Raw genomic sequence first — 72089 nt, 5'->3', positions numbered from 1 at the left:
CTGTTGTAAGTTGACTTGCTTTATGTTTTCTTTGTAATTTAAAATTTTCCTTTATAATTAAAAAAAAAAATTCCCTTTTAATCTTAAAGAAATCTACAGATGAAAAATCTAAGGCCCAGAAAGTGAAAAGAAAGTTCTTGCCCAAATTGGCTCCATCAAAATTCAACCAGCAGCTCTTACATTTGGCCTGGTGGTGGTGGTTTAGTTGCTAAGTCATGTTTGACTCTTGTGACCCCATGGACTGTAGCCTGACAGGCTTCTCTGTCCATAGGATTCTCCAGGCAAAACTATTGGAGTGGGTTGCCAACTCCTTCTCCAGGGAATCTTCCCAACCCAGGAATTGAACCTGGGTCTCCTGCACTGCAGGCAGATTCTTTACTGACTGAGCTACAAGGGAATTTACATTTGGCCTAGGACCTGGTATAAGGCTTCCCAATTGGTGCTAGTGGTGAAGAATCCGCCTATTAATGCAAGAGACGGGGGTTCGATTCCTGGGTTGGGAAGATCCCCTGGAGGAGGGTGTGGAAACCCACTCCAGTATTCTTGCTTAGAGAATCCCACAGACAGAGGAGCCTGGCTGGCTACAGTCTATAAAATGGCAAAGAGTTGGACACGGCTGTAGGGACCTAAACACATGCTCTGCTATGCTAGTAGACACAGAATTACTCCTCTGAAGTTTGAATGATATCCTTTCAATCAACTTATCAAGAGTTTTTTGTTTTTTTAATTTTCAATTTTTCTTTTTAAAATTTATTTTTGATATTATACAAACAATTTTTTTAAGTCAAGTTTTTGAGATGAAATACTTGTTCTCACCTCTTCCCCTCTCTGCTCTTCACAGGCTCAGGGACAGACAGATCCAGTGGATCCGCATTCAGGATGGCTCCTCACCTGGGTGATGAGGTTGGTGCTCATCCTTGTCGGGAAGCTTTTTCACTAGAGCCCTTGATTTCTTTTTCAAGTGGCTGCTTAGGCTTCCTCAGAGTGGTCATAGTGATCCAAAAGCATGTGTTTCAGGAGACAGAAATTTAGAGCTATCTGTATATTAAATCCTCAGCCTGGAAACTGTCTTTTCTGCTTGATTCTATTTGTTATGCCCAAGTAGCGAAATCTCCCAATGACCACCAGGGAGCTGGTATCCAATGCAAAAGCAAGAGAGTTTTTATTACCAAGCTCGAGCTGGGGCTCCCACCGTTACCGACGCAGCGGCTAAGGAGAGGAGCCCCGAGTTTTGGGTTACACTGCTTATACAGGGAATATTCAGGTGAAAGGGTAACAAAGGGGTGTTACTGATTGGTTACCTTCTTCTATAGGGTGGTGTGTGAATTTCTCATTGGCTTTTTTACTTCCACGGTAAATCATTACTTCCAAGGTAAATCATAAATGTAACTCATTACTTCCAAGGTAAATCACAAATGTAACTCATTACTTCCAAGGTAAATCACAAATGTAACTCATTACTTCCAAGGTAAATCACAAATTCTTGAACTTAAAGTCAGGAAGTTTAACCTAAGGGCTGATTGGCTCATGCACAGTGGGGCAAGTTTAGGCAATATCCAAAGTCTAAGTCTGTTTGCCCAGTACCTTTGCAAAATGGAGCTCTTTTACAAGATGGAGTAGCTTAGGCTCTTCATATTGGTCAAAGCAGGTACAGAGATCGCCTAGATTTATGGAGACAAAATTTAAACCTTGCCTTTTCAAGGGAGAAACAGCAAAAAATTTTGCAGATATCTTTGGTGAAGGAAGTGGAAGTGATGGGAAGCGAAATTCACTCAGTCCTGTCTGACTCTTTGTGACCCCATGAACTATACAGTCCATGGAATTCTCTAAGACAGAATACTGGAGTGGGTAGCCTTTCCCTTCTTCAGGGGTTCTTCTCAACCCAGGAATCGAATCCAGGTCTCCTGAATTGCAGGCAGATTCTTTACCAGCTGAGCCACAAGGGAAGCCTAAGAATACTGGAGTGGATAGCCTATCCCTTCTCCAGCGGATCTTCCTGACCCAGGGATCCAACCAGGGTCTCCTGCATGGCAGGCAGATTGTTTACCAACTGAGCTATCAGGGAAGCCCTTGTCGTTGATGTATTTACTATAATGTTACTGGCAAACTTTCAGATTCCAGTTCAGACAAACCCCAGTGACATGATATCTTTAGAAGTAAATCCTTTCACATCCATATTTCATTTAAATGTGTTTGAGTCTCACATTAATCCAGGGAAGCAAACATTACTTGTTATTTCTAGTTAACAAAGGACAAAACAGGCTCAGAACGATTAAGCAATATATATATATATATATATATATATATATATATATATTCACTCACTGGATTTAACCTACTTTGCCTTCTCACATCAACAGTGTCTAGTTCTCTCAAGTAGTTAGTCTATTTAAAATATTTCTTATGCTTTAGGAAATAAACAATGAAAAGAGTTGTCTCTCTTATTAACTGAACAACACACAAAAGGGAAATAAAAACCTGCTGTTGTTCAATAGCTAAGTCATGTCTGACTCTTAGCGACTCCATAGACTGTAGCACATCAGGTTTCCCTGTCCTTCACTATCTCCCAGAGTTTGTTCAAATTCATGTCCAGTGAGTTGGTGATGCTATCCAACTATCTCATTCTCTGTCACCCCCTTCTCCTCCTGTCCTCAACCTTTCCCACCATCATGGTCTTTTCCAATAGGTCAGCTATTCGCATCAGGTGGCCAAAGTATCGGAGCTTCAACTTCAGCATCAGTCCTTCCAATGAATATTCAGGGTATATTTCCTTTAGGATTGACTGGTTTGATCTTCTTGCAGTCCAAAGGACTCTCCAGAGTCTTCTCCAGCACCACAGTTTGAAAGCATCAATTCTTTGGCACTCAGCCTGCTTTATGATCCAACTCTCACATCTGTACATGACTACTAGAAAAATCATAGCTTTGATTATATGGACATGTGTTGGCAAAGTGATATCTCTGCTTTTTAATGTGCTGTATAGGTTTGTCATAGCTTTCCTTCCATAGAGCAAACATCTTTTAGTTTCATGGCTGCATTAAAAATGGCTGAGATCCCAAGAACACCTGAGCCAGAAGTACTTCTCTGGGGTGGTAGATGGATCTGTGTCAGGAAGCATGATCTCTCTGTCCATAGCCCACTAAAAGCTACAGTAACGCCCCTTTCAGAGTTGGGAAAGAAGATATGTGAATGAAACTGTTTCTTAGAAAGACTTTCACCTTATCCTCTTCGTTTTTAGCCTCATCTAGTTCCCTATCACAGATACATCATTCCAGGGTACCAATATGTAAATGGATCTGCCTACAGAATTTCTGTGGGGTGTTTGTTATTTCCTATCCATCTGCTTACAGCTACCCAAATTAGTTCAGTGTTATCTTTTGTCCTATTTTTTCTTTTACTTATTTACAATTGAAAATCACAGAACAACTCTTAGGTTTCTAGAGAGATTGAAAGTTAATGCATATATTTATCTTGCCATTTTTAACTAGACATCTATTCTCTGTGTTAATACCTACAGTGTTCTACATGGTTTAGAATTAATTTGCTTCTTGATCCTGAAGTGCTGGAAATACTCCTGAGAGTCCTTCTAGAACAGGATCATACAGGGCAGTTTATGGTGGCAGAGAATGACAGGTTACTTCTCTTCTCATCCTAGCATTAGACTAGTGGCTTATTAACTGCAGCAGGATGAAGCAAAGGTCTTTGAACTGAGATCCACCAGGCACATGAGAGCAGAAAACCATATCAATTCAGTGAAGGATCATATACTGTATGGTGATGTATCCAGCCCTTTTCTTCTAAATCAAACCACTAGGCCATGAGTGTTATGCAAAGTGAATTGGAGCCTGGGAGATTCTTCTCTGTAGTACTGACCAGCCTAAGGGAAGAGACTCTAAAAATAGGGGCCCCGCCAGATTATCGGTATTCTAGACCTTTTCTAAAGAGAAAGTCACAGTTTGATGGATAGCTGCCCATCACTGGACAATCACAGAGGACTTTCATTTGAAAGACAGGCTAAAACAAACCAACAAAGGTAAAATCAACTTGAAGGAAACTGACTATTTACAAAACAAAAAAGCTTCAAAAATCTATAGTTAATATTCTTTAAAAGAAAGATATTGCAAACAAAAAGCAAAGCAAGAACTACATACTATGAAAATAAGATGTCTCAGGCAATATAATGGCATTGAACAGCTAAACAAAACTACTGAAAACTAGAATATAACATGGAGAAGGCAATGGCACCTCACTCCAGTACTCTTGCCTGGAAAATCCCACGGACGTAGGACCCTGGTAGGCTGTAGTCCATGGGGTAGCTAAAAGTCAGACACAACTGAGCGACTTCACTTTCACTTTTCACTTTCATGCATCGGAGAAGGAAATGCAACCCACTCCAGTGTTCTTGCCTGGAGAGTCCCAAGGATGGGGGAGCCTGGTGGGCTGCCATCTATGGGGTCGCACAGAGTCGGACATGACTGAAGCAACTTCGCAGTAGCAGCACCAGAATATAACAGAGCAATACCTTCATATTATAAGGAAATAATTCCATGCCCATTCAATAGATTTATTAAGTGTAAAGGTAGAACTACAAAATGTTTGCTATCATCTCAATGTTCATAGCCTAAAATTAATATTTTAAATACTATCTCCCTATGCCATTGGAGGTATGGCCTTTAGGAGATTATTAGGTCATGAAGGTGGGGTCTCCCTGAAATGGATTTCTGCTCTTATAAAAGAGACCCCAGAGGGTTACCTTACCTCTTCATGTGAGGACATGATGAGAAAATGGTCATCTATAACCCAGGAAGTGTGTTCTCACTAGACACTGAATATGCTGGCACCTTTATCTTGGACTTTGCAGCCTCCAGAACAGTAAGAAATAAATTTCTGTGTTGACAACCTGTCCAATCTATGATATTCAGTTTATAGCATCCCAAACAGATTTGGTCAATGCTTAAATTATTTACCTTCCCATGCATTCTCTTTTCTTAGAAATTATTGAAAAATGGATTTCTCTAAAACAATAGAGCAAATTGACATTAATATTTATTGAGTGCTTACTATGCATTTTCCTAACCAATTTACATCTATTACACATCTTTTATATAATTAATCTCTCTATAACAATCCTTCTCAGGTGTGCAATGATGAATCTCTAATTACATCTGAAAATATCAAGGCCCAGAGAAGGGCCTTGTAAGTAAAAGATAGTACAGTCAGGGTATTTCCCTTCACTTTCCTCTCTTGAAATTATTTAAAACAAAAGAATGACAGGCATTAAAAGCCAAATCAGCTGTATGGTCAAGGAAACGAGAAAGTCACAAACAACCCATCATGAAGCATACTTACCAAGACCTGTGGCATCTCGACTGAGAGAAGAGAAAATCGTAAGAGCACATGCGCCCTTGGACCTCAAGCAGGACTCACAGATTTCCCTCAGTGTGGTTCACAGTACTTAAAACCATAGTCATAATTATTATTGTTTCAAGTTTAGTATTTTCAAAACTAAAATCTTGAGTTTCCCTCAAAAGCAGTTTCTCTACTTCTGAAACTGTAAGCTGGAAATCTGGGAGTCATTTTGCCTGTTGGTTATGGAGATCTGAAAGTATCTAAGGCTTTTTCAGCTTCTCTTCTCAGCCCCAATATCATAGCTGAATGCTCTAAAAATTTGATTCACATTTTTACCTGTCACTCATGCCAGCAGTGGACTCTCTTTAGAGAAAGGAATGTTTAGTACTTAATTCTTGAACCAGTTATTCTACAGTAGCTATTTCATTTAATTACTGTCATAAATGTTCCATAGCATTTCTCCATGACCTTGCTTACTCTTTAGGCAAATTTATTGAGATATTATTTATGTACCATGAAACTTACTCATTTTAAATGTATAATTCAATAACTCTTCATAAATTTTAAGAGTTGTGGTACCATAATCCAATTTTAGAATATTTACACTATTCCACAAAAAACATTTATATCCATTAACAGTTACTCGACATTCTTACCTCTAGGCCCAGATATTTATTACTCTAAATTCTGTATCTATTGATTTTCTCTTTCATAAATGTTATGTAAATGGAATCATACAATTTGTGATGTTTTATGTCTGTTTTTTTTTATCTTAGCATAATGATTTTGAGAGTCTTTCATGGTTTAACTTATATGAGTATTTTATTTTCTTTTATTGTCAAATATTAGTATTCTAGTATATAGATTTACTACATTTGTTAATCCATTTAACAGTTTTTTTCCAGTTAATGACAATTATAAATAATGCCTCCATGATCAGACCTCCATATGCAGGTCTTTTTGTAAGCCTATCCTTTCATTCCTCTTGTGAAGAGTCTTAGACATGAACTTATTAGTTTGTATGGTTAATTCATACTTAATCTTTTAAGAAACTGTCAAAATATTTTCCATTTTACCTTCACACTGGGTGGGTTAGTTGCTTAGTTGTGTCCGACTCTTTGCGACCCCACGAACTGTAGCCTGTCAGGCTCCTCTATCCATGGGATTCTCCAGGCAAGAATACTGGGGTGGATTGCCAGTCCCTTCTCCAGAGGATCTTCCTGACCCAGGGATCGAACCTATGTCTCCTGCATTGCAGGCAGATTCTTTACCATCTGAGCTACAGGGACTAGCAATGTGCATAAAATTCCATTTTTATTATTTTACATTTGTCAATACTTGGTCTAATTTATCTTTTGATTGCAATCATGCAAGAGTTTGTGAATTATGCCTCATAGTGGTTTAATGCACTTTCCTCTAAAGACTAACGAACATCTCTTCTTGTGCTTTTTGCATTTTGTACATATTATTTACATAAATGTCTTTTCTGTTAATTGTTCCTTTTATTACTGTTATTGTGTTATAAGATTTCTTTATATATTCTGGATGCATGCATGCATGCTAAGGCGCTTCAGTCATGTCCAACTCTGTGCGACCCCATGAACAGCGGCTCACCAGGCTCCTCTGTCCACAGGATTCTCTAGGCAAGAATATTGCAGTGGGTTGCTATTTCCTTCTCCAAATATATTCTGGATACAAGTTCTTTAACAGATATATGATGCATAAATGTTCCAGTCTGTGCATTGTCTTTTGATTTTCTTAGTGATATCTTTGAAGCAGAAAATACTAATTTTGAAGAATTTTAATTTATTTTTAAATAAATTGTCCTTTTGGTGGTCCCATTTTGTGATCATAAAAATATTTCTTTTGTGTAAATAAGGAATATTTCTTAACCCAAGATCACTAAGGCTTACAGTTGAATTTTCTTCTAATAATTATATAGTTTTAGCTCTTACATTTAGATTTTGATCCATTTTTAGTTAGTTTTTATACGAGAAGGAAATAGCAACCCACTCCAGTACTCTTGCCTGGAGAATCCCAGGGACAGAGGAGCCTAGTGGGCTGCCGTCTATGGGGTCGAACAGTGTGAATTTATAGTTGTCCAAACAATGTTTGTTCAAAGTCTTCATTAAATGATATTGGCAACTTTGTAAAAACTCACTTGGTTATAGAGGTATGGGCTTATTTCTGAACTTTTATTTTTATTCCATTGTTCTCTATGCCCATCTTTATGCCAATACCAGGCTTCCCAGGTGGCGATAGTAAAGAACCCGCCTGCTGGTGTAGGAGATGCACGTTTGTCCCCTGGGTTGGGAAGATCCCCTGGAGGAGTGCATGGCAACCTTCTCCAATATTCTTGCCTGGAGAATCCCATGGACAGAAGAGTCTGGAAGGCAAGAGTCCATAGGGTCCCAAAGAGTTGGACATGACTGAAGAGACTTAGCACACACACAAGGCATGCCAATACCACACTTTTTTGATTACTGTAACTTTTGTAGTAATTTATGAAGTTGAGAAGTGTGAGCCTCTTTGCTCTTTTGCAAGATTGTTTTAGCTAGGCTTGATCATTTGTATTTCCATTCATTAATATTTGCTGACTATGTACCAACAACTGTACATAATTTTGTTATTTTTGTCTTGAGATGTATGATTTCCGGTCAAAATATTTTTTTTGAAATTTCCTTTTATCCACTCATTTTAAATTAAATTGTTCCTTTTATTTATAATACAGCTGACTTCACTTGTCACAGTCTGATTTCAAAATCCTGGTATCCTAAGATATACTGCTTGATTTTTAAATTAGCATGTATTAAAATTCCCATTCTTAATAAGTATAACCCCTTTGTAGTCAATCAATCTCTTTTCCTCCAAGCAGTGTCAATATATAATGTTTTCATACCATACTTTTTCCTTTTCTCAAATATTATATGAATAGAATTGTACAATATATAGCCTTTTGTGGCAGGTTTGTTTAACTTGGCAAAATGCAGTTAAGGTTCATCCACATTGTTGTGTGAATCAATACCTGAATCTCTCTTTTTTTAAATCACAGAAATACCAGTTTGTTTTTTCATCAACTGTTGAAAGACATTTGTTTTTTTCTCCCTCAATTTTTTAGCAATTACAAATAAAGCGGCTATAAAAATTCAAGTACAGAGTTTTGTTCTAATTAAAGTTTCATTTTGCTTAAGTAAACATGTAAGATTTCATTTGCTAAATTATATGGTAAATATATATTTAATTTTCAAAATCAAAAAACCTTCCAAAGTGTCTTCCAAAGTGGCTGTATCGTATTATACTTCCAAAAGCAATGAATGAGAGGTAATATTGCTCTGCATTCATGTCAGCATTTAGCATCATAGGTTTCTATTTTATTTTAGCCTTTCTAATAATTATGTAGTAATATGTAAACTCCATTGTCCCAGCAATATCTTTTGTTGATAATTGCTATCATCTCCCCATGATATTTGTGACTGTATCGTGGGCTTCCCTGATAAAAATTGATAGGTTAAAACAGATTTCTACATATTTTAATTGATGTTTTTATTTTATCTGGTTTCTATTCCATCTCACATTTTTCAAATTCTCAAAATGTTGCTGCTAATTTTGAAAATATTTTTTCAAATTGTTATTATGAGTCTGTTCCTTGTCTTAGATAATTCTTGATTTTTCTGAGATTCAGTCAAAAGGAAGGTAACTCATTTGCTCAATCTACCATCCTGTTGCTTTCCAGTTAGTTGTTTTTCATTCTATTCCCAATGTCTGTTTTATTTGGTAGCTTCATCTTCTTACCACTCTTTCCTAACTGAATGAAATCCACTAAATTAAAAGCATTAACACAATGATTAACTTATATATATATTCTCATCAAGATAGGGCTTCCCTCGTGGCTCAGGATGGTAGAGTCCTCCTGCAATGCAGGAGACCTGGGGTCAGTCCCTGGGTCAGGAAGATCCCCTGGAGAAGGGAATGGCAACCCACTCCAGTATTCTTGCCTGGAGGATCCCATGGACAGAGGAGCCTGGCGGGCTACAGTCCATGGGGTTGCAAAGAGTTGGACAAGCCTGAGCAACTAACGCACACACACAAACACACACACATTCAGCAAAATATTCCTTCAAAACTTGAAATTAGAAAATGTGAAGTATTTTTAGGGTGAAACCAGCTTATCTGTGTTTTTTTTTAATGCCAGCTAAAGAAAAGGTTTGGGTTCCTGGGGGAACATGCAAATGCCATTGTGGAATTCCTCAATCCCTTTTTTTTTTTCCCCTTTGGCTAAAATCTGTGGAAATTATCTCCAGATTGTGGCCTATAACTTTTAGTTTTCTTCCTTTGAGTTTAATTGTGAAAGTTTTTTAAAATGTGCTTCTATAAATCTTTTATTAGTATCCTGGGATTGGTTCCTTTGACAAAGCTGACATGCCAACATGTTAATCCATAAATCCTCACACTTAGAGAGAAAAGCCAGAAAAGCACAGTGACACAGCACATTTAACATAAAATCAGTGTTTTTATTTCATAGTCTCTCTGATAGAACTGACAGTAGAAGATGGTACTCACAAAGGGCCCGGGGAATTCATATATTAAGCGCCATAAGGCAAAACACCTCATGGCAAATATAACTATACATCCTCCATGAGAATGGCTAAAGCTTACAAGGATTGGAAACTACAAATATAAGTCAACTTAATCTTCTATTATTGAAATTTTTATGACATCAGTTAAAAGCCAAATTGATTTATTTGATTTCATGGTCTGCTGCCCATCCTCTGGCGTAATTCTTTGTTATACAACTGAGACAAAACAGGCAGAAAACAAAAGGTTTTTTTAAAAAAAATCCCAGAGTGTATAAACCATGGAATAATTAAGAATTGACTATATTCTTTAGAAATGCCCAATTTGACTTAAAGGCTAAAGTGTGTGTGTGTGTGTGCATGCGCGTGCGCAAGCTCAGTTCTGTCTGCCTCTTTGCAAACTCATGGACTGTATCCCATTAGACTCCTCTGTCCATGGAATTTTCCAGGCAAGAATACTGGAGTGGGTTGGCATTTCCTTCTCCAGGGGGTCTTCTTGACCCAGGGATCAAACCTGAGTCTCTTGCTGTCTTCTGGATTGAAAGATGAATTCTTTACCACTTTGCCGCCTGTGAAGCGCTCTCTGTCCCCCAGGCAAAAAAAAGTGACCAGAAGATAGATTATTTTTAAAATAGTCTAATTTTTTTCTTGTTTCTCAGGAAGACAGGGCTGTCCATATCTGACTCAGTTGTTTAGTAACACTCCTTTATTTCTCTTAACTCCTGTAGCCATTTGATAAGAACAAAAGAAACTCCCTATTTCTTTTATTAAGATATAATTCATATGAATAAATTTTACCCATTTAATGTATATATTTCAGCAGTTTTAGTATATACAGTGTGCTTCTATCACCACTAATTTCAGAACATTTCATAGCTTCCAAAATATCCTCAAACTTCCCATTATCTGGCAGCTAATCTGCTTTCTATTTCTGTGGATTTGACTATTCTGGACATTTCATATACATGGAATTACACAATATGTGTTTTTTTTTTTTTGTCTTGGTTCTTTTACATAGCATAATTTTTTGCAGATTCACTTATGTTATACCCAAGATTCTGCATGTAACAATACTTAGCTCACTTTTATAGAAGAATAGTATTTTTTTATATGAATGTTTTTGTTTATCCATTCATCAGTTGATGGACTTTTGGATGGTCTCTACTTTTGGACTATTTTAATAATATTGCTATAAACATTCAGATACAAAATTTTTGGTGAATTTAGGTTTTCAATTTTCTCAGGCATATAACTAGGAGTAGAAATTTTGGATCATATTGTAATTCTATGTTTAATTTTTTGAGTAACTGCCAAGCTGATTTCAACAGTGACTGCACTGTTTTTATAATTCAATCATCAGTGTATAAGGATCTCATTTGTATCAACATCTTCACAAATATTTATTATTTTCTCTTTTTAAATTATTATAACTATCCTAGTGGATGTGAAGTGATACCTCATTGCGGTTTTGATTTACATTTCCCTAATAGCTAATGATTTTGAGCATCTTTTCATGTGATTATTATTACTTATTTACATATCTTCTGGGAGAAAAATCTATTCAAATCCTTTGTCCATATTTTAGGTGAGTCATTTGTCCTGTTGAGCAGTAATAGTTCTTTATATATTCTGAACCTTCATCAGAAATAAGATTCACCAATATTTCTGCCATTCTCTAGGTTGTATTTTCACATATATTTTAAAAATTGGCTGTGTTTTCCAAGAATCATGATTTAAATGTAAATGTTTTTCTTCTTTTATGATTTAGTTTACTTTTTGGCTTTCCATAAAATAATCAAGTTCTGATAAGAATTTTTAAAATTTTTCTTTTGTAACATTTAAAGGAACTTTTTAATTAAAATGTGGCATTTATTTTCTCTTTCTAACAACTGCCTTCTTAAATGGCTTCTCTTTATCTACTATAGCTGGTGTCACCACACTCTATGGGGCTCTTCCAAAGTCATCAGTTCCCATGGGCTTCAGTTCAGTTCAATCGCTCAGTTGTGTCCGACTCTTTGCGACCCGATGAATCGCAGCACGCCAGGCCTCCCTGTCCATCACCAACTCCCAGAGTTCACTCAAACTCACGTCCATCGAGTCGTGATGCCATTCAGCCATCTCATGCTCTGTTGTCCCCTTTTCCTCCTGCCCTCAATCCCTCCCAGCATCAGAGTCTTTTCCAATGAGTCAACTCTTTGCATGAGGTGGCCAAAGTACTGGAGTTTCAGCTTTAGCATCATTCCTTCCAAAGAAATCCCAGGGTTGATCTCCTTCAGAATGGACTGGTTGGATCTCCTTGCAGTCCAAGGGACTCTCAAGAGTCTTCTCCAACACCACAGTTCAAAAGCATCAACTCTTCAGTGTTCAGCCTTCTTCACAGTCCAACTCTCATATCCATACATGACCACAGGAAAAACCATAGCCTTGACTAGACGGACCTTAGTCGGCAAGGTAATGTCTCAGCTTTTCAATACGCTATCTAGATTGGTCGTAACTTTTTTTCCAAGGAGTAAGAGTCTTTTAATTTCATGGCTGCAGTCACCATCTGCAGTGATTCTGGAGCCCCCAAAAATAAAGTCTGACACTGTTTCCACTGTTTCCACATCTATTTCCCATAAAGTGATGGGACCAGATGCCATGATCTTTGTTTGCTGAATGTTGAGCTTTAAGCCAATTTTTTCACTCCCCTCTTTCACTTTCATCAAGAGACTTTTTAGTTCCTTTTCACTTTCTGCCATAAGGGTGGTGTCATCTGCATATCTGAAGTTATTGATATTTCTCCCAGCAATCTTGATTCCAGCTTGTGCTTCTTCCAGCCTAGCATTTCTCATGATGTACTGTGCATATAAGTGAAAAAAGCAGGGTGACAGTATGGAAAACTCAGCAGTGGCCACATGACTGGAAAAGGTCAGTTTTCTTTCCAATCCCATGGGCTTAGCTCATCTCTAAAAATGTCACCTTATGAGACACAGTCACCCTTCTTATCAACACCTCTATCTCCAGATTCTTCTCATTATTCATTTTTAGTGCTTTTCCCTGGGAATGTCCTGGACCTTGGATACCACTTTTAGTGGACTTTTACCATGGATTTCCCCATTAGCTCTACCAATTTCACTTCTTGTCACTGTCATTCTGGAAATTCTGTCCTGTCCAGGAATAATATATCCAGTATGATATACAGCAGCTTTTTAAAACTGTTCATGCAGTTTTCAAGGCAAGAATACTGACTGAACTGAACTGATGATCTTAACAAACATATGATTTGGTTGCCTTATGTAAGTATTTTTAACTGTTCAGTCAGTCAGTCAGTCAGTTCAGTCGCTCAGTCATGTCCAACTCTTTGCAACCCCATGATTTGCAGCTTCCCTGGTGGCTCAGAGGTTAAAGCATCTGCCTGCAATGCAGGAAACCTGGGTTTGATCCCTGCGTTGGGAAGATCCCTTGGAGAAGGAAATGACAACCCACTCCAGTATTCTTGCCTGGAGAATCCCATGGACAGAGGAGCCTGGTGGGCTACAGTCCATGGGGTCACAAAGAGTAGGACACGACTGAGCGACTTAACTTTTTCTTTTTCTAAAGGCCTCCCTGTCCATCACCAACTGCCAGAGATCACTCAAACACATGTCCATCAAGTCAGTGATGCCTGTTCAGTTCAGTTCAATTCACCCAGTCATGTCCGACTCTTCGCGATACCACGGACTGCAGCACACTACTCTCCCTTGTCCATCACCAACTTCCAAAGCTTACTCAAACTCATGTCCATAGAGTCAGTAATGCCATCCGACCATCTCATCCTCTGTCGTCCCCTTCTCCTCTTGCCTTCCTTTTCGAATGAGTCAGTATTCTCATCAGGTGACCCAAGTATTGAAGTTTCAGCTTCAGCATCAGTCCTTCCAATGAATATTCAGGACTGATTTCCTTTAGGATGGACTGGTTGGATCTCCTTGCTGGCCAAGGGACACTCAAGGGTCTTCTCCAACACCACAGTTCAGAAGCATCAATTCTTCGACACTCAGCTTTCTTTATAGTCCAACTCTCACATCCATATATGACTACTGGAAAAAACGTTAACTTTGACTAGATGGACCTTGGCAAAGTAATGTCTCTGCTTTTTAATATGCTGTCTCAGTTGGTCATAGCTTTTCTTCCAAAGAGCAAGCGCCTTTTAATTTCATGGCTTCAGTCATCATCTGCAGTGATTTTGGAGCCTCCCAAAATAAAGTTTTAACTGTTAACTCTTTATAAAGACAAATTAATGGAAATATAGTGTTATATTTTCTACAAAGAGGAAGCTCAGTGTCCTCTGTGACATAGTAAATAATTTCAGTGTTGACGTAACCACAGATTGTTGCAAAAATACATAGTAGAATAATCCTTGTGTGATTTGCCCAGATTTCCTCAGTGATAACAATTTTACATAACACTCAGTTCAGTTCAGTCTCTCAGTCATGTCCGACTCTTTGCAACCCCATAAATCGCAGCACGCCAGGCCTCCCTGTCCATACCAACTCCCAGAGTTCACTTAGATTCATGTCCATCGAGTCAGTAATGCCATCCAGCCATCTCATCCTCTGTCGTCCCCTTCTCCTCATGCCCCCAATCCCTCCCAGCATCAGAGTCTTTTCCAATGAGTCAACTCTTCTCATGAGGTGGCCAAAGTACTGGAGTTTCAGCTTTAGCATCATTCCTTCCAAAGAAATCCCAGGGCTGATCTCCTTCAGAATGGACTGGTTGGATCTCCTTGCAGTCCAAGGGACTCTCAAGAGTCTTCTCCAACACCACAGTTCAAAAGCATCAATTCTTTGGCACTCAGCCTTCTTCACAGTCCAACTCTCACATCCATACATGACTACTGGAGAAACCATAGCCTTGACTAGATGGACCTTAGTCGGCAAAGTAATGTTTCTGCTTTTGAACATGCTATCTAGATTGGTCATAACTCTTCTTCCAAGGAATAAGCTAGTATAATATCAGATTAGAAAATTGACATTGGTACAGTCCACAGACCTTAGGCAGGCTTCACCAATGTGTGTGTATGTGTGTGTGTATATTTATGTAACTACTACCATAATCAAGATACAGAGCTACTTTATAATCATGCAAAAAAAATTCCCATATGTTATCCTAACTGGCATCATTAACCTGTTCTCCACCTCTAAATTTTTATAATTAAGAAAATATTATGTAAATAGAATTTTACATATGTAATCTTTACACTCTTACTTTTTTTTTAGCACAGTCCCCTTGAGATTCATCTGATTTGTTGAATGTATCAGTATTTGTTCATTTTTACTGCCAAGTATTATTCTACTATATTATGTACCAGAATTTTTCATTCATTGTCTAAAATACATGGGTTTTTTTTGTTTGTTTTTTTGCTTATTGTGCATAAAGTTGCTCTGAACATTTGTATGAAGTTTCCTTTGTGGACCCAATTTTTCCTTTTTTTTTTTTTTTTTTAGAAAAATGCCCACAAGTTTGATTCCTGTATCATGTTCTATGTTTTGTTTTTTTTTAAAAGAAACTATCAAAATGTTTTCAAGAATGGTATATTATGAATGGCCCAGTTGGCATCTTGCCAATATTTAGCAGTGTCACTATTTTTTTATTTTACCAGTTCTCATAGACATATATTGATTTGGGCTATATTGTTTTGCATTTTCTAAGGATTAATTTCATTAACTGTCCTTGCACATGTTTATTTGACATCCATTTATTCTCTTTGGCAAAAAGTCTGATCATGTCTTTTGTCAATTTTGCATATTTTTTCTGTTGCGTTTTGAGGATTTTTGGGGGTATATTCTATATACAAGTACTTTTTCAGAATCTCAATATGGAATTAGTTATTTTATAAGAAGAACGCTTACAACAAGCTCACAGCCTTTCTCCCCCTTTCCTTTCACAATTTGGTATCTTGAGCAATTAATGATTTTTTTTTAATCCAGAAATATATAGAAATCTTTTCAGATTTTTGTTTTACCTAATTTGGTCATGCAGGTTGTAGTTCTATTAAAATTCCCTCGTTTACCTTCCAGATATTTGTTGCACAGACAGACACTGCTGTATTTAGAATTTTCTATTTCAGTTCACTAAAAACTGTAAAACCAAATTATCATGCACCAAATTGATTTCCTTTCACTTGCTTACTTTGGATTTTTTAATTTTTCTCCTCTTCTCCTATTTTCTTAAATTTAAATCTTAGATTATTGGTTTTAAGCCAATTCTTTTCATTGTAAGAATTTATGTATATTTTCCTTTGATCATTGTTTTAGTTTTTAAAATAAAAAAAAAAAATTCTGTATTTATTTTGCTTTCTCAAATTGTTCCAGCTTTAGCCATAGGGAGTTCTTTCAATTGACTCTTATGTCATGCTAGCATTCTTCCATTAATGTGGATTTCTTTTTTTTAAGCACTTCCTTACTTTCTGACACAAGATTTTTCTCAGCTCATCTTGCATATTTTTTTTGCCCTAATTCTAGAACCTGCCATTTTCCCAAATATTCCTGGTTTGTATTACTGGAAAATGGTATTTTTAACAGAAACCAAGATCTGGACTCTAGATGTGTTCATTCACTGGGGTATTATTGTCTTTAGGCTGCCTCAGCTGACAAAGCAAGTATGTATATGTGTGTATATTAGCCTGTGTATTTATACATATCTATGAATCTTTCTATATCTGAACCTCTGTATTAACTAAACATCAGATCTACAAATTTCCAACTCTGCTGCCACATGGATTATCTAACTTCTTCTCCTTGCCTCTCTGTAAGCTCCAGTCCAACAGTGGCTCTTACCATCACTCATGCACTTCCATAACTGTTCCATTCCAGTATAACTGTATAGCATCAGCAAAATTGGGAACACATACCTGTGTAGGAAATAATTATGTCACCAGAGCTCAGTGCTTATGTACAGTTACCTTGGCTTTAGTTTCATAGACTCCTTATTTCCAAAGCTACTTAATTCAAAATCTTTTACTCCCACTTCCTTCAATGAGGTTGATTCATATGTTTGTAATACATTTCGATTTTTTGATTACAGTCTGCATTCCCTACTGAGATTCCCAAATTCTCTAATGAAATCTAAATTTCCACAGAGTAACATTCATTCTTTGTTCTATAAAGTTCTATGGGTTTTTGACAGTTGCATGAGGCTAGGTAGCCACCATTTCTGTACCATACAGAATAATTTCACCACCCTAAAAACATCCCTTATATTTCACCTATTCAATCCTTCTCCCCTCTTATGAATCCATGGCAACTAATGATTTTTCCCGTCTTTTTCAAAACACACATACTTGGAATCACTTAGTAAGTAGTCTTTTCACACTGGCTTCTTTCACTTGATATTTTAACATTTTAAATTAAGTGATAACTGTAAAAATAAGAATAGAAAATCATATGTTTTAGTGTAAGACAGGCCTTTCCTTGCATAAATAATAACTGTATTCCCAAATGCATTCGTAGTTCTGCTCTTTAAAATTGGGATTTTATTTCAGCTTCAGTTGTTGGATGCTGTACATAAGCAGCACCTATTAATTTAACAGACTAGGACATGCTTCAAATGTTAATATTTAAATGTAAATAGCCCTTAAAAGTTTACTGGGAATATTGGATTATCTGTTCTTTTCTTCAACTCTCCTTCTTAGTAACCTCAGGATACTCAAACTAACATTCATGTGTCTTTGCCTTTTTCCCAATAATCTCAGTAAGTCAAAGGTAAAATTACTAAGAATATGCAAAGGTTTATCAAGGTACAGAGTTTAGGAAACATGGAACAAACAGGAGATTTTGCCCCTGGTACTAGGGCAACATATTGGTAAATGTTTCTGGGGAGCCCCTCACCACTTTGCTTTCTCAACAAACACACAACCGTCTGAACATTGGCATGGCCTCTTGAAAGAAATCTTATACTAGTCTCGCTGCTTCCACATTTCCTCATTCACAATCTCCTCTGAACATCACAGCCAGTATAATTCTACTAAAATGTAACTTGACTCCCCTTGCTCCAAGTCCTCTGAAGCCTTCCTCAAGCTTCTCATCATTGCTGGCAAAGTTTCACCTGGAATAGACACTACTTGTTCAACTCAGTGTCCCAATAATAAGTCCCTCTTTTGCCACAATAGAGCGACCTTGATCTTGCTCTTAGTGGTTGATGCCAAGCTCCTTTCTGACTCCAGGCAATTGCCAGTACTGCACCCTCTGTTGGAGAAGGCGATGGCACCCCACTCCAGTACTCTTGCCAGTACTCCCATGGATGATGGAGCCTGGTCGGCTGCAGTCCATGGGATCGCGAAGAGTCGGACACGACTAAGCGACTTCACTTTCACTTTTCACTTTCATGCATTGGAGAAGGAAATGGCAACCCACTCCACTGTTTTTGCCAGGAGAATCCCAGGGACGGGGAAGCCTGGTGGGCTGCCGTCTATGGCGTCGCACAGAGTTGGACACGATTGAAACTACTTAGCAGCAGCAGCAGCAGCAGCAGCATCCTCTGTGCCAAGGTTCTTCCTGAGATCTCTTTGACTTCTGTCCATGCTTCAGGACTCAGTCACATGTGATGCCTCAGAGAGACTTTCCCAAATCTTCGAACACAGAGGTAATTTTTTTTTAATGTTTTCTCTATATTGCATTATTTTTCCAAGTCGATTCTATTACTCTCTTCCACATCAGAATGTATGCTCCATGAGGGAAATGAGCTTTTCTATTTTGTTTCGGCTGTGTCCCAACATGTAGAAGATAATGTTTTCAACAGATATTTGTTGAATACATGAATAAGTGAATGACTAATGTCATACAGCTAATATTAGAGTGATTTCTTGGCAGCAGCCACTGCTGGTGCCCCCAGCTGGGTATTTTCCCATGACATCCAGGAAAGCAAAGTGCTTATTCCATATAATCCTCAAACCAATCATATTTTTGGCCCTAAAATTAATCACTCTCCTGTAAAACTTCAGTAAGAATGCCCATTCTGTTACCCAGGAGCCTAAACTTTCCATGATAAAACAAAACCTTTGTTTGCTGTACAGATTCTGTTTTCACTGTGAAATTAAGGAAAGCAAGACATCTGTAGAGAGAAACTGGTCACTTGAAAATTTACATTTTAGCATTTACTATCGACATCCAGGAAATATTTAATGGCCAAGTAGATGATGGTATCAACAAGAGAAAAACTCATAAACATTCAAAATGACTTTGTTTTTATCCAACACCCACAGTATCTGCTTTACATTAAGTCCAAAAATATTATCTAAGAATACATTTGAGTTAAGGTTCTGGTTTTTCAGGGAAAACATTGCCTTCAATTTCATCTTTTTGCAATGGGATGAGAGAAAGGAAACCTGTTTAAATAGCACAGACATACCTTAAAGCTATGAAGAAAATAAATGATAAAATACCAAAAGTATATAAATTTATAAAACTTTTGCCCATAAACCATATACTAATAGAAGCCAGTTGGTATACTAATAGAGATAAGGACACAAGTGCTCTGACAAGATAGGTATTTGCCCCAAAATACTGCAAACAGTATTACCAAGGGATTTTCATAAAAAGAAGGAGAATTGCCTGGGCAATCAAAGACTCTGACTCATTTTATTAACAATACATCCATAAGAGTGAAACATCCCTGCACCAAATGAAATCACAAATGTAATTTTTGAGGACTGGAAGTCCTGTGGGAAGAAGGCATTGTTGAGGATAAAATTTATGCCTGTCTCAAGCAATCACTATGCTTTCTGGTCATTCATAATTCAACTGGAAAACCATGGTAATATTGGAAAGTCCACAGTTCTATTTTACTATGCAAGTGTAAACATAGGAAATATGTTTTTGCTTTTATTAATAAGCATAAAGTTCTAAGTTCATCCAGTATAAATAACGTATCTTCCATTTGCTGAGCTTCTACCACAAACATCTGGCAAGTGCTTCCATTTTTTTCTATTATTCACTTAACCCTCACAGCCATGCCGAGATGTTTAGTCGCTGTGTCTGACTCTTTTGCGACCCCATGGATTGCAGCCTGCCCAGCTCCTCTGTCCATGGAATTTCCCAAGCAAGAGTACTGGAGTGGGTTGTTCATTTCTTCTCCAGGCTACCTTCCTGACCCAGAGATCAAGCCAGTGTCTTCTGTCTTGACAGGCAGATTCTTTACCACTGAGCCACCAGGGAAATCTTACCATGCCATGATACAGGTATTATTATATCCATTTTACCAAAGAAGCTTAAAGAAACAACCAAATAACAGCTCCCCCAGTCACATGGCTCAACCTTGCCTGATATCCCACAACTGATCAATACATAATATTTAGACCAGTTGGACTCCAATAAATTTGCCCCAAACTCACTATAGCCAACACTTTGATTCTCCTTTATAGAGCTAAGAATACACTAAGATTGGATAAGGATTCGATTGCTTAAAAATTAAATGCATTTTACTATTATTTACTTTAAATTATTTGCTCTATTTAAACTCATGCACACACACATGCATGTATGATTTTCATACATATTCCACAGGCTAGGAAGTTCAGACTAGCCCATCATTAATTTGTTATATAATGATGGTGAAATACTGTGTTTTGCATTAAGGATAAAAGACAAAAACAAAATACAGTTAATCAAAGTGTAAGTAACATAATGAAAATAATTATTTTTTTATATTCTTTCTTAAAGAAATGTACATACAAATTACAAGAGCAGGATTTCACTTGTGGTCCAGTGGTTGATAATCCATCTGCTAGTGAGGGGGACATGGATTTGATCTTTGGTCTGGGAGGATTCTACATACTGCAGGGTAGCTGAGCCAGCCTATGCAGTGACAACTATTGAAGTTTCCATGCTCTTAGAGCTCATGAGCCACAGCTATTGAGCCTACATGCTCTAGAGCCTATACTCTGAAATAAGAGAAGTTTGTGAACCACAACTAGAAAAAGCCTCCAAGCAGCAAGGAAGACCCAGTACAGTATAAATAATAAGAGCAGAAAAATATCGGTAGATAAAACTTATATATAGATTTCTTTTAATTTACATCTATTAATCAATTGACCATAATTTTGCCTCTAAAATACGATAATGGTGTTAAATTTTAATGGCATTTTTCTCTTATTAACTATTGTACTAGAAACTGATCACTCTGTATTGTGAAGGAGTCAGAAACATCATTAAGTATTAGAATTTCACTCCTTCCCTCCTCTTATCCTGAGAATTTCAGTGACCCATGAGAACATCAAGTAATCTTTTCCTGAAAGGTATGGATAAGGTTAGGTGAAAGTGAGGGGCATGTGTGCTGCCCCCCATCTGTCAGTTTCCCAGGACCATGTGTTAAGGTTCCTGAGATAGTTACAATAGACTCACACCAATGAACACAGTCTGGTTCATTGGGAAAGGTCACTAGCCCATTCTCTGGCTTTTGGGCAAAATAGGGGTTTGGGAAGTTTGGTGAAAAGCATTTACCTTAGGCCTTGGAATCAGGCAATCTGGGCAAAATTCCTGGTCCAGTTATGGAGCACCTGTGTGATCTTAGAAAGTTCTTCCTCTTCTCCTGGACTTAATGTGATAAAAAACACTCACTTTACAGAGTTCTCACAAAGAGGAGAAACAATAAATTCAAGTAATTTCATGACTAGTGCATTCATTTTTATAATCCAGGAAGAACCCCAAGTATATGATTTCTAAATCTAACTTAAAATTCCTAATCCTATGACCAAAGTTCATTTCTTCTTCTCAGAGACTCTGTAATATTTCTCATCATCGCCCTCTGTTTGCATACCATCTGAAGACTTCTGTTTTCTTATCTAGTCCCAGTTGCTTGAGCCTTCTCTCGAGGGTTTTATTTTGATTAATTGCTCATAATTAAAAAGTAAATTTGATGAACTGGAACCAAAGCATTTAGTTGGCTTCTTTTTAGAACTTTGCACACTTAATTTAGTAAAATTCAAAAAGTAAAATGTATAACTTCCTATAATTAAAGGGAAGCTGAAAAATAGAATAATTTTCTGGAAAAAGAGACATGTTCTTAATTCTTAAATTTCTTTGTGTGGAATATCTGAACTTACAGTAAAAGGAAAATCTTTTTGATGTGTAAATTACCTCAGGTTGTCAGGAGATTTACTGAGAGAGTTGCAAAAATATATATTTTAGAATATATTTGTAGTATAAAATTTTATATTTGTTTTACCTGTGGAAGGATTAGTACTTATTTTAAAAGTATGCACTTAATTCTTAAACCTACATTTTAATGGAAACAAATATGTGTGTCTCCCTTTCCTTCCTCCAATCAACCTCTTACAACCAATATTCTACTTTTTGTCTATAAGAATTTGAATGCTTTAGATATTTCATATAAGTAGAATCATACTGGCTTTATCATTTTGTGATTTACTTATTTCATTTAGCATAATGTCCTTCAAGATTCACCCATTTTGTAGCATTGACAAATTTTACCTATTTTCATGACTGAATAATATTCTTCTGTATGTATATATGGTATTTGTTTATTCATCTGTTGAAGGACATTTGGTTGTTTCTACCTCTTGGTTATTGTGAATAATGCTACTATAAATATGTATGTGAAAATATCTCTTTGAGTTGCCTCTTTCAAATTTGTTGGGGTTGCTGGATCATATGTAATTTTATTTACAATCTTTTTGAGAAAACTCCATACTGTTTATTATATTGGGTGCACCATTATACAATATTACTAACAGTGTACAAGGGTTCCAATTTCTCAGCATTCTAATCAACAGTTGTTACAGTCTGCTATCTTTATAGTGGTCATTTTAACAAATATGCAATGATATTCCATTTTGCTTTTGATCTACATTTCCCTGATGAATAGTGATGTTGACCATTTTTTCATATGCTTGCTGGCCATTTGTGTATCTTTGAAGAAATGTCCATTCATGTCCTTTGCCCATTTTAAAATTGTGCTATTTGTTGTTGCTGCCGTAGCTCTTCTTTATGTACTCTGAAAATAAACTCCTTGTTAGATACATGATTTTCAAGTATTTCCCCCATTCCATAGGTTCCCCCCACACCTCTTTGACTCTGTTGGCTCTTTTACTATGCTAAAGTCTTTAAGTTTGGTATCTCTCATTCATCTATTTTTGGTACCATTGCCTATGTTTTTGGTATCTTATAAAATAAATTATTGCCAAATCCAACGTCATAACGTTTTTCCCCTATGTTTTCTCCTAGCAGTTTTATAGTTTCAGATCCTCTGTTTAGGTCTTTAATCCAATTAAGTCAATTTTTGTGTATGGTATATGATGAGTCCAACTTCATTTCTTTACAACTGGATATCCAGTTTTTCCAAAAGTTTATTTTTAACTAGTCAAAAGATCTTAGAAATATGTATGAAAGGAACTAAGGCTATGATGCATAGGAGGTAGAATACAACATAGCCTTAGTTCTTGTCAGGCAAAAGGTTGAGAACTGGAAGGAAACAAGGAAATTTATGAGCTCAAAGCAGAGTTGTCAGTCAAAAGGCTGAGAACTGGAAGGAAACTGATGAGCTCAGAGAAGACTGAGGGTGACTTGGGATGTATAAAGAAATCAAGTACTCTGAGTAAGAAAAGAATTCCACCAAAGAATTCAGAGCCTGTTAAGAGAAGGCAGCAGATGAGTACTTCAATAAAACTCTTTTTTTTTTCTTTTTGCTTCATAGAAATGTAATTCCTTTTGCAATAATCATCTTATCCACAAAAGTATCAATTTTGGAAAATCAAGGTCTATGTCTAAATTAATTATTAGTTTATTCCTATAACGACACAAGAACCGGCACACAGTTTATACTCAATATGTCCTTGTTGAATAATGAATTGAGTGACTCCACTTCCAGCACAATTATGGACTAGATAATCTGAAGACTTCTTTGTATAGGACACCTCACAATGCTATATAAAATATAGAATAAAAATCCCCAAACATGGTGAAGAGCAAAGAAAGATTCTCTCTACACTCTGGAAGGGGGAGAGAAGAGTAATCATGTGAAATATGCCTAGAGCTTTTTGCCTAATAAAAACCTGCTCTCTATGACAAGACAACCAGAGGATTACCCCCATCTAAGGGAAAGCTATGTACCTGGTTCCAAACTCAACCAACTACCCTGTTTCACCTGGAAAACAGATTAAGAAATATTTATGATGGTCACAGGTCAGAGAAACAGGTCTACTAAAATGATAAAATTTAATCAGAAGATTATAGAGAAGAGAAAAGGTAACAAGAGAGATATTGGCAAGGACAGTGAAGGAAGTAGAAGGGCCAAACACCTACAGCTACAAGTGTCAATTGCAATTGAACTCCAAGTTAGAGTAACGTAGAACTTCACACTATAGGGCTATTTACCTCAGTTCATATTACCTAATATATGATGTCCAGGTATCAACTGAAAAAGATAAGGCATCATAAAAGCCAAGTAAAAAAAAAAGTCTAAAGAGAAAAAGCAAGTAACAAAGAGATTCATATACAATAAAGGTGTTAAATTATTAGATAAGTAATTTGACATAGCTATGGTTAATAAGCTAATGACTGATAAAATAACTAGACAACAGGAAAAGATGGATAACACAAACAGAGAGAAGAAGATATTTTAAAAATTAAAAGGAAATGCTACAAATAAAAATCACTGTAATAGAAATGAAGAATGCCTTTGATGGACTTATCAGCTTACTGGATGCAAAAAAAAAAAAAAAAAAAAAATCAGTGGTCTTGAAGACAGCTCAATAGGGAATCCCCAAACTGAAATGAAGAAAGGAAAAAAAAAAAAGCATTCTTTAAAAAGAAAGTTTCAAAGTTCCAAAAATTGTTGGACAATTTTAAAAGGCATGAAAAATATACATAAAATCAATGCCAGAATGAGAAGAAAAGGATAACAGAGCAGGAAAAACATTTGAAATAATAACTGCAGTGAATTTTTAAAAAAGTAATGACAAAACTCAAAATATTGCTCAAGAAAAAAACCTCAAAAATGTAGTTCAAGATAAAAACACACTCAGAAAAAAATCAGAATAAATATATATATATAAAAAGAAACTTCACATGTCATACTCAATCTCCAGAAAGCAAAAGACAAAAGAAATCTTTAAAGAAACCTAGCATATAACCAAGAGACGAACATGATATATGTTTCAGCAGACTTCCATCAGAAGATACAAGCAAGGACAGAATGAGTGTTGGGGGAAAAATGACCAAATTAAGCTTCTGTATCTAGAGAAATGAAGGCAAATGAAGGAAATTTCAAAAATGAAGGAAAAATAAATACTTTTACAGATAAAAAAGAGCTCAGGTAATTCATTGCCAATAGACAACAGAGAAAGCAATGGCACCCCACTCCAGTACTCTTGCCTGGAAAATCCCATGTACGGAGGAGCCGGGTGGGTTGCAGTCCATGGGGTCGTGAAAAGTCGGACACGACTGAGCGACTTCACTTTCACTTTTCACTTTCATGCATTGGAGAAGGAAATGGCAAACCACTCCAGTGTTCCTGCCTGGAGAATCTCAGGGATGGGGGAGTCTGGTGGGCTGCCGTCTATGGGGTCGCACAGAGTCAGACACAACTGAAGCGACTTAGCAGCAGCAGCAGCAGACAACAGATGCAAGATGTCTTAATAGAAGTTCTTCAGAAAAAAGAAAAATTATATATATTTTTTTACTTTTTGGCCATTGTGGGATCTCAATTCCCTGACCAAGGATTAAGTCTGCACCTTCTGCAGTGGAAGTGCAGTGTTAACTACTGGACCACCAGGGAAGTCCTGAAAAGTTATATTATTTAGTAATTCTGATGTGTATATATATATACACACACACACAGAAAGGAAAATCAGCAGAAAAATAATAGGACAAAATAAATATTAAAAATGTTTTACTTATTAGATCCAGTAGAAAATTGCTTGTTTAAAGTAATAATAGTATCAACATGCATATCTCAGAAACATTGTAGATTTGGTTCCAGACCACTCTAATAAACCAAATATCACAATAAAATGAGTCATACACTTCTTTTTTTTGGTGTCTCAGTGCATATAAAAGTTATATTTACATTATACAGTGTTATAATCTATAGCACTGTATAGTGCAATAGCATCATGTCTAAAAAACAATGAATATACTTTAATTAAAAATACCTTATTGCTAAAAATTGCTAGCCATCACCTGAACCTTCAGCAAACTATAACATTTTTGCAATAGTAACATCAAAGATCATTGATCATAGCTCACCATAACAAATATAATAATAATAAATTAATTTGAATTATTTTGAGAATTCCCCAAACATGATTCAGAAACATGAAATGAGAAAATGCTGTTGGAAAAATGACACTGATAGACTTGCTTGACAGAGTCATCACAAACCTTTGCTTTGCTGAAAAAAAAAGCGTTATCTATGAAGCACAAGAAAGCAAAGCACAATAAAACAAGATATGCTTGTGTTTGGATGACTAATAGCAATGGTATAAAGGGTTGGGAGGAAACAGTTGTGAAAACTGTTACAAGGTACCTGGACTGTATTGTTAATTTAAGGTGAACTTACATTAGTTAAGCATGTACATTACAGCTCTAGGGAAACCATTAATATTTTTAAAGAAATACAATTGATATGATATAAGAGAAAATAAAATGGAATAATATAAAATGCTTAATTAAAACCAGGGAAGGCAGAAAAAGAGAAGAAAATAAAGAACAAGCAAAATGTACAGAAAACAGTGACAAAAATTATAGAAACTAATCCAATCATATTAATAATATACCAATAAAAATAAATTGTACTGTGTGTGTAAAAAAATAAAGGTGCTGTCTATAAGAAGCTTGCTTTGTACATAATAACTCAAGTAGGTTAAAAATGGATTAGCAGCTCTTGGCAACCCCATGGACCATAGCACACTAAATAATACCAGATAAAGAAGACTTTGGGACAAGAAAAGTTATCAGAGACAGAGATAAGTATCACACAAGGATTGATTTTCCAAAGATAGGTATCAAGTCTAAGCATGTATGACATAACAGCAGAGCATCAAAATACATAAGGCAAAACTTTACAGGCATCATTTCATTTAATTTTTACAACTTCAAAATTTAAACACTATTATCTTAGATTGGATTCCCCTCAGAGAAGAGCTTTGGGTGTGAATAGTGAATAGTTTGTTTGAAAGGTGATCAGAAGAATTGTGAGTGAGACAGGAAAAAGAGCAGAAGGGTGCAATAATGAGCTTATTATTGTTATGGACAATAAAGACTCAAATCCTCAAGGACCCTCTGAAAGACTGAAGCACACCTCAGAACTGCACCGCAGGATTAGGGGATGGCCAGATATCTACCTGCTCACATCCACCACGATTGTCTGAAGGTGTTCCCTGCATTTCCAGTGTTCCTAGAGAGAAGGAAAGGCCAAAAAATTCCTTGAGCAATGCAGAAAGGTGGGTATGTGAAATGTGTATAGGAAACAATTTGAGGAGGCCAAGGAATTACAGGGAAGGCCAAGGGAATTGGGCTTCCCTCATAGCTCAGTTGGTAAAGAATCTGCCTGCAATGCAGGAGAACGGGGTTGGATTCTTGGGTCCGGAAGATCCCCTGGAGAAGGAGATGGCAATCCACTCCAATATTCTTGCTACTAAACCACCACCACCAAGGAATTATAGGCATGGACTCAGAGAATCTGATGCAATCATTACTATTGCTTTTTTATAAATTAATAAAATCCACAAACAAAGTTAGTAAGTGGAGGAACCAAGATTTGAAGCCAGGCAGTCTGGCTCCAGAGCCTGTGTTCTATTTTGAAATAAGGATGTAGTCAAAACTTCATCAGGGCCTCTAACACAATTGACATACCTCATTTTGAAATAGTTACAAGAAATTAAGAACATACTAATGACATCATTTTGAAACATTAGATATCATTCTAAAATGATGAATTTTAATCTTTAAAGTTCAATTCACTCAAATATTATCTGCAGGATTTTGATAGGTGAAAGCTTATTTATTATTCTTTTTTCAACTCAAACATATATTTTTTGCCCAAGGAGGCAATCCAGATCTTTACTCAACATTCATTCACTCCTCTACATTATTTATTTAGTTTTTAATGTTCAGAAACTTCCTCTGTTCACTTAACCTCATGTGATCATCTTTCTACTCCAGTAAATACATATCAATAGTGTTTCTAAAGGCTTCACTTCCTACGTGGCACTAGTGGTAAAGAACCTGCCTGCCAATGTAGGAGATGTAAGAGACTCAGGTTTGATCTCTGGTTCGAGAAGATCCCCTGGAGGAGGGCATGGCCACCCACTTCAGTGTTCTTGCTTGGGGAATCCCATGGACAGGGGAGCCTGGCAGGCTACAGTCCACATGGTTGTTGAGTCGGATATGACTGAAGCAGCTTAGCACATGCAGGCACAGAATCCACTTAGATAGTTTTGAAGTTTCTAGTTACATAATTCCTATACGTGTTTGAAACAAACATTACAGGAAAGAATTCCTATGAAGAGAAAAGTCATAAAAATGGATGTGACATTTACTTCACTTCTTATTATGCTCTTCTGCAGGCATTCTTATGAGTTGTTCTGCAGCTTGAATGAGAGGTTCACAAAATGTTGATCCACAATCTCAAGTGTCTGGAGGCTCTGTCATCTGTTCTCCCCCCTGTATACCCTACAAGAAACTTGCATAAATTAAAAAAAAATGTCAGGCTACTGAAGAGTTAGGAAATCCAACTTTATTATATGGTAGAGATAACTTGAAATTCCAGATTTAAAGGCAACTTTTTAAAGCTTAAATTAATAAAAACAATCTCCTTAGTGGGATTCCCTTACCAAGCATAGAAAAATGAGTCCCTTTTTCTAAAGTATATCATGGTCTGATTCATTATTTTTTGGATGGAATGAAAGAAGGGAAAAGTAAAGAGAATATATAACTTCAGTGCAAGAATTATCTCATACTGACTGAGGGGCTGGTATTGCACTCAGAAAGAACTGAAAGGCTCAGTAGTGTTTAGGAGATAATATCCTTAGGAATCCCTTATGATTTCCATTGAAATTGTGGTACAGCACAAGACATACATATTTTGAGGGAATGCGTCAAAATAATGCGGAAACTAAAATATGATGAAATATCTTCTCACTGGGGACCCTGGAATGTCCTGAGTCCTACACCCAATCAAGCACACTACTAGACCCTATCCTCTTCCCACCCCATTTCCCATACTAAAGCACACTGTACAGAGGACAGTAATGGTAAAGGAAAGTTGAATTCGGATCCACTAATATGTATGGATGTGAGAGTTGGACTGTGAAGAAAGCTGAGCGCTGAAGAATTGATGCGTTTGAACTGTGGTGTTGGAGAAGACTCTTGAGAGTCCCTTGGACTGCAAGGAGATCCAACCAGTCCATTTTGAAGGAGATCAGCCTTGGGATTTTTTTGGAAGGAATGATGCTAAAGCTGAAGCTCCAGTACTTTGGAGGTCATGCGAAGAGTTGACTCATTGGAAAAGACTCTGATGCTGGGAGGGATTGGGGGCAGGAGGAGAAGGGGACGACCCAGGCTGAGATGGCTGGATGGCATCACAGACCTGATGGACGTGAGTCTGAGTGAACTCCCGGAGTTGGTGATGGACAGGGAAGCCTGGCGTGCTGCGATTCATGGGGTCGCACAGAGTCGAACACGACTGAGAGACTGAACTGAACTAAACTGAACTAGAATGTGAGCCCAACTCTAGTTTGAAGCTCTAGTAACCTGGTCTGAGGAGCAGACAGTTTCTCTAAGTCTGTGCAGTCTAATTAGTTTCATCAACCATGAGTCTCAGACCTCTCAATCATTAAAGAAGAAATGGCTGACTTCAATGGCCTTCTGTCATTAACATGGACATTTAACTTAGAGAAAAAGAGAATTTCTTGGCCCTCCAGCCTTGGCCTTGGTTGACAAGCCACCACAAGGCAATCAGGCCCTGTCTAGTCTCCTGAGAGTCATGTTCCAAGGATGTTGACCCATGTCAGTGTTCCACTTGAGGTGGGTAGAAGAGAGCAAAAATGACTGACATGCTCAATTATTTTTAATCCCTTGGAAGAAGTGAGGAAGAGATTAGGGGAAAAGCAGAGAGAATTCCAGCCGTCCCTGGAGGCAATGCTTGGAAAGGCATGTATTGCATTTTACAGTATGATTTTTCTTTTTTTTTTTTCCCACTAATTTGCTTTCCTGAATTCAGATTGGCATTGTGAGACAGGAACATTTCTATTACTATATAAAGAAAATGACTGGCGCTCTTGAGGCTTAACAATCACATTTAAAGATGACAACTTAAGAATTCAAAGGATACTTTATACTCAACAGACTTAACAGACATACACAGAACATTCCATACAATACCAGAATACAAATTCTTCTCAAGGGCACATAGAATATTTTCTAGGATAGATTGTTCATTAGGCCACAAAAAAAGTCTTAACAAATTTAAGGTGATTGAATTCATACCAAGTATTTTTTTTCTGATCAAATGGTGTAAACTAGAAATGAATAGTAAAAGGAAAACTGGAAAATTCATAAACACTTGGATATTAAACAACGTTCTCTTAAATAATCACTGAATCAAAAAGGAAATTAAAGGGAAAAAAATTTTAAGTATCTTAAGACAAAAAAGGAAACATTTGCACAGCAAAGGAAACCGTCAACAAAACAAAAAGACAGCTTACTGAAAGGGAGAAACTATTTCCAAATTATATATGCAGTATAAGAGATCAGTATCCAACATATATTAGCAGCTTATTAACAGCTCATACAACTCAGCATAAAAAAATGAGTAAAAAATGAGCAGAACTTTAATAGACATTTTTCTAAAGGGAAAAGACAGCTGGACAACAGGCAGATGAAAAGATGTTCAGCATCACTAATCATCAAAGAAAGGCAAATAAAAATCACAATGACATCTCACACCTGTCAGAATGGCTAAAATCAAAAAGAGCCCAAATAACAAATGATGGTGAGAATGTAGAGAAAATGGAAGCCTTGTACACTGTGAGTGGGAATGTAGATTGGTGCAGCCACTGAGGAAAACAGCAGAGTTTCCACAAAAAACTAAAAATAGAACTACCACATGACACAGAAATTCTACTCCTGGATATATATTCAATAAAAAGAAAACACTAATTTGAAAATATACATGTACCCCAATGTTCATAGCCACATTATTTACAATTACCAAGATATGAAAACCACCTGAGTGTCTATCAACCAAAAAATTGATAAAAATGATGTGAGATATATATATATATATATATATATATATATATATACACACACACACACACACATACACAAAGGAATACTGCTCAGCCATAAAAATAAAATCAGCAGATGGTACTATGCTAAGTGAAATGTCAGAGAGAAAATGCTATATAATATCACTTAATGCAGAGTCTAAAAAAAAATAAAACAACTTAGCAAAATATAACAAAAATGAAGCAAAATCATATATATAGAAAACAAACTAGTGACTGCCAATGGGGAGAGGAAAAGGAGGAGATGTGATATAGGGAGGGGTAGAGGAAAGCAACAAGTCATTATGGGATTATATGAAATCATGCATGTGAAACTTTTTGTCTGACTCTTTGTGGCCCTGTGGACTGTAGCCTACCAGGCTCCTCGCTCCATGGGATTAGGCAAGAATACTGGAGTGGGTTGCCATTTCCTTCCCCAGGGGATCTTCCCAACTCAGGGATCGAACCCAGGTCTCCTGCATTGCAGGCAGACACTTTAACCTCTGAGCCACCAGGGAAGCCCTTCGAAAAATATAAGGCCCTGTAAAACCTAAAGAACCTTTAATTCAAAATACAAACCCGAAAAACAAATCACACAAAAAAGGAAACAAAACATGCCAGAGTTTATGGAATACAGCAAAATCAGTTCTAAGGTAAAGTTGATTGCTGTAAACACATGTATCAAGGGATTTTCCTTGTTGTCCAATAGTTAAGAATCTGCCTTCCAATGCAGGAGATGCAGATTCGATCCCTAGTCAGGGAACTAAGATTTCATATGCCTCAGAGCAACTAAGCCAGTAAGAGGCAACAAATGAGTGTGTGCATGGAACTAGGGAGCCCAAGCAATACAATGAAAGATTCTGCATGCTGCAATTAGAGATCCAATCAGTTCAGCTCAGTCACTCCATTTTGTCTGACTCTTTGTGACCCCATGGACTGCAGCACACCAGGCTTTCCTGTCCATCACCAACTCCCAGAGCTTGCTCAAACTCATGTCCATCGAGTCAGTGATGCTATCCAACCATCTCATCCTCTGTTGTCCCCTTCTCCTCCCACCTTCAATCTTTCCCAGCATCAGGGTCTGGATATCAGGTGGCCAAAGTATTGGAGTGTCAGCTTCAGCATCAGTCCTTCCAATGAATATTCAGGTCTAATTTCCTTTAGGATTGACTGATTGGATCTCCTTGCAGTCCAAGGGGCTCTCAAGAGTCTTCTCCAACACCACAGTTCAAAAGCATCAGTTCTTCAGAGCTCAGCTTTCTTTATAGTCCAGCTCTCACATTCATACATGACTGCTGGAAAAACCATAGTTTTGACTAGTCAGACATTTGTTGGCAAAGTAATGTCTCTGCTTTTTAATATCCTGTCTCGGTTGGTCATAGATTTTCTTCCAAGGAGCAAGCATATTTTATTTTCATAGCTGCAGTCACCATCTGCAGTCTTTGGAGACCCTCCCCCTCTCCTCCCCCCCAAAAAAGAAAAACTCTCAGTGCTTCCATTGTTTCCTCATCTATTTACCATTAAGTGATAGGACCAGATGCCCAGATCTTAGTTTTCTGAATGTTGAGTTTTAACTTTTTCAATCTCAACTTTCACTCTCACCTTTTTCACTCTCCTCTTTCAATTTTATCAAGAGGCTCTTTAGTTCTTTTTAGCTTTCTGCCATAAGAGTGCTGTCATCTGAATATCTGAGACAATGGATAATTATCCTGGCAATCTTGATTCCAGCTTGTGCTTCATCCAGCCTGGCATTTTGCATGATATACTCTGTATATAAGTTAAATAAACAAGGTGACTATATACAGCCTTGACGTACTCATTTTCTGATTTGGAACCAGTCTGTTGTTCCATGTCCAGTTCTAACTGTTGCTTCTTGAGCTGCATATAGATATCTCAGGAGGCAAGTCAGCTGGTCTGAAGAATTTTCCACAGTTTGTTGTGATCCACACAGTCAAGTCTTTGGCATAGTCAATAGTGCAAAAGTAGATGTTTTTCTGGAGCTCTCTTGGTTTTTCAGAGACCAACGGATGTTGGCAATTTGATTTCTGGTTCCTCTGCCCTTTCTGAGAATTAAGTCCCTAAAGAAAGAAGGGATGGAATTAAAGCAAAAACAACACCCAGTTGTAGATGGAACTGGTGATAGAAGCATGGTCCAATGCTGTAAAGAGCAATATTGCATAGGAACCTGGAATGTTAGATCCATGAATCAAGGCAAATTGGAAGTTGTCAAACAGGAGATGGCAAGAGTGAACATCGACATTCTAGGAATCCGCAAACTAAGATGGACTGGATTGAGTGAATTTAACTCAGATGACCATTATATCTACTACTGTGGGCAGGAATCCCTTAGAAGAAATGGAGTAGCCATCATAGTCAACAAAAGAGTATGAAATGCAGTACTTGGATGCAATCTCAAAAACGACAGACTGATCTCTGTTCATTTTCAAGGGAAACCATTCAATATCACTGTAATCCCAGTCTATGTTCTGAAAAGTAACGTTGAAGAGGCTGAAGTTGAATGATTTTATGAAGACCTACAAGACCTTTTAGAACTAACACCCAAAAAAGATGTCCTTTTCATTATAGAGGACTGGAATGCAAAGTAAGAAGTCAAGAAACACCTGGAATAACAGGCAAATTTTGCCTTGGAGTACAGAATGAAGCAGCATAAAGGTTAATAGAGTTTTGCCAAGAAAATGCATTGGTCATAGCAAACACCCTCTTCCAACAATACAAGAGAAGGCTCTACACATGGACATCAGCAGATGGTCAACACCAAAATCAGATTGATTATATTCTTTGTAGTCAAAGATGGAGAAGCTCTATACAGTCAACAAAAACAAGACCAGGAGCTGACTGTGACTCAGATCATGAACTCCTTATTGCAAAATTCAGACTTAAATTGAAGTTAGGAAAATCACTAGACCATTAAGGTATGACCTAAATCAAATCACTTATGACTATACAGTGGAAGTGAGAAATGGATTTAAGGGACTAGATCTGATAGACAGAGGTGCCTAACGAACTATGGACGGAGGTTCGTGACATTGTACAGGAGACAAGAATCAAAACTATCTCCAAGAAAAAGAAATGCAAAAAAGCAAAATGGCTGTCTGAGGAGGCCTTACAAATAGCTGTGAAAAGAAGAGAACCAAAGAGCCAATGAGAAAAGGAAAGATATATCTATTTGAATTCAAAGTTCTAAAGAATAACAAGGAGAGATAAGAAAGCCTTCCTCAGCAATCAATGCAAAGAAATAGAGGAAAAGAACAGAATGGGAAAGACTAGAGATTTCTTCTAGAAAATTAGAGATAAAAAGGGAACATTTCATGCAAAGATGGGCTGAATAAAGGACAGAAATGGTATGGACCTAACAGAAGCAGAAGATATTAAGAAGAGGTGGCAAGAATACACAGAAGAACTATATAAAAAAGATCTTCACAACCCAGATAATCACAATTATGTGATCACTCACACTCACCTAGAGCCAGGCATCCTGGAATGTGAAGTCAAGTGGGCCTTGGGAAGCATCACTATGAACAAAGTTAGTGGAGGTGATGGAATTCCAGTGGAGCTATTCCAAATCCTGAAAGATGATGCTGTGAAAGTGCTGCACGCAATATGTCAGCAAATTTGGAAAACTCAGCAATGGCAACAGGACTGGAAAAGGTCAGTTTTCATTCCAATTCCAAAGAAAGGCAATGCCAAAGAATGCTCTTATATTACAAAATGCACTCATCTCACACACTAGTAAAGCAATGCTCAAAATTCTCTAAGCCAGGCTTCAGCAATACGTGAACCATGAACTTCCAGATGTTCAAGCTGGTTTTAGAAAAGGCAGAGGAACCAGGGATCAAATTGCCAACATATGCTGGATCATTGAAAAAGCAAGAGAGTTCCAGAAAAACATCTATTTCTGCTTTATTGGCTATGCCAAAGCCTTTGACTGTGTGGATCACAATAAACTGTGGAAAATTCTGAAAGAGATGGGAATACCAGACCACCTCACCTGCCTCTTTAGAAATCTGTATGCAGGTCAGGAAGCAACAGTTAGAACTGGACATGGAACAACATACTTGTTCCAAATCGGGAAAGGAATACGTCAAGGCTGTATATTGTCACCCTACTTCTTTAACTTATATGCCGAGACAATCATGAGAAACACTGGGCTAGAATAAGCACAAGCTGGAATCAAGGTTGCCAGAGGAATTATCAATAATCTCAGATATGCATATGACACCACCCTTATGGCAGAAAGTGAAGAGGAGTTAAAAAGCCTCTTGATGAAAGTGAAAGAAGAGAGTGAAAAAGTTGGCTTAAAGCTCAACATTCAGAAAACGAAGATCATGGCACGTGGTCTCATCACTTCATGGGAAATAGAGGGGGGAACAGTGTCAGACTATTTTTTTGGGCTCCAAAATCACTGCAGATGGTGACTGCAGCCATGAAATTAGAAGACGCTTATTTCTTGGGAGGAAAGTTATGACCAACCTAGATAGCATATTGAAAAGCAGAGACTTTACTTTGTCAACAAAGGTCTCTCTAGTCAAGGTTATCATTTTTCCAGTAGTCATGTATGGATGTGAGAGTTGGACGGTGAAGAAAGCTGAGCACTGAACAACTGATGCTTTTGAACTGTGGTGTTGAAGAAGACTCTTGAGAGTCCTTGAACTGCAAGGAGATCCAATCAGTCCTCTCTAAAGGAGATCAGTCCTGTGTGTTCATTGAAGGACTGATGTTAAAGCTGAAACTCCAATACTTTGGCCACCTCGTGTGAAGAGTTGACTCATTGGAGAAGACTCTGGTGCTGGGAGGGATTGGGGGCAGGAGGAGAAGGGGAAGACAGAGGATGAGATGCCTGGATGGCATCACCAACTCGTTGGACATGGGTTTGAATGAACTCCGGGATGTGGTGATGGACAGGGAGGCCTGGTGTGCTGCAATTCATGGGGTTGCAAAGAGTCAGACACGACTGAGTGATTGAACTGAACTGTATTGCCTTTTCTAAATCTGTGCTGAACATCTGGAAGTTCATGGTTCATGTACTGTTGAAGCCTGGCTTGGAGAATTTTGATCATTACTTTACTAGCGTGTGAAATGAGTTCAATTGTGCAGTAGTTTGAACATTCTTTGGCATTGCTTTTCTTTGGGATTGGAATGAAAACTGACCTTTTCCAGTCCCGTGGCCACTGACAAATTTTCCAGATTTGCTGGCATATTGAGTGCAGCACTTTCACAGCAGAATCTTTTAAGATTTGAAATAGCAACTAACTGACTAAATAAATAAATTTTAAATTTAAATTAATAAGTAAATAAGAAGAAAAATTTAAGAATATAGATTGATAAAATAGATTTCTAATATACAATTAACACTTAAGAGAACTAGAAAAAAAAACTAAGCCCAAGTTTAGCAAAAATAAGAAAATGATAATGATTAGATCAGAAATGCATAAAATAGAAAATGAAATACAGAAAGATGGAAAGTAGGTCATTCCATACTACAATAACAAGAAAAATCCTGATTTTTAACAATGACAAAATTACCACTTATATTGTTCTCTCTTCCAAAACAAGCTGCTGTTCAATAGGTGGGGAAACTGGTTACCTTCAAGGCTTAGTAGAAGATTTATTGCAAATTGAGGGAGAAAATAATAAACCTCTGCTCCTGGGAGAGGTATAAAATCATCCTAGGCCCCTAACAATTTGATTACCGCAACCCACTCCAGTACTATTGCTTGGAAAATCCCATGGACAGAGGAGCCTGGTAGGCTACAGTCCATGGGGTCGCAAAGAGTTGGACACTACTGAGCAACTTCACATTCACGTTCATGTTTACCCACAAAAGAATAGGATTACTTACAAAGTTCACCACCTTTATACCCCGAACATGGAGAACCAGCTGAATGCATTCCAAACCAGAGTTATGGCAGTTCACCACAGTTGCAGTTGTGGAGAGAGATTCTCTCTCAGGATCAGGTACATAGGGAAGTCCCAGGCTAAAATTGGCAAACTTGCCCCACCCCAAAGCCAAGTTAACACTAGGTGATTGGGTATCTTAGCAACAACGTACCTAACTTAGTTTAAGTCAAGACCAGATTGATTCAATCTCTCCTCCTTCCAACATTGTAGAACAATTAAATATAAGAAAAATAACTATTTAGTTAGTCTCATTTTAATGACTTTTGATATCTTCTTTCTTTGTGTTGAAGCAAATATCACTTTCCACTATTCCCTTTAGGTTCCATTTGGATAATGTCTAGACATCTTGGGGAACTGCATCCCAGGCAGGTCCTTCACTGCCCCCTGACCTGGGAAACACTGTTCTCAACATAAAATGAGCCTGGCACTGTTGTATACATCTTCATTATTAATACATGTTTTTAAACACTTTTTACATATATCATAGACTGGTTATCAAATGATTCCCTTAAATGATAGGAAAAATTAAGGGGGCTTAGCTAGAATTTAAATCTTTTTTCTTTGAAAGACATTGCTGAGTATAAAAAAAAAAAAAAGCCATGGACTGAGCTAAAGTATTTCCAAAACAGATGTCTAATAAAGGATTTATATCCAGAATGCAGAAATAATTAACTCAAATTTAATAATATGAAAACAAACAATCCAACTATGAATGGTACAAAAGATCTGAATACATACTTCATAAAAAAAGAGACATGGATGTCAAAAAGTAACAAGACAGATACTAAAATTAAAAAATGTATAAGATAAAATGCTTTTGAGAATGACAACAATCCTGACTACCAAGTTCTGCACATTGTCAGAGTAGGCAGAGCAACTGGAACCCTTATTTATTGCCAGTGTGAATGCAAAATGATACCGCCACTTTGGAAAAGAGTTTGCCAATTTCTTATAAGCACATACCATATGACCTAAGTTTTTAAAATACTTTTCTAAGTATTTTCCCAAGAGAAATGAAATCTGAGTTTACTTAAAATCTATATGCAAATACTTATAGTGGCTGTCTTTATCTTGCCCAAAGCTGGATGTATTGGAAATGTCTTTTAACTGAAGAATAAACTGCTGTAAATTCATTCTAAGTAATGCTGTGCTGTGTCGTGGTCTACTTAGTCACTCAGTCATGTCCCCGTGGACTGTAGCCCACCAGACTCTTCTGTCCATGGGGATTCACCAGCAAAGAACACTGGAATGGGTTGTCATGCCTTCCTCCAGGGGATCTTCCCAACCCAGGGACTGAACCCTGGCCTCCCACACTGCAAGCAGATTCTTTACATCTGAACCACCAGGGAAGCCCAAGAATACTGGAGTGGGTAGCCGATCCTTCTCCAGGGGAACTTTCTGACCCAAGAATCGAACCAGGGTATCCTGCATTGCAGATGGATTCTTTACCTGCTGAGCTACTGGGGAAGCCCTCCAAGTAACGTTACCCAGAATTAAAAAGAACAAACTACTGATACACACGTCATAGATGAACCTTAAATTAATTATACTGAGGCTACATCCTATAGGATTTCATTTATATAGCATTCAAAAAAGGCAAAACTGTAGAACAGAATTCAGAGCAGTTGTTGGCAGGGAATGGATGCAGGAGAAGGGGTTCATTAAATGAGCAGAAGAAAATTTGCCTATTTGAATTCACCTGTCTATAACATCTTTGCTTTCAACAAAATAAAATTCATTGTATTAAGCAACCACATAGAGCTATACTTCCCTGGCTCATGAAAGGAAGAACAAATTTCAATTTGAATACATCCACACCTTAGTAATGTATTGTACAAATGGCCTTACTTGAATTAGGAAGGAAACCTCAAATGTGTGTTCATTTTTTGCTAAATGTCTATGAATATCTACATAGAAGAAGAAGTAGGAGTGAAAGGAAAGGAGATAAGTGAGAAAATGAGAAATCCCATTATTCTTCATTTCACCTGCCAGATTAAGTTTAAAAAATTTATACATCTTTATTCCTCATTTGTAACTGTTTTTGTTAGGCCAAATCACAGAATCTCTTTTAAATTATTTTTAAAGTAAAAAAGTAAATCTGCTTTCATTTATGCTTTTTGGAAGTGTTAAAATATTATACCAGAGATGTAAAGATAATCATCTTATTTCAGTATATCCTGTGATCCCATTTTGTAGCTTATCAGAGTTAGAACTTGTTGCCAAGGAGGCATTACTAAACACATTTTTATATCCTTATCTCACCTCCCAATATACTCAGAATGTATTCCTTCTCTTTCCTGAAAAAGATGCTCAAAGAAGGAAACTTAAAGACTTAAAATAGTGCATCTTAGATAATCCAAAGATGAGTTAGCATTCCAGCGATTTCCAGGAATACATACCAGTCTACTGAGGGGTCAACTCAAGTTCCTTCTCACTAATGACTTGGATAAATAATGACTTGGATCATGGAAAGAAACAAAGTCCCCATGAAAGATGTTGGTGTTTGTTTACTTCAAGTATCCTTCTTTAATTAAACTTTTTATTTTTAGATAAGCATAAATTTGCATGGATTTGAGAAAATGATTACAAAGAAGTCCTGTGTATTGCTAGCCAGTTTACACGAATCAGCTTCAGTTCAGTTCAGTCTCTCAGTCATGTTCGACTCTTTGCAAACCCATGGATTGCAGCACGCCAGGCTTTCCTGTACATCACCAACTCCCAGAGCCTACTCAGAGTCATGTCCATCACATTGGTGATGCCATCCAACCATCTCAACCTCTATCATCCCTTTCTCCACCCACCTTCAATCTTTCCCAGCATCAAGGTCTTTTCTAATGAGTCATTTCTTCACATCAGGTGGCAGTTTCAGATTCAGCATCAGTCTTTCCAATGAATATTCAGGACTGACTTCCTTTAGGATGGACTGGTTGGATCTCCATGCAGTCCAAGGGACTATTGAAAGTCTTCTCCAATACCACACTTCAAAAGCATCAATTCTTCAGTGTTCAGCTTTCTTTAAAGTCCAGCTATCACATTCTTACATGACTACTGGTAAAACTATAGCTTTGACTAGTCAGACATTTATTGGCAAAATAATGTCTCTGCTTTTCAATATGCTGTCTAGGCTGGTCATAGCCAAGTAGCAAGCATCTTTTAATTTCATGGCTGCAGTCACGACCTGCAGTGATTTTGGAGCCCCCCGAAATAAAGTCTCTCACTGTTTCCATTGTTTCCCCATCTATTTGCCATGAAGTGATGGGACTGGATGCCATGGTCTTTGTTTTCTGAATCTTGAGTTTTAAGCCAATGTTTTCATTCTCCTCTTTCACTTTCATCAAGAGGCTCTTTAGTTCTTCTTCATTTTCTGCTATAAGGGTGGTGTCATCTGCATGTCTGAAGTTATTGATATTTCTCCCAGCATCTTATTTCCAGCTTGTGCTTCATCCAGCCTGGAATTTCACATGATGTACTATGTATATAAGTTAAATAAACAGGGTGACAATATACAGACTTGATGTACTCCTTTCCTGAATTGGAACCAGTCTGTTGTTCCATGTCCAGTTCTAACTGTTGCTTCTTGAGCTGCATACAGATTTCTCAGGAATCTGGTCAGCTGGTCTGATATTTCCATCTCTTTAGGAATTTTCAGTTTGTTGTGATCCACACAGTCAAAGGCTTTGGTGTATTCAATAGTGCAAAAATAGATGTTTTTCTGGAACTTTCTTGTTTTTTGATGATCCAACGGATGTTGGCAATTTTATTTCTGGTTTCTCTGCCTTTTATAAATCCATCTTGAATATCTGCATATTCATAGTTCACGCATGGCTTAGAGAATTTTGACCATTACTTTACTAGCGTGTGAGATGAGTTCAATTGTGCGGTAGTTTGAGCATTCTTTGGCATTGCCTTTCTTTGGAATTGGAATGAAAACTGACCTTTTCCAGTCCTGTGGCCACTGCTGAGTTTTCCAAATTTGCTGGCATATTGAGTGCAGCACTTTCACAGCATCAACTTTCAGGATTTGAAATAGCTCAACTAGAATCCCTTCACCTCCACTAGCTTTGTTTGTAGTGATGCTTCCTAAGGCTCACTTGACTTCACATTCCAGGATGTCTGGCTCTAGGTGAGTGATCACACCATTATGGTTATCTGGGTCATGAGATGTTTTTTGTACAGTTCTTCTGTGTATTCTTGCCACCTCTGCTTAATATCTTCTTCTTCTGTTAAGTCCATACTGTTTCTGTCCTTTATTGAGCCCATCTTTGCATGAAATGTTCCCTTGGCATCTCTAATTTTCTTGAGGAAATCTCTTGTCTTTCCCATACTATTGTTTACACAAATAATATCTTGCCAAATTTTAGCACAGTATCACAATCGAGATGTTAACACTATAGTCATGTTACAAAATATTTGCATCACCAGAAGGATCTAGCGTGCTATCCTTTTGTAGCAGTACATGCGTGCTAAGTTGCTTCAGTCATATCTGACTCATTTCGACCCTACGGACTATAACCTGCCAGGCTCCTTGGTCCATGGGATTCTCCAGGCAAGAATACTAGAGTGGGTTGTTGCCATGCCCTTCTCCGGGGGATCTTCCTGACCCAGGGATTGAACCCAGGTCTCCCACATTGTAGGCAGATTCTTTATAGACTGAGCTACAAGGGAAGCTGCTGCTGCTGCTGCTCTGCTACTGTCACTTCAGTCGTGTTCGACTCTTGTGACCACATGGACTGCAGCCTACCAGGCTCCTCTGTCCATGGGATTTTCCAGACAAGAGTACTGGAGTGGGTTGCCATTGCCTTCTCCGACAAGGGAAGCTGTACCTGAGCTTATGTCTCCAGCAGTGGCAGGTGAGTTCTTTACCACTGGCACCACCCAGGAAGCCCAAATCTTTTTTCAGCCAACCACACCCAAATCTTGACCCTGAAAATCACTAATCTGGGCTAAACTTCTAAATATTGTCATTTCAAAATTTTTATATCAGTAGAATCATACATTATATAATCTTATTGAAATGTCTTTTTCATTCACCTGACGGTTCATCCAAATTGCTGCATTTATTGATAATCATTAATTTTGAATTCTGAATAGTGTTCCTTGTATATATCTATGACAGCTTGTTTAACCATTCACCCAGTGAATGACATTTGGCCTGCTTCCAGTTTCTGAGCATTATGAACAAAACTATTTTAAAGATTTGTGTACAGATTTTTGTGTGAGTGTAGGTCTGTTTTTCTAAGATAATGCTCAAGAGCACAATTGCAAGGTTATATGGTAATCACATGTTTAATTCCATAAGAAAATGTCAAGCTTTTATCTGGAGTAGCTGTATGTATCCCCACTAGCAACATGAGTGACCCAGTTTCTTTGCATCTTTGCCAGAAATTGTCATTTTTACTATTTTTATTTTAACCATTCTTATAGATGTATAGTGATATCTCACTGTAGTTTGTTTGCATTTCCCTGATGGTTAATAATATTGAACATCTTGTTATATGCTATTTGTCATCTGTGTACCCTCTTTGGAGGATGTACTCCTACTTCATTCTTCATTAAAAAAAAATTTAGCTATTCCAGAACCTGTGCTTTTCTTTATAAATTTTACACTAAGAGTATCTATGTCAAAAAAGTCATTGCTGGGATTTCAATAGGATTGCATTAAAAGTTAGGTCAATTTGGAAAGAACAGACATCTTTACTATGCTGAGTCATCAACCCATTAACAGAGCATGTTTCTCCATTTATTTAGATGTTTGATTATTTCACTAGCATTTTCTCATAATCAGCATATAGGTCTGTTTTGTTATATGTATCCCTAAGTAGTTCATTAATTTTGAGGTAATTGTAAACAGTGTTGTCTTTGCAATCTCAGTTTTCACATGTTTATTGTTAATTTATGGTGTCAGCAAAAAAGCAATTAACTATCAAGTTAAGAATTGAAAAAAGAATTTTATTTGAGCCAATCTGAGGAGTACAAGCCAGGAAGCAGATTCTCAAAAAGCTTTTGGAATTGTTTCGGCTGTTAGAAGCCAAAGGCACAGTCATATGTTTTTGAGACAAAGGATCACACATCAAAATGACATACTGTTATTTTACATAAAGTTCAAGGATACATAGTCCAGGTAAGCATGTACAAAGAGATCAGCAGGTCATCATGGCCCCCTAAAGAGATGGGAATGAACACAATATTTCAAAGAAGTTACTCTGCTAGTTTTAGAAGAAAGAAAAAGAATGATATTTACAGTCAAGTAGGCACTCCCACCTTTGAGGAGGTCTGATTAATGTGTAGTGAAGATGCGTGCTGCACATTAGGGACAAAGGGAGGGGGCCTGAACATACACACAGAAGACTTTATGTTTAGTTTTACATGTCCGGCATTAAAATATAAATGTTCTTTCATCAATAGAATTCAAATGATTTTAGTGTGTTGATCCAGTGAGAGTGCTGGTATTAGTAGAGCTTAATTCACTTATTAATTCTAACAGGTTTTTGTTTGTTTTTTTTTTGTAGATTCCTTGGGATTTTATACAGAGCCAACCATGTCACCTGCAAAGAGAGGAAGTTTTATTTCTTCTTTTCCTTTTACTTCCTTCCTTTCCTTATTGTGTTTCCTGTAATTTCTAGTACTACATTTAATAAAACAGATGGGAATGAAGATTATTTCTTTGTTTCTGACCCTAGGGATAAGCTCAAATCTTTTACCCTATGAATGATGTTACTGTATGGAGTTTTGTAGATGCTCATTATCATTTTGAGATCATCCTACCTTTGCTAAGCTGATGAGAGCTTTTATTGTGAATGAATATTGCATTTTGTCAAAATTTTTCTGGGTCAAGTGATATGATCTTATAATGGGTCTTCTATAGTCTGTTAGATTACTTTGTCTTTTTTTGATCTGGTGGATACATTGATTTTTTGGAAGTTGAACAACTTCCAGAGCTAGAACAAGTATCACTTGTATATATATATATATATATATATATATATGTATGCTGCTGCTGCTAAGTCACTTCAGTCATGTCCGACTCTGTGTGACCCCATAGACTGCAGCCCACCAAGCTCCCCAGTCCCTGGGATTCTTCAGGGAAGAACACTGGAGTGGGTCGCCATTTCCTTCTCCAAAGCATGAAAGTGAAAATTGAAAGTGAAGTCGCTCGGTCGTGTCTGATTCTTTGTGACCCCATGGACTGCAGCCTACCAGGCTCCACCATCCATGGGATTTTCCAGGCAAGAGTACTGGAGTGGGGTGTCATTGCCTTCTCCATATATATGTGTATATATATATATATATATACATTACAATAATTATAATAATATAAAATAATACATAGTAATATTATATATATATCATATATACATATTACACATGTATATATAATATAAATACACACACAATACACAAATTGCTATACTCAGCAACTTGTTGAGGGTTTCTGCATCTAAATTCATGAGAGATATTTATCGTTTTTCTATTGTACTTTTCTTGTCCTTTATTGGTTCGATGGTGATACTGATATTGTAAAATGAGTTGGCAAGTGTTCACACTTCTCTTGTTTTCTGGAATGCATTGTGTAAAAAATCATATTCATTCTTCTTTACTTTTAGTATAATAATCAATGAAACCACTTGGGCAGTGTATCTTTTTTTGGAGAGGTTTTAAATTATTAATTTAATTGTCTTATAGAATTAGCAATAATCTATTTTTGTGTTACAATAGTCTGTACTTTCTGGGAAGTTGACCCATTTCATTGTGGTTGTCGAAGAATGTGTATTGAGTGTTGAGTAGCATTCCATCATCCTCTGAGGTCTAATGGTACTAATATCCCATGTTTCATTTCTGATATCAGTCATTCATATCTTCTCTGTCAGCCTTGTTAGATGTTTGCTGATTTTTTAATTTTTTTCAAAGAACCAGCTTTTTGTTTCATTAGCTTACTCTATTGTTCTTATTTTCAATTTCATTAATTTTCACTTTTATCTTTATTATGTTTGCTCTGTTTAATTATGCTTTCCTTTATTTTACTCTGCAAATATTGTATTTTTTTACAAATTGAAGGTTTGTGGCAACCTTGTGGTAAGCCAATCTACTGGTGCAATTTTTCCAACAGCATTTGTTCACCGTGTCTCTATTTCACTTCTTGTATTTATAGATAGAGATTAAAATTTTCTGAAGGCTTAGATGATGGTTAGCATTTTTAGCAATAAAGTAAGCATATTTAGAATCAGGTTTAGATTAAGTTTTTTTGGACTTAATGCTATTGCACACTTAATAGAGATTGTATAATATAAACATAACTTTTATATGCACTGAGAATTCAAAAAAAAATATGTGTGACTTGCTTTATTGGGATATTTGTTTTATTGCAGTGGTCTGGAACCAAACCTGCAACATCCTCAAGGTTTGTCAGTACTTTTTCTTCCTTTTATATGCTTTAAATTTCTTTTTCTTTTCTTGCTCTAGTTTCCTGCAGTAAAAATTAGGTCAATTAGGTCCTTCGGCTAAGTGTGTTGTTCAATTATTTTATACCTGAAGAATTGAAATTCTTCAATATTTCTATTAATTGCTTTGAGTGGCTTAAATGTCTTGACACGTAATTGTGAGAATGTTCATTTCTCTTCTCTGCTTCATCAGTGGCCCCTTCTTGTATTTATAGGTAGATGATAGGGTATAATATCTAAAAAAGATACTCTAGTAGTAGTTGTTGTTCAGTTGCCAAGTCGTGTCTGACTCTTTGCAACCCCATGGGCTGCAGCATGCCAAGCTTCCCTGTCCTTCACTATCTCCCGGAGTTTGCTCAGTTTCATGTCCACTGAGTTAGTGATGTTATCTAACCATTTCATCTTCTGTTGCCCTCTTCTCCTTTTGCATTTAATCTTTCCCAGGATCAAGGTCATTTCCAATGAGTCAGCTCTTCACATCAAGTGGCCAAAGTATTGGAACTTCAGCTTCACCATCTGTCCTTCCAATGAATATTCGGGGTTGATTTCCTTTAAGCCTGGCTGGTTTGATCTCCTTGTGGTCCAGTTGACTCTCAAGAATCTTCTCCAGCATGACAATTCAAAGGCATCAATTCTTCTGCACTCGGCCTTCTTTATGGTCCAACTCTCATATCCATACATGACTACTGGAAAAATTGTAACTTTGACTATACAGAGTTTTGTCAGCAAACTGATGTTTTTGCTTTTTAATATGCTTTCTAGGTTTATCACAGTTTTTCTTCCAAGGAGCAAGCATCTTTTATTTTCATGGTTGCAGTCACCATCCACAGTGATTTTAGAGCCAAGAAAATAAAATCTGTCACTGTTTCCATTTTTTCCCCATCTATTTGCATGAAGTGATGGGACTTGAATGCCATGACCTTAGCTTTTCATGTTGAGTTTTAAGCTAGCTTTTCATTCTCTTCTTTCACTCTCATCAAGAGGCTCTTTAGTTCCTCTCCACTTTTTACCATTAGAACGGTAACATCTGCATTTCTGATCGTTAATTCTCCTGGCAAACTTGATTTTAGCATGTGACTCATTGAGCTGGCATTCTGTGTGATGTACTCTGCATATAAGTTAAAAAACAGGATAACAATATACGGAGTTGTTTTCCTTTCCCAGTTTTAAACCAATTTATTGTTCTATGTCTATTTCTAACTGTTGCCACATGATAAATTTTCATATTTGTTTTCTTCAGTTAGCACAGAACAGAAAAGTAAGGGATGTATAGAAGTTCTCTTATATCTAGCCATCTCCGAAACTAGTTATTTTTCAGTTGCTTCTCCAAGGCTTGTTTCACTGAATATTTTACTGTCTGTAAATAATGACAGTGTCATATCTTCCTATCACATATTTGATGATCATTAGCTGAGATAGAAGTCTTCTTACTAGATTCTTTTTTGTTAAAATACTTCTGATAAATTTCTAATGCCTTACTGTGAACCCTTAATTTGCTATAGGTGACTGATATAAACATTTCTGAGGTTTAGGATATTTTTATGCCTGAATGTTTGCATTTCCTCTAAATTTTCATAACTACTGATTATTTTACCTCTAAATTTGTAACTTCTTATACAGACTTATATTCTGGATTTATATATGTGCATATGTTTATTAAGTACTAGATGTCTTAGAAGCACCTGAAATTCAAAGATAAAGCTCAATATCTCTCTTTCAAATGTGCCTTCTCTTTACACTTTCCACTGATTATAGTGGAATTACAATCTCTTTGTCACATATGCTAATTTATGAGAACTATATTTGACTTTTCACTCAGTCAAGAAGACATAAAGACGTAAGACTGAGGGTAGAAACTTGGTAGAGATGTGTGTAGATGTGCATATGTACGCATGCAGATAAACATGACAAAATGATAAATTAATATTTCTGATTTTTTTCTGGAGAAAGAGATTTTACTAGAAGGAATATCAAAAATATTTTAAAGTGTATCTACATCAAACATTTAAAATATAATTAATATCAATATTTCTCACCCTCCTCCAAAAATATAAGGAAACACTTTCAAAATCATTTTATGAGGTCAGCATTACCCTGACACCAAAATCAGTCAAGATTGCCATTAGTTCAGTTCAGTTCAGTTCAGTTCAGTTGCTCAGTTGTGTTCGACTCTTTGTGACCCCATGAACTGCACCAGACCAGACATCCCTGTCCATCACCAACTCCCAGAACCTACCCAAACTCATGTCCATTGAGTTGGTGATGCCATCCTACCATCTCATCCTCTGTCATCCCCTTCTCCTCCTGCACTCGATCTTTCCCAGCATCAAGGTCTTTTCAAATGAGTCAGCTATAAGAAAAGAAAATTAGAGGCCAAAATCTCTGATGAAACAAAAATCTTCAACAAAATATTAGCAAACTAAATTAAACATTACATTAAAAGGATTATACATCATGACCAAGTGGCATTTAATCCAGGAATGGAAGGATGACTCAATATCTGCAAATTACTTAGTGTGATATATCACATTAACAAAATGAAGGATAAAAATCACTGGATCATCCCAATAGTTGCAAAAAATTTATGACAAAATTCAAGATCTTTTTATGTTAAAAAAAACCCTCAGTAACATTGGTTTAGAGGCAATATACTTCAACATAATAAAGGCTCTTTGTGAAAATCAATGATAATATGGGCTATCATCATATTCAGTGGTGAAAATCTGAAAGCTTGCCCTCTAAAATCAGAATGCCCATTCTCAACATTCCTATTCAGCATAGGATGGGAGTCTTTGAAGAGTAATTAGTAAATATACTAATAATGAGCTGTCAGAACTATCAGAAATATACAGTTTTAAAAATATAATCTATTGGCTATTTGTATGTCTTCTTTGGAGAAATATCTATTTAAGTCTTTTGCACATTCGTTTTTTTAGTTGTTTGTTTCTCTGATATTGAGCTACATAAACTCCTTGTATATTTTGGAGATTAAGCCTTTGTCAGTTGCTTCATTTGTAATTATTTTCTCCCATTCGGAGGGTTGGCTTTTCATCTTGCTTGTAGCTTCATTTTCTGTACAAAAGCTTTTAAGGTTAATTAGGTCCCATTTGTTCACTTTTGTTTTCATTTCCACTGCTCTAGAAAGTGAGTCAGAGAGGATCTTCCTGCAACTTATGTCAAAGAGTATTCTACCTGTTTTCCTCTAAGAGTTTTATAGTGTGTGGCCTTACATTTGGGTCTTTAATTCATTTTGAGTTTATTTTTGTTAATAATGTTAGGAAGCATTCTAATTTTTATTCTTTTACATGTAGCTTGTCCAGTTTTCCCAGCATCACTTATTGAAGAGGCTGTCTTTTCTCCATTATATATTCTTGCCTCCTTTGTCAAACATAAGATGCCCATAGGTGTGCAGGTCAATCTCTGGGCTTTCTGTCTTGTTCCATTGGTCTATATTTCTATATTTGTGCCATACCATAGTATCTTGATTACTGTAGCTTTGCAGTATAACCTGAAGTGAGGAAGCTTGATTCCTCCAGCTCCAATTTTATTTTTCAAGATTTCTTTTGCTATTCAGGGTCTCTTTTGTTTCCATGCAAATTGTAAAAGTTTTTGTTCCAGTTCTGTGAAAAATGTCATTGGTAATTTGATGGGGATGGCATTGAATCCAAAGGTTGCTTTGGGTAGTATAGTCAGTTTGACAATGTTGATTCTTCCAATCAAAGAACATGGTATATCTCTCCATCTGTTTTTGTCTTTAATTTCTTTCATACATGTCTTATAGTTTTCTGCATATAGGTCTTTTGTCTCCTTAGATAGGTTTATTCCTAGGTATTTTATTTGTTTGTTGCAATGGTGAATGGGATTATTTCCCTAATTACTCTTTCTGATTTTTTGTTGTTAGTATATAGGAATGCAAGAGGTCAAACAGATGGTCAACAAACCTAAGAAAAAATGCTCAACATTGTTCATTATTAAAAAAAAAAATTCAAATCAAACTATAATGAAGTATCATCTCACACCAGTCAGAATGGCCATTATCAACAAATCTACAGACAATAAATACTGAAGAGGATGGAGAGAAATAGGAACACTTTTACAGTGTTGTGGAAATGTAAATTGATATAGCCACTATGGAGAATAGCATGGAGATTTCTTTAAAAACTAAAAATAGAGCTACCATATGATCCAGCAATCTCACTCCTGGGCATATATCCAGAGAAAGCCATAATCCAAAAAGACACATGTACCCCAACGTTCGTAGCAGCATTATTTACAGTAGCCAGGACATAGCAGCAATCCAGATGTCCATTGACAGATGAATTTGGTAAAGAAGTTGTGGTACATATATACAATGGAATATTATTCAGATCTGAGTTAATTATAGTCAAGTGGATGAACCTAGAGTCTGTTATACAGAGTGAAGAAGTATGTCAGAAACAAACTACAAATACCTTATATGAATGCATATATATAATCTATGAAAATAGTATTGATGAATCCGTTCACAAGGCAGGAATAGAGACACAGATGTAGAGAACAGACTTGTGGAAATAGTGGGGGAATGAGAGAGTAGGGTGAATTGAGAGAGTATTGACATATACACGCTGCTGCTGCTCAGTTGCATCAGTCGTGTCCAACTCTGTGCGACCCCATAGATGGCAGCCCACCAGGCTCCCCTGTCCCTGGGATTCTCCAGGCAACAACACTGGAGTGGGTTGCCATTTCCTTCTCCAATGCATGAAAGTTAAAAGTGAAAGTGAAGTTGCTCAGTCGTGTCCAACCCTCAGGGACCCCATGGACTGCAGCCTACCAGGCTCCTCCGTCCATGGAATTTTCCAGGCAAGAATACTGGAGTGGGGTGCCATTGCCTTCTCCGATATACACGCTACCCTGAGTGAAATAAATAGCTAATGGGAAACGGCTCTATAGCAAAGGCACTAACCCAATGCTTTGTGGTGACCTAGAGGACTGGAGTGGGGACGGGGAGGGAGGCTCACGAGGGAGGGAATACATGTATACTCATAGCTGAATCATGTTGTTGATTGCAGAAAACAACACACCATTGTAAAGCAATTATCTTCCAATTAAAAATAAATTTAAGAGATCTAATTTATATGTCCATTAAAAAGAATAAAATGCTTACGAATAAGTTTAACCAAGGAGGAGAAATGTATGTACATTGAAATATATAAGATTGATAAAATAAGTTAAAGAAGCACAAAAAACAAATGGAAAAATATTCTGTGTTCATGGACTGAAAGAACCAGCACCATTCTATGTAAAGCTAACTATAGATTTATGCAATTCTTATCAAAATTCCAATGGCATATCTCACAGAAATAGAACAAACATAAAGTTCTAAAATTTTTATGGTATTACAAAAGTAACTAAAAAAAAAAAACAAAATTAAAAGGAAAAAAAAAAACTAAGTTGGAGGTATTATGCTCTCTGAATTCAAACTATACTACAAAGCTATAGTAATCAAAACAGAATGTTATTGGCATAAAAACAGATACACAGATCAATGGAACAGAACAGAAAGTCTAAAGTTATGTATACATGATCAATTAATTTATGACAAAGAAATCAAGAATAAACAAGGGGGGAAAATCACTATAATAATGTTGGAAAAACAGGACAGTCAAATGAAAAAGAATGAAATTGGACTACTATCTTACACATGCATAAAAATCAACCCAAAATGGATTAAAGACTTGAATGTAAGACCTAACCTAAAAACATAAAACTTATAGAAGAAAACAGGTAGTAACCCTTTGACATGTCTTGGTAATGATTCTTTGTATTTGACGGCAAAATTATTTTGCCAAAAAAGCAGAATGAAACAAGTGGCATGACATCAAACTTAAAAGCTTCTGCATAGCAAAGTAAACCATCAATACAATGAGAAAGCAAGTAGGGAATGGGAGAAAATATTTGCAAATTATGTATCTGACAAAATAGATGTCAACAAATTGATTCTGAAGTTTATATGGAGATGCAAAAGATCCAAAATAGACAACATAATATTGAAAGAGAACAACGAAGTTGGAAGGCTGCCACAACTCAATTTCAAGACTTACTATAACGCTACAATAGCTAAAACAATGTGGCGTTTGATAAATAATTTAAAAACTAGATCAATGGAACAGGAAAGAGAGCAGAGAATTAGACATAAATATAGTAACTGATATTTGTCAATGGAGTACAAAGCAATACAATGGAGCAAAAACATTCCTTCAATAAATGTTGCTGGAACAACTGTAAAAGAAAAAAAAAAAAGGATATAGACACAAATGTCACACCCTTCACAAAATTCAACTCAAAATAGATTATAAAGCTACATGCAAAATGTAAAACTACAAATTTCCTAGAAGATAATCTAGAAGAAAATCTAGATGACCTTGGATATTTTGCCAACCTCTGATGCACTCTTCAGGCTATAGATATTAGTATAACGTGATTATGTAGATAGATCCAATTCCTTTCCCGTATCCATGCCCTTTTCGATCTGAATATGTAATTCTGCCATCAAGAAGTGGAATGTATTTCTCACATTCTTAAATCTGGGCTGGCCTTGAGCTTTCTTTGGTGCATAAAATGTGATATAAGTGATGGAATGTCATTTCTGAGCATGTAATTCAAGAGGCCTTAAACTTTTAGAATCTCTTTCTTAGAACTCATTAGAACAATCCTGGGATAGCTCGCTAAAGGTGAGAAAAGAGAAAGATGGTTGAGAGCTTCAGCTTAGACAAGTGACCTCCAGACACATAAGAAAGTATAGGCAATTTCAGGAGAACCATTCATCTTCCCAACTTACCAAACACACAGCTAACTCCAGTGAGTCAAGTGGAAGGTGGAGGCTCTGACCTGCTGCCCAGAACCCTATAAGCAGCGACAACAATGTGTTGCTTTAGGCCAAGCTAGTTATGGGATTGTTGTGCACCAACACATAATTGATTCTTGCATCTGTCAATGGACTAATTAATAGGAGAAATAATAAAGTTTAATTACATGTGTGAAAGCACACAAAAGAAGTAGCTTTATGAACATGTAGGGGTTAAAGCTGTTGGAGAGGGGTTTAGGGGCTCTGTAGGAAGTATGGACGGTTCTGATAGAGCTCACTGATACAATTGTCATGGAAAGTCACAGTGGTAAAGATCAGCCACCTTCCTGTCTAGAGATTCCTTTGGAGTGGGGTCGGGGCTTAAAGGCAGCTGAATTCTCTGGAGGCTCTGCCCTACTCAGATAAGGGATGAGCAGATAAAATTTCTTTCTGTATCTGCTGTAAAAGTTGTTAGTACCTTCAACAGCATGTTTTGAATTGTGTTACTACCCATTAAAAAAAAATGTTGATGTCTTAATTCCCAGTTTCTCAGCATGTGATTTTTTATTTGGAAATAAGCTTGCTACATATGTAATTATTTAGGATATGGTTGTATTGGAGTAGAGTGGGCCCCAAATCCAATATAACTAGAGTTCTTATAAAAAGATGATCATGGGGAGGTAAAGCCATACAGCAGAAAGCAATATGGAAAGAAAATACAGATTGTAGTCATGGAGTGGCAAGCCAAAGAATACCAAAGGTTACAGGCAAAGTACCAGAAGTTAGGAAGACACGAAGAACTATTCCCTTATATGTTTCAGAGGGAGCCTGACTCCGATGATGCCTGGATTTTAGACTTTCAGCCTCCAGAACTATTTTAAGCCACCAAGTTTGTGATATTTTGTTATGGAAAGTAAAACACATAGGTAGGTCTGTAAGCTCTCTTGATGACTTGCATGCAAGCTCTGATTGAGGACCTAGGGTTTTTGGGATACAATGTAAAACAGGGCTGGGCTCACAATAATAATAGCCAACATTGTTGAATATTTACTGTGTAGCTAGACTCTAAGGGAATTAAATGTATTGAATCATTTCCTATGATAAATGTACTATTTTACCCCCATTTTAAGTATGGAAACACTTAGACTGAGAGCTTAAATGAGAGATGAGAGTCGCTTAGTCGTGTCCAACTCTTTTGCAGCCCCATGGACTACAGAGTCCATGGAATTCTCCAGGCCAGAATACTGGAGTGGGTAGCCTTTCCCTTCTCCAGGGGATCTTCCCAACCCAGGCATCGGACCCAGGTCTCCTGCATTGCAGGTGGATTCTTTACCAGCTGAGCCACCAATAACTCTATTATAATTACACAGCTAGTAAAAGGCAAAGCTGAGATTCAAACACAGTCAGTTAGATTATTGAGTTTTGATACTAAAAAATCTGGATGGGGTTCTCAGATACATTCTCCCAAAGCCCCATGTTCAGAACCACTCCTTATTTCACCACCATCTTTGTGGACCCCTTTCCCATTATCAGAATCTTCCTAATTTTAGTGTTCTTTCATTATTCAGCAGCTCTATTAATTTCCATCTTATTATAGGCTGGATAAGGTTCCATCTCCTAGGAGACAAGAAGTGATTCTGTGTAGTTTCACTAATTTTTTATACACTTTAGAATTTTCTTATCTCACATTGTTGAATTCTGAGGTACCAGTACATAATTGAAATTGGACATTTATCTTTAGAATGTAGCAGCCCTTCTCATACCAACCTTTCTCTTATACCCTGCAAAATAGGAACTTTAGTAGAAGAAAGCATGAGTATTATTATTACTGCATTAATGTATGTAACACGATTCACCCCTGCAGAACATAATTTTACACACACAACTTCACTAAAACTGCTTGCTCTCAGTTCCAGGATTACATCACCCCAAAGAACATGAAAGAGTGTCATAGTTAATTAAACTTTATTGTGAGATAATTTTAGACATACAGACCAACTGGAAAAATAGTGAAGGGTGGCTATGGTTCAGTAAGATGATCAGCAAATTCTCTCCCCAAAAACCACCATTTTGGTGCTCTGGAAATTGATAAAGTACTCAATATTGAGTCAGACAGGTAGTAATTATCGGCATTTTGACTAGGTAATGTTCTCATCACTAAAATTTAGATTATAGGGATGTTGTTAGAGTAGAACTGTCCTGAAGGATCAGTAGCTTCTCTGCCATGGCAAAGAAAGATCACTTAGTTTGACGGAGTGGTTAATGCCCATGCTGCTGCTGCTGCTGCTGCTAAGTCGCTTCAGTCATGTCCGACTCTGTGCCACCCCAGAGATGGCAGCCCACCAGGCTCCCCAGTCCCTGAGATTCTCCAGGCAAGAACTGGAGTGGGTTGCCATTTCCTTCTCCAATGCATGAAAGGGAAAAGTGAAAGTGAACTCACTCAGTCGTGTCCCGACTCCTAGCAACCCCATGGACTGCAGCCTACCAGGCTCCTCCGTCCATGGGATTTGTCAGGCAAGAGTACTGGAGTGGCAATGGCACTGGAGTGAAAGTAACTTTTTGGAGGTGGATAAGTGGAGAAAGACCAACTATCAATGCTATGGTCCTGAATTAATGGTTGTGGTTGGGAAAACCATATTCCTGGTTTTTAAGCTGCGTGTTTATATAGTGGAGATGAAATAATTCAAGGTATTCACATACTTCTGGCTGATCCTGGGGCTACACACAGGTGCAGAGCGATTCTACAGGGACTTCAAAGAAAGTAAAAGCCTAGCAGACTTGAAAATTGTCTACAGTATCGGTGAAAATGTAAATTGGTACAGCCACTAGGAAGAAGAGTATAGAGATTCCTTAAAAAATTAGAGTTCCTTAAAGAAAATAGAGTTATTATATGCTCCTTCAATCCCCTCCTGACCGTATAGCCAAAGAAAACTATAATTTGAAAAGATATATGTACCTCAACGTTCACTGCAGTACTATTTGCAATAATGAGGACATGGAAGCAACCTAAATGGCCATTGACAGGTGAATGGATAAAGAACATGTGGTATATATAAACCATGGAATATTACTAAGCCATTAAAAAGAATGATATAATGCCTTTTACAGCAACATGGATGTATCTAAAGATGATTATACTAAGTGAAGTAAGGGTAAACTCCGGGAGTAGGTGATGAACAGGGAAGCCTGGTGTGCTGTGGTTCATGGGGTCGCAAAGAGTCAGACATGTCTGAGCGACAGAACTGAACGGAACTGAAGCCATACAAGGACAAATATATGATATTTCTTAAGTGTGAAATCTGGAAAAAAGTTACAAATAAACTTACTTACAAGACAGAAATAGACTCAGAGACATAGAAATCAAACTTGCAGTTGCCAAAGAGGAAGTGGGTGGAGGAATCCATGAGGAGGATGGGATTAATATATACACGGTGTTATATTTAAAATAGATAATCAACAAGAACCTACAGTATAGCACAGGGAACTATACTCAATATTTTGTAAAAACCTATAAGGGAAAAAAATCTGGAAAATCACTTTGCTGTACACTTGAAACTAACATGACATTGTAAATCAATATTCCAATTAAAAAAAGAAAATTCATGAACTCTGAATGTTCTCCATTATCCATACTCACAAGGGCTGCACACCACAGGAAATGTAGATTATTTTGGCCCAGCCACGTTATTAAACAATAAACAAACAGCATAGACAACAAATTTCAGGGAAAAAATAAATGAGAACTCAGGTTGCTAAAAATGATATCTAAAATGTCTTCTTTTCAACAAAAAAGAATTGTAAGACAGGAAAAGAATCGAGATGTTTGATCAAGGTAATGGGGTTTGCGGCAGTCACAAAATCTCTCCCTAAAGGGACCCAATTGTTGGATTTAGTAACCAAAGACTTCAAAGTAGCTGTTTTAAATATATTCACAGAGTGAAATAAAATTAAAAGAATTAAACTATGTTAACAATGAATTAATAAATAGATATTCTCATAAGAGATACAAATTAGAAACTAGAGCCAGGGATAAAGATCATCCCCAAGAAAAAGAAATGCAAAAAAGCAAAATGGCTGTCTGAGGAGGTCTTACAAATAGCTGTGAAAAGAAGAGAAATGAAAAGCAAAAGAGAAAAGAAAAGATATACTCATTTAAATGCAGAGTTCCAAAGAAGAGCAAGGAGAGACAAGAAAGCATTCCAGAGCAATCAATGCAAAGAAATAGAGGAAAACAACAAAATGGGAAAGATTAGAGATCTCTTCAAGAAAATTAGAGATAAAAAGGGAACATTTCATGCAGAGATGGGCTCAAAAAAGGACAGAAATAGTATGGACCTAACAGAAGCAGAAGATATTAAGAAGAGGTGGCAAGAATACACAGAAGAACTGTACAAAAAAGATCTTCACAATCCAGATAATCACAACAGTGTGATCACTCACCTAGAGCCAGACATCCTGGCATGTGAAGTCAAGTGGACCTTAGGAAGCATCACTAGGAACAAAGCTAGTGGAGGTGATGGAATACCAGTTGAGCTATTTCAAATCATAAAAGATGATGCTGTGAAAGTGCTGCTCTCAATATGTCAGCAAATTTGAAAAAATCAGCTGTGGCCGCAGGACTGGAAAAGGTCATTTTTAATTCCAATCCCAAAGAATGGCAATGCCAAAGAGTGCTCAAACTACCACACAATTGCACTCATCTCATACGCTAGTAAGGGAAATAAGTGAGTGAAGTCTCTCAGTCATGTCCGACTCTTTGCGAGCACATAGACTGTAGCCTACCAGGTTCCTCTGTCCATGGGATTTTCCAGGCAATAGTACTAGAGTGAATTGCCATTTCCTTCTCCAGCAGATCTTCCCAACCCAGGGATTGAACCCGGGTCTCCCACATTATAGACAAACACGCTAGTAAAGTAATGCTCAAAATTCTCCAAGCCAGGCTTCAGCAATACATGAACCGTGAACTTTCAGATGTTCAAGCTGGTTTTACAAAAGGCAGAGGAACCAGAGATCAAATTGCCAACATCTGCTGGATCATTGAAAAAGCAAGAGAGTTCCAGAAAAACATCTATTTCTGCTTTATTGATTATGCCAAAGCCTTTGACTGTGTGGATCACAATAAACTGTGGAAACTTCTGAAAGAGATGGGAATACCAACCACCTGACCTGCCTCTTGAGAAACCTGTATGCAGGTCAGGAAGCAACAGTTAGAACTGGACATGGAACAACAGACTGGTTCCAAATTGGAAAAGGAGTACATCAAGGCTGTATATTGTCACCCCCTGCTTATTTCACTTCTATTCAGAGTACATCATGAGAAACACTAGGCCGGAGGAAGCACAGGCTGGAATCAAGATGGCCAGGAGAAATATCAATAACCTCAGATGTGCATTTGACACCACCCTTATGGCAGAGAGTGAAGAGGAACTGAAGAGCCTCTTGATGAAAGGGAAAGAGGAGAGTGAAAAAGTTGTCTTAAAGCTCAACATTCAGAAAACAAGGATCATGGCATCCGGTCCCATCACTTCATGGCAAATAGATGGAGAAACAATGGAAACAGTGGCTGACTTTATTCTTCTAGGGTCCAAAATCACTGCAGATGGTGATTGCAGCCATGAAATTAAAAGACGCTTACTCCTTGGAAGTAAAGTTATAACCAACCTAGATAGCATATTAAAAAGCAGAGACATTACTTTGCCAACAAAGGTCCGTCTAGTCAAGGCTATGGTTTTTCCAGTAGTCATGTATGGATGTGAGATTTGGACTATAAAGAAAGCTGAATGCTGAAGAATTGATGCGTTTGAATTGTGGTATTGGAGAAGACTCCTGAGAGTCCCTTGGACTGCAAGGAGATCCACCCAGTCCATCCTAAAGGAGATCAGTCCTGGGTGTTCATTGGTAGAACTGATGTTGAAGCTGAAACTGCAATAATTTGGCCACCTGATGCAAAGAGCTGACTCATGTGAAAAGACCCTGATGCTGGGAAAGACTGAAGGCAGGAGGAGAAAGAGATGACAGAGGATGAGATTTTTGGATAGCATCACCAAATCAATGGACATGAGTTTGGTTAAACTCTAGGAGTTGGTAATGGACAGGGAAGCCTGGCATGCTGCAGTCCATGGGGTGCAAATATTTGGATATGACTGAATGACTGAACTGAACTGAACTGTAGTTGAAAATTGAAATAACGTTTAATGAAAAATTTACTAGAAAGGCTCAACAGTTTTCAGATAGTAGAAGCAATAATGGGTAAACTTAGAGTAAGATTAATATAAATTATTTAGTATAAAGATCACAGAGGAACAAAAGATTGAAAAAATGAATAATATTTCAGTGACCAAAGGAGACATCAGTATATCAACTTAAGTGTAATAGGTGTCCCAGAGAAAGAGGAGAAAGGGGAAGAAAGGTATTTGAAGAAATAAGTGTTACCAAGTTCAAGTTCACTCTGCTCACTGCCTGATAGGCCAATGAATATAAGAGATGAGGTGTTGAGGCTAGGAAAATGACTTTTTTGGGAGGAAACCTGGCTGACAGAGAAGATGGAAGACTAATGTCTCAAAATAACTGTTTTGTTGGGGTCTGGATGTCAGGTTCTTTTATGAATCAGAGATGGTGGTAGATGAAGAAATGAAGTGAAAAGCCTATTAATCTTGCAAATATCTCTTAGAATGGCAAGCCTCATGTGTTAATTTCTTTCTTCTGCCATCTGCAGGTGGACAGGGTTATGAACAAAGGTACTTTAACAGTTAGGCAGAGGGGCACAGTTCTCTAAGGCAGGCTATTAAGTATGATTGTAATAACAAAACAGATAAAAATTAAGGGTTATAGTCAAGCAGATCTAGCATGGAAGAGTCAAAAGTGAGTCTTCATACAATGTCAGTTACATAAAGACTGACCACTTTATAATTTTGATGAATACATTATTCGACATGTACAGGAAGCTCAGCAAACTTCAGTGAAAAAAAGCTGTATGCAAAAGTGTACATATTGTGTAGTTCTGTTTACATGAAATGTTTGTAAAAGGTATATTTGTAAAGACATAAATCAGATTAGCTTTTGCTTAGGACTGAGGATGGGAGAAGAGATTAACTGAAATGGGCATGGGAAAATTTTTAGGGTGACGGAAATACCTAAAACTGGATTGTGATGAGGTCTATACAACTCAAAGCAATGAAAATCTTTCAGTACACATCAACAATGAGTGAATTTGGGGGTATGTTTATATTTTTTTACATTTTTAATTTCCTGTGCATCATGATATATGTATCAATATCATCAGTTCAGTCACTCATTCATGTCCGACTCTTTGTGACTCCATGGACTGCAGCATGCCAGGCTTCCCTTTCCTTCACCAACTCCTGGAGCTTGCTCAGACTCATGTCTGTTGCGTCAGTGATGAAGATCGTTTTGGCTAAGGAGGGACTGCCTCTCCCTGGGCCAGTGAATTGTTAGAGCATAGAGCCCAGCCTGGAGCATGTCTTTGACGTGCAAGCCATCCAATCCCAGCCAGACCTCCTCCATCTGACCTGGGCATTCCAGGAGGCAATATTCATCTGCCTTAATTATCCCAGATCCAGGTACCTGGTAATCAGGGACCACATCTATAGCTTAGATCCCACTGAAGTTATTCAAATTGGTCTGTCCTAAACTTTTTGCCTTGCCCTGTCTTGCTTTTCCCATGAGAATTTCATTAAGACCATGGCCTGGGCTCTCCCCTAAATCCTGCTCCTCTGCAGTCTGACTGATGCTGGTGCTTCCGCATGTGTCCCTCTGTGTCATATCATGCTTCCTGTTTCTAGGATCTGTGAATATGATAAATGTTGTTTTCCTGAGAATTTTATTTCATGGCTGCATGTGACTGACTATCACAAAACACAGAAAAATAAACAAACTTTACATTTTAAAAAACGTTAACATAAAAGTCATGCATCACAGAAAAAGTAAGATAGATTGTAGCTTTCCAAGTCCTCTTATGGGAATTTTCTCATCTGAACACCAAAATAAATATGATCTAATACTATAGAATGAACTCTAGACTTGGACTCGTAAAGCATGAACTGAAATACTTATTTGATCATTTACTGTTTTTATAACATGGGCTTAAGACTCTGATGCTGGGAGGGATTGGGGGCAGGAGGAGAAGGAGATGACAGAGGATGAGATGGCTGGATGGCATCGCTGACTCAATAGACATGAGTCTGAGTGAACTCCGGGAGTCGGTGATGGACAGGGAGGCCTGGTGTGCTGCGATTCATGGGGTCGCAAAGAGTCGGACACGACTGAGCGACTGAACTGAACTGAAAACTCACTTAACCTCTTTGAATCATTTTTCTTGTCTTCATGAAAATTAAACAAGAATATGCTTAAAACATCTGACCCCGTGCTCAATAACAATCTTTGCTTTTACTTGTATTATGAAAGTTATCTTTCAAGGACCTCTTTCATAGAATATGGGCTTCCCTGGTGGCTCAGTGGTAAAGAATTAGCCTGTCAATTCAGGAAATGGAAGAGATCTAGGTTCGATCCCTGGGTCTGGAAGATCCCCTGGAGAAAGAAATGGCAACCCATTCCAGTATTCTTGCCTGGGAAATCCCATGGACAGAGGAGCCTGACGGGCTATAGTCCATGGGCCACAAGAGTCAGACACGACTTAGTGAGTGAGCATCAGCATAGAATATAATAGTGGGAGCAATCAGTAGACACCACCTCACCCTTTTTACTGTCTTCCCTGATGGCTCAGATGGTAAAAAACCCACCTGGAATGGGCGAGACCTGGGTTCGATCCCTGGATTGGGAAGATCTCCTGGAGAAGGGGAAGAGTACCCACTCCAGTGTTCTCTGGCCTGGAGAATTCCACAGGCAGAGAAGTCTGGCAGGTCACAAAGAGTTGGACACGACACTTAGTTAATTTATACACCCTTTTTACTTATCTGAAAAATATATAGTCTTTTTTCATCTTCTCTCAAGCATCTGCCTGCTCTCTCTAAGGAAAACTGCACCCATCACCCTATCACTCATCTTCATTTCTGTTTAAGCTCCTCAGATCTGTGCTACTGCACAGCTTGGTCCATACATCTATATAGCATGGCCCTCACTACTCTACTCCCTGTTTCCATGTCTATCTCCACTACAGGATTTTAACCTCCTAGAAAGCAGAAGTCATGTTTTCCTCTGATCTATGTACTGAATACACAGCACTATGTCAGCATATTATAAGAATTTACTAGACGTACAATTATCTAATATGGACTAAAATACATAGAAATGATGGGATTTTTTTAGCTGTGACACTCAAGGTCATGTGACCACAAGTAGCAAAATTCATGGAATATGCAGGAATGGTGTTCATAAGTCAAGCATTGTTTTCTGAATAACAATTAAGTGACACTTTATCATGTGGCACTTCACATCATATAATTTATTTTTCAAAATAGCCTAGTGAGAGAAGTATCATTTTCACAAACTCACAGAAATTATAGTTGTCTAATTATGATGACTCATCTAGGAAATGTTGAAGCCAATATCTGACCCTAGAACTTCCTGATGTCAAAATCATTCCCTGCCAAAATATGCTTTCATTATTCTAAAAATATGCAAATTTCTTATTTGATATAAAGTACAGTTTTATGCTGTATCCTTCCTAAAGCACTATTTGGACAATTGAACTTCAGGTGACCAGCGTAGATTAACTTGTCCCAAAATGATTTAGTCATCAGAACACAGACCAAATCCCAACCAACATAGACAGCATGGATGTGCTCAGGAACTTGGAGGCTCCAATGCAACTTCCTCTCTTGGGCAGAAAATCTGTTTCTCACTTTACTCCCAGTTACCTTTCTCAGTAAGTCCTTTAGGTACTTTCTGTCTCTGAATATTGTGGGCTAGGCATTTCATTTACATCAGATTTTGAAGGAAATCGAATATTGCTGAAGCCACCTGTGGTGACATTTCTACCTCTGCCCGTTTAATTCCATTTCTTTCTCACTGGCTTGGATCTGTGATTGTTGAGTATGACTGGTTCACCTGGCAGGACTTCACTGCCCTGTATGTTCAGGATTTGATCATATTTGATAATGCACTATTTCTCTCAACCCCCTCCATCAGCCTCTTTGCCTCAGTTGGCTCTCTCTCCCAATGAATGAGGCTCTGGCATAACAAATCTCTCTAAATCATTGCCCACAGCTTTAAAATGTTTTGTTCTCATGAATTATCCATAAAGATCCCTCAGTTTTAAAAAATTTATTTATTTTGAATTGAAGGATAATTGCTTTACAATATTGATTTCATTTCTGCCATACACCAACATGAATTAGCCATAGGTATACATATGTCCCCTCCCAAAGCTGTGATACATACAATGGGATACTACTCATCCATAAGAGAAACACATGATTCAGTTCTAATGAGGTTCTAATGATGAACATATAATCTATAACATGGAGTGAAGTAAGTCAGAAAGAGAAAAACAAATATCATATATTAACACATATTATTGGAATCTAGAAAGGTGATACTGATGAACCTATTTGCAGGGCAGCAATGGAAATGCAGACATAGAGAAGAGATACATGGATGTGAGCAGCAGGGAGGAAAGACCCCTCAGTTTTGCACTTGATTAAACTCAGTTCCAACTTGCTCCTCATTATTTCTCTCATTCAGTTCAGTTCAGTCACTCAGTCGTGTCGAACTCTTTGCAACCCTATGAACTGCAGCATGCCAGGCCTCCCTGTCCATCACCAACTCCTGGAGTCCACCCAGATCCATGTCCAATTAGTCGGTGATGCCATTCAATCATCTCATCCTCTGATGTCCCCCTCTCCTCCCCGCTTCAATCTTTCCCAACATCAGGGTCTTTTCAAATGAGTCAGCTCTTTGTATCAGGTGGCCAAAGTATTGGGATTTCAGCTTCAACATCAGTCCTTCAATGAACACCCAGGACTGATCTCCTTTAGGATGGACTGGGTGGATCTCCTTGCAGTCCAAGGAACTCTCAAGCGTCTTCTCCAACACCACAGTTCAAAGCATCAGTTCTTCAGTGCTCAGCTTTCTTTATAGTCCAACTCTCACATCCATACCTGACTCCTGGAAAAACCATAGCCTTGACTGGATGGACCTCTGTTGACAAAGTGATGTCTGCTTTTTAATACGCTATCTAAGTTGACCATAACTTTCCTTCCAAGGAGTAAGCGTCTTTTAATTTCATGGATGCAATCACCATCTGCAGTTATTTTGGAGCCCAGAAAAATAAAGTCAGCCACTGTTTCCATTGTTTCCCCATCTATTTGCCATGAAGTGGTGGAACCAGATGCCATGATCTTTGTTTTCTGAATGTTGAGCTCCAAGCCAACTTTTTAACTCTCCTCTTTCCCTTTCATCAAGAGGCTCTTCAGTTCCTCTTCACTCTCTGCCATAAGGGTGGTGTCATTTGCATATCTGAGGTGATTGATATTTCTCCCAGTGCTGGGGTCCAGCCCCAGTGGATCCAGGGTGATTCGAAGGTGGGGACGGAGTCGGCGTCTTTGGAAAAATACAAATTTAATCACAGATATAGAGAGATTAGAAATGGATAGTGTAGTAGAAAGATTAGTGGAGAAAAGGAGGCTGAATAACTTGGATTACGTAGAATAGCATCCATGCTCCAGATGGGAATTCAGCCAGAAAAACGGGAGCAAGAAAGAAGCGACATGGGGGAATCAGTCTTTCCGGAAACTGATCTGATTTCTTTATTTTGGGGTTTGCTTATATACCTTTTATTACATATAGGGATGAATACAGAGTCACGCAGGAGTCAGCAGTCCTGACCTTTATCAAACTCAGGTGCTTCACATAAATGTATAAAAAAAGGTCTTAGGGATATTACATCATCTTCTGGCCATGAGTGAGACCTGCTGGCATTTTATGATCCTTTCTTTCTGATAACTGAAAAACTTATTTTTTCCAAGGGTGTTTTTTCTTAAACCAGGCACCACCCTCCAAATAAAGTTGCATTCCTATAGGGTGAGGGTGTAGTGAGTTACAATCAAGAAAGGAATTTATTTAACCCAAGGTTAACATGATTAGTCTTAAAGGTTAATACTTATTTCTCCTATATGATTAAAGGTTAATACTTATTTCTTCCTATATGCTAGTTATATTCATTATAAGTGTAGGGAACATGGAGGTTTAGCAGCAAACATCAGCCCAACAAATGAAAATCCTTTCACCAATGATCCCCTTAAGATCTATTTAGTCTTAAGATATGATAAAGTTACATTTTCACATAGCAAGGACACAGTGATTTATAACAAAGTACAGTGATCTATTACAAAAGAGAAAATCCATTAACTCAAAAAGTCTAGTATTGCTAACATCAAAAACTACCATATTTCCTTTTCTATAGTCCAAATATATTGATTAATATATTCCCAGGTGCCTAAGGATATGGAGGCCTGGTGGCAATCATTGACTCCATGAGAAGAAAAAGCCCTATGCTAATTAAGACTCTCAAAATACCCTAAAACTCTCTGTGCTGTTTATGGTTAAGAGGTAGTAAACAATTATGTGGCAGGAGTATGGATAATCCTGTCACACAAGCTAGTCTGTCAGCAGAGAGGTTTGACCTGAGACATCCTTGTCCCACCCAGAGTAGGGAATTAGCAGCAATTATTGACACAACAAATGAAAAACCCTTCACCAATATAATTCCTAACCAACCCATTATACTAATAATTTCTAACTCCCCAAAAGAATTTGCCTTTAGTAAGTCTAAAACATCTCATGCCTCTCAGATTGGGAGGCTATAAACAATCACATGTGGCCGGACAAACCTATACAGGCGGGCTAGATAACCTTCAGAGGAGTCCGTAAGCTGAAACACTCTTGTCACGCCCAGAAATTTTTATTGCCTTGGAGCTGCACGTTTACTCCTTCTCTGAGAGAAATGGTGATGGAGGAGAGCCCCCCGTAAAGTCAGAGGTGTAGGTGAGAGCATAAAACAGACTCTGGTTTTGGGGTTAGATGCTCGGGAACAGGGGGTTTCCTGAGGCTTGATCACGCCTTTGCGTATGCCAAGCCTCCTTCCTCATGACCTTTGCCATGGGCGGAGTTCCTCACGCTGGCCCCTGGCATCCCAGCAATATTGACTCCAGTTTGTGCTTCCTCCAGCTCAATGTTTCCCATGATGTTCTCTGCATATAAGTTAAATAAGCAGTGTGACAATATACAGCCTTGACGTACTCCTTTTCCTATTTGGAACTAGTCTGTTGCTCCATGCCAAGTTCTAACTGTTGCTTCCTGACCTGCATACAGGTTTCTCAAGAGGCAGGTCAGGTGGTGTGCTATTCCCATCTCTTTAAGAATTTTCCACAGTTTATTGTGATCCACACAGTCAAAGGCTTTGGCATAGTCAATAAAGCAGAAATAGATGTTTTTCTGGAACTCTCCTGCTTTTTTGATGATCCTGCAGATCTTGGCAACTTGATTTCTGGTTCTCCTGCCTTTTCTAAAACCAGCTTGAACATCTGGAAGTTAACGGTTCATGTATTGCTGAAGCCTGGCTTGGAGAATTTTGAACATTACTAGCATGTGAGATGAGTGCAGTTGTGCAGTAGTTTGAGCATTCTTTGGCATTGGAATGAAAACTGACCTTTTCCAGTCCCGTGACCACTGCTGAGTTTTCCAAATTTGCTGGCATATTGAGTGCAGCACTTTCACAGCATCATCTTTCAGGATTTGAAACAGCTCCACTGGAATTCCATCACCTCCACTAGTTTTGTTCCTAGTGATGCTTCCTAAGATCCACTTAACTTCACATTCCAGGATGTCTGGCTCTAGGCAAGTCATCACATCATTGTGATCATCAGTGTCATTATGATCTTTTTTGTACAATTCTTCTGTGTATTCTTGCTACCTCTTCTCAATATCTTCTGCTTCTATTAGGCCCATACCATTTCTGTCCTTTATTCAGCCCATCTTTGCATGAAATGTTCCCTTGGTATCTCTAATTTTCTTGAAGAGATCTCTAGTCTTTCCCATTCTGTTGTTTTCCTCTATTTCTTTGCACTGATCACTGAGGAAGGATGCACTTATCTCTCCTTGCTATTCTTTGGAACTCTGCGTTCAAATGGGTATATCTTTCCTTTTCTCCTTTGCTTTTTGCTTCTCTTCTTTTTACAGCTATTTGTAAGGCCTCCTCAGACAGCCATTTTACTTTTTTGCATTTCTTTTTCTTGGGGATGGTCTTGCTCCCTGTCTCCTGTACCATGTTATGAACCTCATTCCATAGTTCATCAGGCACTCTGTCTATCAGATCCAGTTCCTTAAATCTATTTCTCTCATTACTCACTCTCTAACTTGCATGGGTCATTCACTCTCTTGTGTAACACACACACACCTCTCTTGTCCCATCCTCCTTGACAACTCCATTCCCCTTAGTACAGCCTTGCCTGCCCTTTGAGAATGGATTTCTCTATAAAAGCATTTGCTTCATGAAGATCTCAGTCAGCAAAAGTCTGATGAATGAATTTCCCCAAAATTCATCAACTTCTCATCTATTTGGATCCAATGGAATCAGTATGCTTTTTGAGAGCAAGTGGTGTGTTGCCTTTTTATTAATTCTTTATTGAATTTGTTACAATATTGCTTCTGGTTTTCTATATTTTGGCTTTTTGGTCACAAGGCATGTGGGATTTTATCTCCTTGACCAGGGATTGAACTGGCACCCCGTACATAGGAAGGTGAAGCTCTAACCACTGGCCCTTCAGGGAAATCACACAGTTGGTATGCTATGATTTGGTTTATTGTGTTGTTATTTAATCAAACATTGTTTGTTATTTAATCAAACATTGTGTGTGCATTGACCTTTTTTAGAGAGAATGTCCCCAAAGCACAGTCATCTTTTCTACTTCTGCGTATCACCCATGATTAAGGGTAGGAGGCCACACATACCAGAGGCCATCAAATAAATAGGGGGAAAGACAATGTTTAATACTCTGAACCACCAGTTAACCTATTTGAAACACGCTTTTCATATTCTCAAGGAAAGCTTTTTCTCCATATTCCTGGGTTCCTGCCTCATCCCACAAAATAGGGATTTCTACTGACCCACAAGTAGAAGGGAGCTAGGACTTGCCAGTCTCTCCAGAGATCTTTACTTCTGGGTGGAGGGTGATGTACGGTCACTGGGTCACTGTCCCTGATTTTGGTTTGTGATTGTTGAGTGTGACTGATTCACCTGGCTGGACCTCTCTGCCCTGTATATCCAATACAGATGGGAAATAGAAACTTTTAAAAAAATTATTGGATCTGAGATGAATTTTCCACTCATCTTTATCAGCAGTGAAGGAGATATTTTAATCCTTGACATTTGCACATATTTTTCAACTTGTTAGAAACTGGAAGGAGGAAGGAACCCCACACTTGTCATAGAATTTTTTAACACATCTTGATTGTAGTGGGACAAGCAGACATCGTCTGAAAAATACTCCCAATGATATTTGTTTTTACAGCTCGGAATTCGGCATGATTCTTTCTCAGCATCAACTATCACCTGAAGAGCTATTTTTGAATCCATAGCTAGGAAGAGCAATTTTTTTTACTGCTATATCCTAACTAATCACAAATTGTCATTGCTAATTGCACAGATGCAGCTTCTCAAGTGTACATCATTTAGTTCCATAGGATGTCACATCCAAGATTAGCTTGCCTCTCTCAAGTTCATGGCAAAGCAGAAATAGCACTGGCAATAGATCAAAGAAATGCCCTTTCAAATAATATCTCATTTCAAGATCTCTTCATCTCTGACACACAAATTGTGGGTTTTTGCAAAGTCCCCACTGTATGTAGTCAAGTCTTGAAGTGAAAAAAGTGAAAGTGTTAGTGCTCAGTTATGTCTGATTCTTTGTAACCCCATGGACTGTAACTCATCAGGCTCCTCTATCAGTGGAATTCTCCAGACAAGAGTACTGGAGTGGGTAGCCATTTTCTTCCCTATGGGATCTTCCCCGCTCAGGGATTAAACCCAGCTCTCCTGCATTGCCGGCAGATTCTTTACCATCTGAGCCACCAGGGAAGCCCATAAAAACAATGCTTTGTATCTTTGACAGACGAGCTAGTCCCTCTTCCAAGTGAGGCTGTGACCTCTGACTTTGATTAATGTCTTCTGGACTGGTGTTCTGAGTCCTCGTGATTATATCTGTTGAAGTAATGCTTGCTTCAGGACACTGGAGGAACAGTAATTCTCTACAAGTCTTTCTTGGGAAGTGTATCTCTGGAATTGAATCCAAAATCTACTTCTTATTGTCTGTGTGACCTTGAACAAATTATTTTATTTTTCTGTGCCTCAGTAGCTTCATCTGTAAAACGGGAACAATGGAAGAAAAATTCTATATTTTTTGTATTAAAAGTGAAATTCTGCAGACACTGCCTGCCTAACACACTGTACAGATGTTAGTTGCACTGCCTGCTGCTATTGTTGCTTATAATATCCTCCTTCAGAAAGGGCATATATTTTGATAGCTGTCTAGATAGGCACTCCTCAAATATTCATTGACTGCCTTCATTTATCACTTTGTTAACATAAGATTATTCCCCAAATCGTAATTACAGCAGTCATAACAATGACAACTAATCTATCAATTAAAAGCTATTTTAATCACGATTGAAATTGTGGAAACTCTCATTGTTCTTAGTTGTATTTTTTCTTTGAATTATATTTGTTTCTTATAAGTCTTACTTGTTACAACTATTCTTTATCATCAATTCACTGTGTTACAGAACTGTGTGAGAGCAGAACCCACAAATATTAAGAAATAAAAGCATGAGAAGGGAAAGGACTGCACTGCTTTGATAAAGCCAGAAAAGTAACAGTAACATTGAACCCAGAGAACCACCAGCCCAAATGAGCCCTGGGGCACAGCCTGGGAGGATTTGGGCCAGAAGGAGACCAGCACCAGGCAGCTCACTGATCTTACTCAGACTTCTGTCCCAGGTTATCTTCAGCAGAGAGTGGATTTAGGACCTGAAGACCAGGTGTGGCTAGTCCATGACTTGATGCTCCTTCCCACTCTCCCCTCCCACCTGTAAAGTTTGGGGTGATTCAATCCCTACAGTAGCCTGCATCAATAGACCCAACTCACCTTAGAAGACTATGATGAGGGACTTTTCTGGTGGCCCAGTGGTTAGGAATCTGCCTTCCAATGCAGAAGGCATGGGCTCAATCCCTGGTTGGGAAACTAAGATCCCACATGCCCTGGAACAAGCAAGCCTCTGCACTGCAACTAGGGAAGTCTGCACACTGTCACTACTGAGTCTGCATGCTGTAAAGCCCAACAAATGAATCTATTGCACCACCACAAGAGAGGCCATGTGCTGCAACTAGAGAAGTCCTGCATGCCACAACTAGCGAGAAAGCCCGCACACCACAACAAAGACACAATGCAGACTTTTAAAAGGCCATGATGAGTCTTAAGTCATATAGCATGCCTTAAAGACAGCAGGATGACATCAATAAGCCTACTGCTTACTGATTCTTCCCCTTCAGATCTTCAAATTCCAGGAGGGTAGTAAATTTAAATCCTGTAGCTCTGTGTGTACTGGAGAGCCAGCCAGTGCTTAATGACCCACCGGGGAAGTTGTAATTTTGAGAAAAAAAATCACTAATATGAATTATTAATGAATTCCCAGGAAATCATCCCAGAGGGTCATTTCCTGCCTGTAAGGATGGGTTTGAAGTGTCAGCCTTCTTGAACTGTATAGGTTTTGACCAGTTTCAGTAAAATCACCTTAAGTAAATTTGTAGCAGAATTCTTCTAAAGAGTGGTGTGGGTCCTTTTGAGAAATATATTAAAGCCCAAAAACAAAGTGGTGATTTTAGACACATTGTCTCTGTTTTTGCTGGGAATATTTCTAATATTTGCTTATTAAGACAAAGCTGTCCACATGCTTCTTTAAAATGTCTCTTTCTATCACCCTATTGATGTGTTTGTCATAAAAGGGTGTTGAATTTTGCCAAATGATTTTCACATTTCTGTGGAACTCATGTGGCATTTTAAAAAAATTCCCACATGGAATTGAGGGTAGGGGAAAATACAAAGAACAACAACACAGACATCCATAGCCCCAGTTCGCCCAAAGCAAGACCTGCCAACATTGTGTCATATTGCTCCTGGGGTTTTCTCTTAAAGATAGCACAATTACTGCTGGTAAATTTCCACTTAACCAATCCCCTTCCCTCGTTCTCCACACAGAGAACCTCTGTCCAATGGATCTTTCCCCCCTTTATAACACTGTGAACTTTAACCACATTGACTGCTTTGTATTTACATAAATCATATCACCTGTAGAGTTATTAAGCCATTTGTTCTATCTTTGAGTTAATTTTGACAGCACATTTTGCTAAAATTCAATATTTCCCCTGGATTCGAAGTTTATTCCAATAAGTATACAAAAATCGCTTTGCTTTATAATTCTGTTATCCCATAAATAATAGCCTTTATTGTTTCTGAAATGTGTTTCTGTTCATTTCTAAATGGCTTATCAAAGGTTTCCTCTTTGTATTATTTAGACCAAATAAAATCTGCATTTGTTAATTTTTTTAATTTAATTCTTTTAGAGTAGGAATTCCAGTCCATTCCTGGTTGACTTTTAAAAATGTTATTGGAGTATAGTTGCTCTATAATAATGTGTTAGTTTCTATGGTATAGCAAAGTGAATCAGTTATACATATTTGCATTTTATTTTATTTTTTTATCTGCATTTTAAACCAAGATTACCCTCGTTTTCTCTCCCATTTCATTATTTTGGCCTCTATCTATATTAAGTGTTAATTCTTTCTGTTCATGTTGTTCTGTTTGATTTCCTCTTACTGGCTTTGTCCACTGTTAGAAGACACATTTCAGTCCAAGTGTCCCTACTGTCAGAGGCCCTCCATGCAGGTAGGGACCGCTGGGCTGTGAATACCTGTAACCCCATGGTCCTCTAGCATTCGAAAGGTCAGTGAGCGAAAATCTGAGTCCTGTGGGCTACTTATGACCAGAAAAATATAGATGATAAATTTTAAATAGTAAATGGACACACCAAAGAGCTGCTCACATATCCCTGAAGGAAAGCTTAGTGGAATAAAAAATAGAACTGTGAAGTCTGCCCAAGAGGAATGGAACCAGGATCTACTGCATTGCAGGCAGATTCCTTACCAGCTGAGCTACCAGGAAAGCCCAGACTTCATCACAGAGACAACTAAGTATAAATGAAGAGAAGTTCAAAGGCATCTAGGATAGAATTAAAAAGTGTGACATGGCTCTAACTGAGAAAAAAGCAATACTTGAAGCAGTAACATCTGAGAATGTTCCAAAACTCATGAAAGAAGTGAATCCTCCAGTTTGAAAATTCTATATCATTTACCTGGATTTCAGTGGTAAAAGTGATTTTTTTGCTAGTATCTATGTTAGAACATGCAAGTTTTCAATGCATTTTTAAAAAATTCTCTATGAGACCATAAAATTAAAAAGTAGAACAAGTTTTTATTGTTCCTGAAAATAAACTTTTATGTTCATCCTCTTGGAGATCAACAGTTGTGCAGGTGAAGAGAAACCTAGATGGAGCTTACATCTTACCACCTGGAGTCTTATTCTCAGTGCCTGATTTAGAGCAGCAGCAGGTTCCCTTGTTGAAAGCTTTATGTGTATTTTAGGGAGATATTTATAATTATCCAGTGTTAGGGCAACAGCAGCTCCATTCTGCATCATAAAAGTGTAGTAGGGCCAAGG

The sequence above is a fragment of the Capricornis sumatraensis genome, chromosome 6 (genome assembly GCF_032405125.1).
Source record: "Capricornis sumatraensis isolate serow.1 chromosome 6, serow.2, whole genome shotgun sequence".
NCBI lineage: Eukaryota > Metazoa > Chordata > Mammalia > Artiodactyla > Bovidae > Capricornis > Capricornis sumatraensis.
Note: the sequence above shows the minus strand (reverse complement) of the source record.